This window comes from Nicotiana tomentosiformis, chromosome 6 (assembly GCF_000390325.3).
Source record: "Nicotiana tomentosiformis chromosome 6, ASM39032v3, whole genome shotgun sequence".
NCBI lineage: Eukaryota > Viridiplantae > Streptophyta > Magnoliopsida > Solanales > Solanaceae > Nicotiana > Nicotiana tomentosiformis.
The window spans coordinates 83,682,832-83,754,920 of NC_090817.1; the positions used below are offsets into that span (position 1 = coordinate 83,682,832).

Here is a 72,089-nt window from a genome sequence, read left to right on the forward strand (position 1 = left end):
ATCATCCATGAATACCTCTAGACACTTCCCGTTTAGATCGTAGAATATAGACATCATGCATCTCTGAAAAGTGGCAAGTGCATTACACAACCCAAATGGTATCCTCTTGTAACCAAAAATACCTGACGAGCAGGTGAATGTAGTCTTCTCAACATCTTCTGGGGCAATGGGTATCTGATTGTAGCCTGAGTACCCATCCAAGAAACAGTAGCATCAATGTCCAACCACTTTTTCGAGCATCTGATCAATGAAGGGAAGAGGGAAGTTGTCTTTCCATGTTGCATCATTCAGCCTTCTATAATCAATGCACATCCTCCACCTGGTGACTGTTCGTGTTGGGATCAATTCATCATCTTCATTCTTCACCACTGTCATGCCCCCCCTTCTTGGGTACAACTTACACTGGACTAATCCATTGGCTATTAGATATGGGGAAAATCACTCCTGCATCTAGCAATTTAATGATCTCCTTGTGCACTACCTCCTTCAGATTTTTGTTTAACTTTCGTTAGGGCTGCACCACTAGCTTGCTTTTTTCTTCTAGTAGAATTTTATTCATGTAAACAGCCGGACCGATTCCTTTAATATCAGTTATACTCCAGCCAATGACCTTTTTGTACTTTTTAGCAGCTCCGCTAGCTTTTGCTCCTATGTACCTATCAATTAAGTAGAAATAATCATAGGAAAATTGTTAGTTTCAAGAAAAGCATATTTCAAGTGAGTAGGGAGGACTTTCAATTCCACACTAGGCTAAGAAGCCTCCTATTTTAGTTCATGTTAATCAACTACTTGATCCTCAGTTTCAAGAGCTTCAGCCTCCTTCTTCATTTGAGGATGTTCATCTTCCACTATGCTAGACTGAATAATACACCTCTCTAGAGTATCCCCCACAAGCTTGTCAAACTTATATTTTTCAGGCAATTCCCCAACAACATCTAGCTTGAAGCACGAGTAGGCAGACGCCTCATCACTGGGGTATTTCATCATCCTTTTCATCTGGAACACCACTTTCTCATTGCCCACTCTGAGCATAAGCTTTTCCTTGTAGATATCAAGGATAGCTTTGCCTGTAGATAAAAATGGCCTCCATAGAATTAGAGGCACCTCCTTGTTCAACTCCATATCTATCACAATAAAGTATACGGGGAACACAATCTTCTCCACCATAACTAGAATATTCTCAATGATTCCCTCAGGAAATATTATGGTTTGGTCAACCAGTTATAGGGACAATGGTATTGATTTGATCACTCCAAGCTCACTTTTCAGTTTTCTGAATACAGACAAAGGCATTAGATTTATAGAAGCACTAGAATCACATAGGGCCTTGTCGAATTTCTCACTCCCTAACGAGCGTGGTATGGTGAAGTTTCTTGTGTCCCCACACTTTTGAGGAATTTTATTTTTCAATATGGCACTGCATTGGGCATTTAGCTTGACCACTGCTTTCTCCTCTAATTTCCTCTTGCTGGACAAGATTTCCTTCAAGAACGTAGCAAAAGCAGGCATCTGAGTGAGTACCTCTGTGAATGGAATGTTCACATAAAGTTGCTTGATTATCTCCAAGAACCGCCCGAAACACTTGTCAAGTTTTTCCTGCTTCATCTTTTGAGGGAATGGTAGTGATGGCATATGTCTACTTTCTTCAATCTCCTTTTGTACCCCACTACTCTGGCCTTTCTACTCTTCACTCTTTTTGTCTTCCAGTGTCTCAGTTTTCTTGTTCACCACCTCGGGCCTAGCTTACACCACTGGGTCAGCCAATGTTTTGCCGCTTCTCAGAGATACTACTTTGATTGCTTCCTTTGGGTTCTTTTCATAGTCAGAGGGTAGAGTCCCAGAAGCCCTCTTAGATAACAAATTTGCAATTTGTCCCATTTGTCTTTCTAAATTCCGGATGGTCGTGCCCTATTCTTGGATGGTTGTGCCTTAAGTCTCAAATTTTTCATTTGATTTGTTGATGAACGCCTTCATGAGATCTTCCATACTAGACTAATTTGACTGTTGTGTCTAGTACTACTGCCTCTGTTGGTTCTGAAAACCTGGTGGTCCTTGACCCTGGGGTCTAGGATTATTTTGCTGCCATGAGTTCAAACTCCCACTAGGTGAACTCCACAAAAAACCTTGATGTCTTTGACCCATAGCATTTTAGTTTTTCCCACATTGGTAGTTTCCTCTATTATAGTTCCCCACAGCGTTGACTTTCTCAGTTGAAGCTTGACACTCATGTGTAGGGTGTCCCATTTCACAAAAGTCACATGCTGTTTGTGCCTCACTCTATAGCTTGGCCAATGTCAATTTTCTTATCTCCTTGGCCATGGTGTCTAGCTGGGCTTGCATGGATGTGTTACAGTCCACCTGGTGACCCTAACTGATTTTCTTCTGTCATTACTCTCAGCAGGCCACTGGCTAGCATCCTCAGATAATTTATCAAGGATTAAGACAACCCCCTCTGGAGTTTTCTTCATTAGTGGACTTACACATGCAGTATTCAGAGTTCGTTGCAAGGAGGATATCAGTCCATCCCAAAAATCCTGGAGTTGCATCCACAATTCAATTCCGTTGTGCTGACACTTTTTGACTATCTCCTTGAATCTTTCCCCATCTTCGAAAACCATTTGTCTCCTTCTGGTAGAAATAATGGATTTACCTTCTAAATTTCCTTGTTTTTGCAGCTGAGAAATACTTGTCAATAAACGTTTTGGTCATATCTTCCCATGTCCTGATCGACCCTGTGGGTAAGCTACGAAGCTAGTTCTTCGCGTCATCTTTCAATGAAAAGGGTAATGCCCTTAAGTAGACCACATCTTTTGATACTCCATTGTATTGGAAGGTGTTCACGATTTCTTCAAAGTCCATCAAGTGAGTGTTAGGATCTTCATTCACCTTTTCTCTAAAGATACAATTGTTTTGGATGGTTTGAAGCAAGACTTGCTTCAACTCGAAGTTGTTTGCTGCTATGGGTGAAGGTCTGACACCAGACAGTCCTTGATTGTAAACTGGTCTAGCATAGCCACCCAATGATCTTCCAAGCCTGGGTGCTGCATTCTCGAACTGGTCTTCAACCAAGGGTCGGTTTAGATTGAATCTTCGACCCTCACCATCTTCGATAGTTACCTCATTAGCTCTAAGGGCGCATCAGTGATGTTTTCTCGGAGTAAATCATTTCATCCACTTTTTGACATCCAGACTTGGTCCTCGACCCCCGAACATGATTCCGACTTAATTTCTTAGGCTTCTACTCAGACTTCAAAGCTCCAACTTGTTCGATTTAGCTTCAAATTAACTTTTTACTCGTAATCACTTCCTGCAAGGCATAAAATACGTAATAAGTGTAACTCACTATTATTTAAGTTCAAACACACATAAAATGTGGTAATTAGAGTGCAATACTACCGCTAAAATATGAGTTTCTGGCCTACCATCAACATGTATTTTGTCTCTCAGGGGTTTAACAATATCTAGAGGGGACACATCTATGGCAGATGCTAGAACATCAAGTTTTGATGGAGAAGGTTTTACTTGAGCATCCTTGTCAATTGCAGGTTCCCCTTGAGCAATAGGACCCTTAATCGCTGGTTCCCCCTTAACAACAACAATGTCAACTGGTTTTCCACCTTTTACTAACTTCCTTGAGGTGGCCTTAACCTTTGTGGATTTGGAGGTGGTCTATGGTGTAGTCATAGTCGCTTGGGTGTTTGTTATTGGAGATGGAGGTGCACAGATGGCAGAGGATGGAGGTGGAAGAGTGACAGTGGGTGGTGGTACAGTGATATTAGAGGATGGGGTAAAGAAGAAGCAGGTAATGGTGTAGAGCTAATTACCGATTCACCCTCTTCTTTGGCATAGGCTTCTTAACTTTGGATTTAGAGCTAGGTTTTGAGGATGATTTAGTTTTTGAGGGAGTTTGGCTAAGCTTTGTCATGATGAAGAAGAGACGAGATAATTTTCTTTGTTTCTTGGTTAGGGTTTAAAGAAAAATAGTGAATTTGAGAGAGGCGCGAAGAGATGGATTTAAAGAGGAGTAGTCCTAATTTGACTAGAAGAGAGAGGATATTGATTTGAATTCCAACAGGACTCTAACAACGGATATATTTGACAAACATGCTTTTAGAATTAATAGAACTCTTAATTAAATAGAATCCCCCCTTGATCTTTGATTTTGATAACAGATAGAATCAATGCCTACTTGGTTTGGGAAGTCTGATTACAGTAGTAATTCCAGTTATTAAATTTTAATGGCTTTTAACAAGATGGCATGTACCTGAGTTGGAGAACCAACTCCTTTGCAATTCCTTAGCCCTTTCCACAGTAAAGCTTCAGATACAATAGGTTAATATCATAAGACACCAACATCAGTTAGATTTCTAAGGCAAGTGTGTATACTTAAAACAAGTATGAGACTGAATCAAGTATTTGTTACTCAGACATCTACAGTTATTGCCCTTTTTCCTAGCCAATTATTGGGGTTCAATTTAGTGAGAGGACTTAATTAATCCTAATTCCAGCTCGTTTATTTCAAAATGGTCCCTACTCAGTGCCTTAGTGAATATGTCAGCAATTTGATGTTCGGTTTTATAGAAAGTTATTGACATATTTCCTTTTTGCACATTATCTTTAAGAAAGTTGTATCTGCTGTCAATGTGTTTAGTTCTCTTATGATGATATGGATTCTTAGTAATATTTATGGCACTGGTGTTGTCACAAAAGATAGAAACTCAATCAACAAAAATATTATAGTCCCTGGGTTGCTGCTTTATCCAAAATAATTGTTCGTAACATGATGTTGCTGCCACATATTCTGCTTCAGCTGTAGATAAGCCCACTAAGTTCTGCTTCTTTATTCCCCAAGACACAAGGCAAAAACCTAGAAAGTGAGCTGTTCCAAAAGTGTTTTTCCTATCAACATGAAAACTTGCATAGTCAGCATCAGTATAACCAACTAAGTCAAAATTGTATCATCTTGGATACCATATGTATAAATCAGGAGTTCCTTTTAGGTATCTGAGTATTCTTTTGACTGCCTTTAAGTGAGACTCCTTGAGATTTGCCTAAACCTTGCACATAGACCCATACTGAACATAATGTCAGGCCTGTTTGCAGTGAGATATAGAAGTGAACCAATCATTCCTCTATATAGTTTTTGTTCCATATTCTTTCCATATTCATCTAGATAAATTTTTGTTGCAATGGTAATAGGAGTATCAATTGACTTTGAGGAATCAATGTTAAATTTCTTCAAGAGTTCCTTGATGTACTTTTGCTGATGACTCATGGTTTCAATAGGTGTATACTTGATCTGTAGTCCAAGAAAGAAATTCAACTCACCCATCATATTCATTTCAAATTCATTCCCCATTATTTCAGCAAATTCCTTGAACAGTATTTCATTAGTGGCCCCAAAAATAATATCATCTACATACACATGTACATTCAAAAGATTCTTTCCTTTGTTCTTCAGAAATAATGTATTATCAGCCTTTCCCCTTAGAAAGTCATTGGTTATGAGGAATTTTGAGAGTCTCTCATACCAAGCTCTTGGGGCCTGTTTTAGTCTATATAAAGCCTTGTCCAATTTGAAACATGATCAGGAAATTCTTCACTTTCAAAGCGAGGAGGTTATTTCACAAACACTTCCTCCTTTAAATAGTCATTCAGAAATGCACTCTTTACATCCATATGATATGGTATAAATTCCATATATCCAGAAAAGGTTATCAACATTCTGATGACTTCTATTATGGCTACTAGAGCAAATATTTCATCATAGTCAATTTCTTCTTCTTGATTGTATCCATGAACTACCAGTCTGGCCTTGTTCCTTGTGATATTTCCTTGCTCATCCAGCTTGTTCCTATACACCCATTTGATTCCTATAACAGTTATGTTTTTGGGTCTTTATACCAGATGCCAAACCTTGCTCCTCTCAAATTGGTTTAGCTCCTTCTTCATGGAAATTATCCAGTTTGGATCCTTTAAGGCTTCCTTGATGTTCTTTGGCTCTATCTGAGACAAAAAGGCAGTGAGTGCACACAGGTTTCTCAAGGATGATCTTGTTTATACTCTTGTATTTGGATCAGTAATGATATTTTCAAGGGGATGAGAGCTTTGGTGTTTCCATGGCCTGACTTGTAGACCTTGAGATGGTCCAGCATAAGAGTCGCCTAAAGGACCAATGACAATGCGTACAACTTCGCCTGTTTGAGTATTTGTCATAATGATTTCCTCTTCCTCTTGTACTTCCTGGTCACTTTCATAACCTTCTTGATTAACTGATGCTCCTTCAGATTGTTTCTCAGATTCTCCTTCAGTTTCAGAAATCCTTTCCTCTATGAGTCCTATATCATAGTCTTCATCCAACAAACCTTTCTCGGCCATATTGTTAGATTCATCATGAATATTTTCTTCCACATGCATAGTTCTTTTATTAAACACTTTATATGCTTTAATATGTGGTGAATATCCAAAGAATACTCCCTTATCACTTCTATTATCAAATTTACCTAGAATTTCTTTATTATTGTTATGCACAAAATATTTACAACAAAAATCTCTTAGGTGGGTGATGTTGGGACCTCTTCCTTGAAGTAACTCATAGAGAGTTTTTTTAAGAATGGGTCTGACCATGCACCTATTTAATAGGTAATAGGCAGTATTGACTGCCTTAGCCCAGAAGCTTTTAGGCAGTCCACTGGCAATCATTATAGTCCTGCCCATATCTTCTAGAGATCTATTCTTTCTTTCCACAACACCATTTTGTAGTGGAGTTTTAAGTTAAGAGAAGCTATGTTCCATGCCATGAATGCTACAAAATTCAAGGAATTTAGAGTTTTCAAACTCAGTTCCATGATCTGTTCTAATACTTGACATAAAACTTCCTAGTTTTTGTTAAATCATTCTGACAAACACACAAAATACATCAAAGGTTTCATCCTTAGAGACAGAAATAAGGTCCATGTGTACCTAGAGAAGTCATCAACAATTACAAACACATACCTCTTCCCTTCCCTGCTCTTTACCCGCTTGGGTCCACATAGGTCCATGTGAATAAGTTCAAGGGGTCTAGAGGTGCTGACAACTTTCTTAGATTTAAAAGATGATCTTTCATGCTTACCTTTGACACATACATCACAAACCTTATCATATGTAAACTCAACTTTTGGTAACCCAAAGGACCAAGTCCTTTACTACTAACTTATTGAGTTGGGACAGACCGGCATGACCCGGTATTCTATGCCACAGTAGTGGATCATCTTTAACTATACTTAAACATGTATGCTCACTCTGGGGGAGATAAATAATAGATATCTTGTAGACATTGTTATGTCTCTTACTTTTCAGAATATTTTCATTTGTATCCAGTTTTATGACAATACAGATTGTTGAATTAAACTTTATCTCATTACCTTTATCACACATTTGGGAGACACTATGGAGATTATTCTTAAGTACAACCACACAGTATACATCTTCTATAGAATGAGAGAGTTATTTACCAACTTTACCAATTCCAATTATTTGTTCCTTCTTCCCATTTTCAAAGGACACACTCCCTCCTTGGAAGGCTGTTAGTGAGAGAAAATTCTTGTTTTTACCAGTCATATGTCTTGAGCAACCACTGTTCAGATACCAATCTTGATTTTTTCCTCTCACTATAGCCTTCAACAAATCACAAGTTAGCTTAGGTAACCCAGACACGCTTGGGTCCCTTTTTATTGGAAAAAAGGATGAATCAGGTTTCTTTTTGCCTAGTAAGGCATGACATTGAAAGTCTCATTCTTATTGATCTTAATCCATTTAGTTTGGACATAGGGAGTGACTCTTGTTTTTTCTTTAACTTCCACATGCTTAGGTAGGCCAAAAGTGTTTTTGAACTGAGCGTGTATTAAAGCAAGACAATTGTCTCTGAAATGCCCCTCCTTTCCATAGTGAGTACAAATCTTATTATTAGAAATTCCTACATACTTAGAATCAAATCGAGGTAGGTTTCCAGTAGCCAATTCCTAATTTATTTGTACAGCAATTCTCATTAATCCAGTTCAAGGCATCAGAAGATCTATGCCATTTGCTTAACCTAGATAGTTCATACTTTGCCTTTTCAAGGTTCTCTTGTAGTGCTTTGTTCCTTCTATCAACATCGTACAGACTATCCTTAAGCTCTTTCAGTTCTTTTTCAAGATTGTTTTGTAAATCACTTATTATTCACTTTCCATTTGGAGAAACGTGTTGCTCATTAAGTGTAATGAACTCAAGGACTTAGTCCCTAAGTTCTTTAATCTGTCTTTCAAGATCAATTTTGTTTGATTCAATATTTCTTACCAACTGATCATTTCCAACACTTAACATATCCATTTCACTCATCATGGTTATTATTATGGCCATTAACTATTTTTAGACATAGCATGAATGTTTTCTTTCAGATTAGAGATACTTACCTGATTTGGTTTGTCTTCAGCCTCTGAATCACTCATGGTCATCATCCCTATCACTTCCTCTTCTGACTTGCTTTCTTTAATTGCCATCAGTGCTAACTCAATATTTTTATTTCCATAATCAGCTTCTAGAGTCCTCCATATGTCATTGGCAGAGATGCAGGAGGACACCTTGTAGAGAACATTTTTTGGCAGACTCCTATAAAGGAAGTCCTTTGCTTCTGGATGATCTAGCGATCCTTAGAATTATATTCTTCCTCTCTTTTGATTCTATTCTTTCCATTGCTATGCACTTTTGTAGGTATGATTGACCCGTGATTGACAATTATCCACAGGTCATAATCCATTGCCTGAAGGAACACCTCCGTACGCATCTTTCATTCATCAAAGTGATGTCCATCAAAGAGGGGGGGTCTTCCAATGTGCATCCCTAGTTGTACATGAGCTTCAGACTCATTGGACTCGTGTGATTCAATTACAGCATATAGATTGATAGTCTCATCTTCTTTCTCTTCCTCTTTATCACTTCCACTAACTTAATATGCCGCCAGAAAAGCTTGTTTTATGGCCTCAATGAATCCCTTACCTAGAGTTTTGCTTTTTTTTAGGCCTCGTTGAGCTTGTCCAATTTCACTCCTCTCTTTGAGGTTATGAAAACGGTCAATGCAATAGTAATACCCAACAAGAGTCGGGGTCGAATTCTGCAGGGAGCTATATGAATGGGTGTTAGTGGTATATATCTTGGCGTGTGAGTTTGTATATCTAAATTTGCACTTCCGCAATATTTGATTTTGTTTAAAAATCTAAACTAAACTATGATTGCGATTCAAAGAATGAAACTAGGAAATTGTTTTTTTGTTATTTTCCAAATGATATAAAAGGCCTAGGTCTATGACCTTCACCTAGGTGTTTGCCTAATGGATTGTAAACTTTAAAGCTTGTTTTATTGGTCGGGGTGTATTATAGCTATCAACACTCAAGAACCCACTCAATACCTCTCGGTCAGAGAGTGATTTTGCCCAATTTGGCTTTCTCAAGTCCAAATGGGTATTTAACAAAATAGTTGATAAGAAGCTTAAATTGGGTTTTACTATATCTAGGTTCAAACCTTTAATTGGGCTTATCAATCTCTTGATTGACCCAATTTCTTGCTAGTCAAGTTTTCCTAGACTATGTCTCTCTTTCTCAAGTAGAGACTAAGTCAAATAGGCATGAATTAGTGTTTGCGACTATTAATTCTTCAAATAAAAACAGGAACAAGGCTAGATAATAAACACCAAACCATAAACAAGCAATATATCAAACACCCATTAAGTTTACACACTAGGGTTGAGTCACAACCCTAGTGAAAATTTAGTTACTCATGCTTAAACTAGAAGAAACGGGAGAAGAAATGATAATTAAACTCATATTGATAATTAAAATGATGAAATCAATATTCAAGAAGCTCAAAATAGCAAAAACTACTAAAAAGAATAAAAGAAAATGTCTACTGTAGCAGCTGGTGTCAAAAATAAACCTAAATAAGTGAAACTCTTCTATTTAAACAAAGCTAAAATTTTCGGACAAAAATGCCCTTTCGGAGGTTCTGCGGTTGCACAATTCCATGTGCGGTGGTCCGCACTTTTCTTAAGCTTGACAGGAGTGGAAATCTGTGGCCGCATAATTCTAATTTGCGGTCGCACTGCTTTCTGTTTGCGGTCCGCACAATTCTGAGTGTGGTCGCACCTTGCTCTTCTGCAGTCCGCACAATTCTGAGTGCGACCACTTTGAGATGAAGGTTCTCTGAACTTTTGCTCTGACCCAGCTTCTGCGACTGCACAATTTGTGTGCGGTCCGCACTTTGCAACATACTATGATGGAATTGCTTCACGACCTGCGACCGCAGATGATATTCTGTAATCTGCACTTTGAGCTTTTGTGCTTGTTTTTGTCCGTGAGTTCAGATTACTCCTTCTTGAGTTGGATTTCATTTTGGGAGCTCATCTTCCAATATTCCCGCAATTAAGTTCATTTCACCAGTTTTCAGGAATACAATTAAGCACTTTTGGACTAAAACGAAAGCTAAAAGGCTCTAATAAGTAGTCAAAATCCCCACTTATTAACTCCCCCAAACTTAAGTTTTTGCTTGTCCTCAAGAAAATAAAGTAGTTCCCTCCTCCACAAGTTAAGAGCCATATCCGCTAATCAAAGGTGAATCAATCGCACATCAATTGGGATCAACAATTACCTACGATACTTATGAATTATCAATAAGGCAGCAAGTTAAACTTTTAAGCACGAATGGTTCTAATGTGACACTTGAGCATCAAGAGTTGAATTTAATCATCAAGGAAGCTCGCTCTTTTATTTAGGTCATTGTGGATCCCAAACTCCTCCTCCTCCACTCTCTGTTTGCCTATCTCACTTAAGAATATGGCACTCAATTCAACGATTTGTGAAAGGTTCATTCATCTCTCTCAAAAGAATGTCGCAAGTACGGATTTAAGTACCATAGGCTTGCCCCTCATGTAAATCACCACTAATGTAAGCTTACTTGGCTTGAAATCACTCCATTTTGGCTTTTGGAATCACTGGATGCAATGAAGGCTTTTGGACTAAGGTTGGATAAGCTATGATAGAACGGGTTCACCTTTCCTTAAGCACTCCATTTTATTTTATCAGCTCATGCTTTTGCCAACTCTTTGAGGCATTTTCTTTTCCTTAGGGGAACTAAAGAGACTTAACATCACTCTCATGATATTCATTTTCTCCTTCTTTGGTTTTTCCATGCTTCGCATCATTACTTCTCTTTGAATCCCTTCAACTTATTCACTTTCTCTTTGCATTTTTCTTTTTGTTCTTTCTTTTTCTTGCCTTTACTTTTTCTCATTTCTTTTCTCTTTTGTGCCTTGATAAACTCCTCGTCTCACCCCCAAAATTACTTTTTTAGCCAATTGTTTCATAAGAATGTTAAGGAAAGCTTGGGTGCCAAGAGAGGGTTACGACAAAATGGGTAAAGGCTTGCAACATGGTTATCAAATGAGAAAGGTTTTAGGCTCAAATGGGTTGACTAGGGATAACAACATTGGTGGACAATGGAAAATTTCAAGCGGGCCAAGGAGAGCCTACAATCACTTCTCAAGCCAAGCAAAGCTTAAAAGTTCGCCAAGAAACACATTCGGGGCAAGTTCTAGATCATTCGCACGGGTACTTGAACTTGCAACGACAATATCTCACCTCTCACACAACTGGATTGTTAAAGAGGATAGAGTCAAGGGCCCACAACGACCATATTTAAGATTGAGAATCACTATGGTTCGACTAAACCACTTGATGATTGCCCAAGTCAACACAAGAGTCAAAAGGTCACTAACTAGAGCTATTTCTTTCCAAAAACCATGTTTTTAATTATAAGCACATAGTTAAGTGTGTTGGTACCAAGTGAAGCATGTTTGACTTTTCGAGCATGACTCAATTAGGTATTTTTATTTATTATTACTACTCTTATTACCTAACTACCAACAATGGACTCAATCCCTTAAGAAGGTTGTCACGCAATCCATCGTTGGGAAGAGTCACCCGGTTCACACAAAAATCCACCTTTGGAAAGAACCGTGACATTAAGAAAACCGAAGGCTTATTATCAACTAAAACATAAAAAAAGCTACTTCTTCAAAAAGCAAATTAAAAGAAGATACCAAGTCAAAAAGAAGACAGACTTAAAGATAAAGAAGCTAATAAAGCAAAAAGCTATTGAAAGCTAAACGAATATAAATAAAGAGGGATAAGAGAGAAAATAGTACTAAGTTAATTACAGGCCAATTTGTCTCATAGTTATTAAAATATATCATTAGAATCATCAAAATATCAAAGAAAATCCCCCCCCCGAATATAAATAAGCATTATCCCCAATGCTTAACAAAATAAGAGTATAAGAAGGGTGAGAATGAAAAAAACTCCCTATGGCTCTGTGACCATCTCTGTGTCCCCAGTAGTGGCACTGAACTCAGTCTCCAATTGGATCTCATCATCCTCAAGTTCGGGAATAGCTGGGTTGGTGAACATCTAACGGACTGCCTCAGCAGTGTCAGCAATAAGGTCTGGCTCCTCAGACTTACCAGCTGCTGTGGTGGGCTCTATGGGAATTGGGCCTGGGTGGTGCGGGTCTATCAACATGTCGAATGGAATTTCTCCGGCTGCTACAAGCTTGGTGACCTATCGCCGGAGCTTATCCACCGATTTCTCCGAAGCCTGTGACTTCCGCATCTTCTTTACTTCTTTGCCCAATTCTTCAATCACGTACCCATGTTGTACCAGAGTAGCCATGATAGTGTTCTGGTTGTCCAGGATCTTCTTCAATATTTCTTCAACTGTGGGAGGAATCTGGGGTGCCGGAGAGGATGACTGTGTTGCAACCTGACTGGATATGTCAGTTAGCTTTGCAAAAGCTATCTGCATCTAGTTGTTGAGGCTCACCAATGTCTGAGAGACTCTCAGCGTAGATAGTGGAGCAGAAGGCATAGGCACCGGCTTCAAAGCCGAGAAGGGAGGTACTGAGGCTGAAGTTGGAGGAATGGAAGTTGTACTGGAAGATGGCACTGCTGAAGTGAAAGTCACATCTGTGGACTCTGAAGCTACCACCGAAGGTTCATCAGACTGGCCTATGGTAGTAGTCGGCTGACCCTTTCTCTTGGGGTTGTGTGCATCCATCAGAGAGTACCAAGAGAAGGGATTCTTTTCCCGAACCTTCGTGTCATAGTCTTTGGGCTCTACCTCTACATCCGTAAGGTAATCAATGATGGTGTTAGGATACAAGTAGGAAGTACCAGCCTGCCTGGCAACCACTGACATGTTGTCTGACATCACAACACCCACATTGATCGGGTACCCGGCCATAATAGAGGCAATTAGAACTGCCCATGGAATAGGTAAGTTTGTCTCGTTCTGGCACGGGTCTAATCTTCTGCATACGAAGGTCTGCCATCCCTTCGCCTCAAAATTTAGGGTGTTCCGCTAAATAGGAACCCATGCAGTGATCCATAGTGGTAGTGGCCCGGGGGCTACAAGAAGCTCAGCTAGCCAAGGGCAAGCTGCATCACCCATTGCCAGCTTCTCCAAGTACTGCACTAGCTCCACATCCTCAAATCCCAAGTAGGAGTTCAGTGTGATCTGGTCGAACCGCACCTTCAGATTTCTCACTTTTGTAACTTTGGTCCCTTTCTTGATATGTGCCACATTGGCATAGAACTCCCGGACCAAGTATTCCTTTGCATCCATAACTGACTGGGTGAACCACATCCACCCATTTCTCTCTCGGAACTGCCTCAACACTTCTGGATTGTACTTGTCAAGATCTCTGAGTTGGAATTATCACTCAAGAGTGAGTGATCTCACCGGCCACCACTCATGGAAACTAGTGAAGGCAACCAGGCTCACAAACCGGTCCTCCCAGACCTCTTTCTTCTTCGACCTCTCAAGGCCGGCAACTGTGGTATCACCTCCTCTACCATAATCCAGAATATCATCCATAGCAGCTGTTGGTGCTTCAGAGACAGGTGTAGAAGAGGGCTTTGAAGCCTGACTTGCACTCTCTTAACCCTTAGAAGTGCTATGTGAGGAGGAAGGTTCGTCTCTAAGTTGGTACCTTCCCTATGGCTATTGTGGCTATGATTTAACAGCATGCTGCTCTTGCACTGAGTCACCCTCCAATGCTTCCCAAGATGGGGCATATGAACTAGATTCGGAGGGATCAGGCTATCGTCCTTGGCCTATTGTAGCTTTCTTGCTGATTACCCTATAGAGGGCGAGGGGTAAATTGCTTTTGCCTCTGCCTCTGGAAGACTCACCCCTCCCCTTTGAAGTATCACCTCCACCTCAGATCTAACAATTTTCTGTAACAAGCAACAGCAGAAGTCAATTGTAATTCATTTGAACACAGACAATATATCACATTGCAGAACATAAGTGCAGGGTGGGGAAGTGCGGTCCGCATAATTGCAAGTGCGGCCACAGACTGAGTTGTGCAGACCACATAATTTGGAAGTTCAGCCGCAGAGATGGAACTACGGTCCGCACAATTTGGAGTGCGGCCGTAGAATTGAAGTGCGGTCCGCACTTTTCTCATTGCGGTCGCACACTAAAATTTTCAAAAGTGCCAACTCTCTGATGACAGAGATTGGCCTGATCTGCGACCGCACACATTTTTCTGCGGCCGCGGTGGAATTTTTGCGGTCCGCACAATTTCAAGTGCGGCTGCAAAATCTTACTTGACCAATGACCCTAGATCTCAACTCTGCGGACCGCACAATCGCTTGTGCGAACATAGATTTCAAAATCAATTCGATCAGACCTCTAGGGTTTTCAAGTTTTTAGTTTCAACATGGTATTAACAATTATGCATGCAAATCAAGTTACCTAGTCCCCATAAAGCAATTGACCCAACACAGATTAACCCCCACATGGTAATAAAGTTGAAATCTATTGATAAATGGCCAAAAACTATCTAACAAATTATAAATTTAACTAAAAAATCAAATTGGAGAATCCTAGAAGTGATTTGAGCATACCAGATTATAAGTAATTCAGATGAGTGATCACAGATGTTAGGCTAGAGAACAGCTACTTTAGCAAGAAATATCAATTTTCAACGAATTTGAGCTTAGAGAGGAAAAAAGTCGAACAGTAGCCCTACAAGTACTATGTATACTGAAGGGCCAAACTTAAGGAACAAGAGATCGAGTGTGGCCACGAAATTACTTCTGCGGTCCGCACTTTGCTACCTGGTAGTTCAATTGCCTTTGATCATCTGCGGTCCGCAGATTTAGCTGTGCGACCGCAGATTTCGTTGTGAGGCCGCACTTTGGTTGTTTCTCTGACAAACAAACTTCAGAGAGTTTGCATTTTTCGTCTCAATTTGTACGGTCTGCACAAGAATTGTGCTGCCACAGTTGCCTTCTGCTGTAGCATTCAAAATTATGCGGCCCGCACTTTCTCCACACTTAGCCAATTTTTCTGAGCACAATTCCTGTAAAGCACACTCATTCCTGCAACACACTTCAAATCCAGTTAGCACAAAATAATATCTATCTACAAAATAAGAAAAGAAAAAGAAAAATAAAACATGGGTTGCCTCCCACGAAGCGCCTGATTTAACATCGCGGCACGACGCACATTACCATCACTTCAAATGAATCACTGCCACCATGTGACCATCATCATCTTGTCCCAAATAATGCTTCACTCGATGACCATTGACTTGGAATACCTCATCATTTTTATTTTTCAAGTCCAATGCACCAAAAGGTGTCACGCCCACAATTTCAAAGGGACCACTCCATTTGGATTTAAGCTTTCCGGGAAACATCTTCAATCGTGAGTTGAACAACAAAACACGATTGTCCACCTTGAACTCCTTGTTTTGGATGTATTTGTCATAAAGGTACTTTATTTTCTCTTTGTACAAGGATGAACTTGCATATGCATGATACCGGAACTCATTTAATTCATTTAATTGTGCAACCCACAAGTTAGCGACCGCATCCGAATCAAGATTTAACTTCTTTAAAGCCCACATGGGTTTGTGCTCGAGTTCCACTGGAATATGACAAGCTTTTCCAAACACCAACCGGTATGGAAACATCCCGATAGGAGTTTTGAAAGCAGTCTGATAAGCACATAGTGCATCATCAAGCTTCTTTGACCAATCCGTCTGTTTAGCATTCACTGTTTTGGACAAGATACTCTTTATCTCCCGATTGGAAACTTTCACTTGACCGCTAGCTTGAGGATGATAGGGAGTCGTAACTTTATGAGTGACACCATAATTGCTAAGCAAGGTGTCAAAAGCCTTGTTGCAAAAATGTGACCCCCCATCGCTTATGATAGTTCGCGGAGTACCAAATCTTATGAAAATATTCTTCTTCAAAATGCCACCACACTTCTCGCTTCATTGTTGGGTAGAGCAACGGCCTTAACCCATTTAGACACATAATCAACCGCGACCAAGATGTAGGTGTTTCCACAAGAACTCACAAAGGGACCCATGAAGTCAATACCCCACACATCAAAGATATCAATCTCTAAAATGGTAGTGAGAGGCATTTCATTCTTCTTCGAGATTCCACCGGCCCGTTGGCATTCATCACATCTTTTCACCATATCACTTGCATCTATCTAGAGAGTGGGCCAATAGAAACCGCAACTTAGCACTTTAGCAATTGTTCTTGCTCCGCCATGGTGATCACCATAAGGCAAAGAGTGATAAGCTTCAAGAATAACATTTTGCTCTTAATCCGGTACACATCTTCTAATTACCCCATCCGTGCAAATCCGGAAGAGGTAAGGCTCATCCCAATAATAATCTTGACAATCTCGTTTGAGCTTCTTCCTTTGATTTGAAGAGAACTCATCCGGGATGATTCCACACACAAGGTAGTTTGCTAGATCGGCGAACCATGACACCTCCTTCATTGAAATAGCCAAGAGTGCTCATCGGGAAAAGAGTAATTGATTTCAAGGCCATCATTCGGCCTCCCCTCCTCCTCCAAAAGAGACAAGTGGTCTGCCACTTGATTTTCACTCCCTTTTTGATCTTGGATTTCAATATCAAACTCTTGCAACAATTTCACCCATCTCATCAATCGATATTTTGAATCTTTCTTGCTCATAAGATAGTGAAGTACCGCATCATCTGTATGAACAATAACCTTTGCACCCATCAAGTATGGGCGGAACTTCTCAATAGCAAACATAATGGCAAGGAGCTCTTTTTCGGTAACGGTGTAATTGACTTGGGCATCATTCATGGTCTTACTAGCATAGTAGACCAGATGAAAAATCTTGTTGATAAGTTGCCCTAAAACTTCTCCAACCGCTACATCACTAGCATCGCACATGAGCTCAAAAGGAATACTCCAATTAGGAACGATGATGATAGGAGTTGTTGTCAACTTGAACTTGAGAAATTCAAAGGCTCTCATGCAATCATCATTGAAGTGAAATTTAGCATCTTTCTCCAAAAGCTTGCACAAGGGGTTCACCACTTTGGAAAAATCTTTTATGAAGCGCCGGTAGAACCCCGCGTGACCCAAGAAACTTCTCTCTCCTTTCACGGATGTTGGAGGTGGAAGTTTAGAAATCACCTCTATTTTTGCCTTGTCGACCTCAATGCCCTTCTTTGAAATTTTGTGGTGAAGGACAATTCCCTCATAGACCATGAAATGGCATTTCTCCCAATTCAACACCAAGTTCGTTTCTTCACACCTTGCCAATACTTTATCTAAATTTGCCAAGCAATCATCAAAGGAATCCCTGACTACCGAAAATTCATCCATGAAGACTTCAAGGTAGTCCTCTACCATATCCATAAAGATCTCCATCATACACCGTTGAAAAGTGACCGTGCATTACACAAGCCAAATAGCATCCGCTTGAAAGTGAAAGTGCCATAGGGACAAGTGAAAGTTGTTTTCTCTTGATCTTCCGGGGCAATAAAGATTTGATTGTAGCCCGAATATCCATCTAGAAAGCAATATAACGCCCGGCTGGTCAACCTATCAAGCATTTGGTCAAGAAAGGTTAGTGGGAAATGGTCTTTCCTTGTGACTTTGTTTAGCTTCCGATAGTCCATACACACTCTCCACCCAGTCACCGTTCTTGTTGGAATCAACTCGTTCTTATCATTGGTGACTACAGTTATGCCCCCCTTCTTCAGAACACATTACACCGGAGAAGTCCAGGAGCTGTCAGAAATGGGGTACACAGCCCTGACATCTAACCACTTTATGATCTCCTTTTTTACCACATCTTGCATGGCTTCATTGAGTCTCATTTGGTGTTCAATGGAGGGTTTGGCATCTTCCTCCAAGTTAATCTTAGTAGTCCTATACATAGTCAGTACTATAGCCCAATCATGGCTACTAATAAAATAAGACTAGAAACCAAAAACCAGACGAAATAGTAGGTATAAAGTAAATTGCCCAATGTTTCCAAATTAGTCCAACTTCGTACCTTTCTATGCATGCAAAATGCGAGGCTTATTCCCCGAATTTACGCCAAAGTCCTCCTAATAGATTTCTTCCTCTTGTGGAGCACCGCCAATGTAGATTTAATCTGCACGTTAGTCAAACAAGATAAGAGAATAACTGATAAAGTAGAACAAGGGCCAAGGAATTCATACCTGAGATGTGGAGGGAATGGCTTCAACTCCAAGATACGAGGCTCTTCAATTGAAGGCTTTGTGGGAGAAGTTTTCCTATTCTCAAGATCCAAGGAAAGCTTTCGGGGTGCATAGTTGTACGACCCCATTCCTTGCAAAGAATTAATACATTCCATGAAACCATACATCTCGTTATCAACAAAATTTAGCAAGACAGCCTCCAACATATCACCCACATTAATCGTGGCACTTGTATCATCAATAATCACATCAGCAACCAAGTCCATGAACGAACACACTTCATTGCTATTTGGTTGCCTCATAGATTTACACATGTGTAACACTACCTTTTCATCACCCACCGGGAAAGTGAGGTCACCAACTTCCACATCAACAAGAGCCTTCCCCGTAGCAAGGAAAGGTCTACCAAGAATAATCGGGACCTCATAGTCCACTTCACAATCAAGAATAACAAAATCCATCGAGAGAATGAACTTGTTAACTCGAACCAATACATCCTCAATCACCCCCAATGGTCTATTCATTGTACGATCGGCCATTTGTAATCTCATAGATATGGGTCTTTGTTGCCCAATTCCCAATGTCTTGAAAACCGAATAGGGCATCAAATTTGATACTCGCCCCAAGATCACAAAGAGACTTTGCAAACTCGGCACTTCCAATGGTACAAGGAATTGTGAACGCACCGGGATCTTTCAACTTAGGAGCCATCGAATGCACAATTACACTCACTTGATGATTGACTTTTATAGTTTCAAAATTCATCGACCGCTTCTTTGTCACCAAGTTCTTCATAAATTTTGCATATCCGGGCATTTTCTCCAAGGTTTCAACTAATGGCATATTTACGAGAGACTCTTCATCATATAAATGAACTTTTTGAATTGATTCTCGTCATTTTTCTTGGCAAGCCTTTGAGGATAGGGAGGAGGTGGCTTAGGCAATAGTGCCATAACTTTTTGCACTACCAGTTCTGGTATGTCAATCACATGATCCCTAGATGGGTTCACATCCTCTTGATTCGTTTACACTGCGTCATCAATATCAATCCGCACTTCCTCATTTGTGTGCACAACATTTTCTGGGATCTCCTCTTCCTCTACCAGTTGCTCATCATCCACAAGTTGTATTTGACTTGAGGCAGGTGCATTCCCACCTCTTCCACTTCTTGTAGTAACGGCCATGGCATGCCCCGTATTGTTCCCACCCTTCGGTTTTACCACTGTATCACTTGGTAGTGCCCCAATAGGACGAGAATTTAAAGCTTGAGATATTTGACCCATTTGCACTTCTAAGTTTCAGATTGACATGTTGTGTGAAGCAAGTTGGGCATCAGAATCGATATTCTTCTCCATCATTTGCTTGAACATGATCTCAATATGACTCATTTTATTGTTGGAGGAACTAGTACCATGAGAAGGATAAGGAGGTGGGTTGCTCAGTTGTTGATTCATCGAGGGCCTTTGAAATCCCGACCCCCGATTTCCTTGGTTGTTGTTCCACCCGCCTTGGTTGTTGCCTCCCCAATTGCCTTGATTGTTATTATTTTGCCAATTCCCTTGATTATTGCTTCAACTCCAATTGTCTTGATTATTGAAGGTCTCCATTGTTGTTGACTAGGGCCTTGGAAGTAGTTCACATATTGGACCTCTTCCTCTTGATCATTGTAATAATCACCTTGATCAAATCCACTATCATCTTGCACAAGATTGTCCACTCTTTGTTGCACTTGTGGACTTCTTGTTCTTCTCTTGTTTACCATCATATTGACTCCCTCTATAGCATTGACTTGCCTCGGATTTTTTACTTGTTAAAGTTGAGCCTTTGCCAATTGGTTCATGGTGGTTGTCAACTCGGCTATGGCTTTCCCATGGTCATGTAACTCTTTATGAAGAAGAATCACATTTGGATCACCTTGTGGAACATTGGCTCTAGATTACCACGTGATGAAGTATTCGCCATCTCATCCAAAATATCACACGCCTCCACATAGGGCATAGTCATGAAGTTTCCACCGACAAGTTGGTTCACTACACATTGGTTGGTGGTATTGATCCCCCAAAAGAAAGTTTGTTGAAACACGTTCTCCGTCATATCATTGTTAGGGCACTCTTTCACCATTGTTAAATACCTTTCCCATATCTCGTGCAGTGGTTCAGTGGGCTCTTGCTTGAATGCTAGAATTTCATCCCGAAAAATAGCCATGTGCCTGGGAGAGAAGTACTTTGAAATAAATTTATCCGCTAGTTCACCCTAATTATGAATGGAATGGTTTGGCAAATGTTCCAACCAATCTAAAGCTTTTCCCCGTAGAGAGAAGGGAAAAAGCCTTAGCCTCAAAGTATCCTCGGAGACAATTGTTTGTTTGCTCCCCCAACACGTATCTATGAACCCCTTCAAATATTTATATGCATTTTGACCCGGTGCATCAGTGAAGAATCCTCGTTGCTCGAGAAAAGTGAGCATCACGTTGGTTATTTGGAAGTTGTCCGCCCTAATATGGGGAGGGACTATAGCACTTGCATACCCTTCATTCGGCAACACCCGGTGTGGATCCACTCGTGGTGGAGGTGGGGGTGGAGCAGGTACATTGTCTTGAGGCGGTCGGCCTAGTCTATTGGCTTGAGGTTCAAGAGGGACCTCATCCATTTGATCATCCTTAACATCTACAACCCCCATGACTATGTTTTCGAGATCGTTGTTTGCCATAATTGAACCTATAACACTCACACGTTAGTAACAAGGAAGGAAAAGAAGATATCCCAAACACACACCTAACTATATAACTAACACTGTTTTTTAGCTCCTTGGCAGCAACGCCAAAAATTGATCTTATCCAATTTCACTCCTCTCTTTGAGGTTATGAAAACGGTCGATGCAATAGTAATACCCAACAAGAGTCGAGGTCGAATTTCGCAGGGAGCTATATGAATAGGGGTTAGTAGTATATATCTTGGTGCGTGAGTTTGTATATCTAAATTTGCACTTTCGCAATACTTGGTTTTGTTTAAAAATCTAAACTAAACTACGATTGCGATTCAAAGAAAGAAACTAGGAAATTGTTTTTTTGTTGTTTTCCAAATGATATAAAAGGCTTAGGGCTATGACCTTCACCTAGGTGTTTGCCTAATGGGTTGTAAACTTTAAAGCTTGTTTTATTGGTCGGGGTATATTATAGCTATCAACACTCAAGTACCCACTCAATACCTCTCGGTCAGAGAGTGATTTTGCCTAATTTGGCTTTCTCAAGGCCAAATGGATATTGAGCAAAATATTTTATAAGAAGCTCAAGTCGGGTTTTACTATCTCTAGGTTCAACCCTTTAATTGGGCTTATCAATCTCTCGATTGACCCAATTTCTTGCTAGTAGGGCCCGAATGAAAGACCCAAGCCTACATGAATAACATGAACCGTCAAAGTCCTACAAATGAAGACTTGGCCCTATCAAGCCTGCTTTCCTCGATAAAAGCCCACAGAAGGGCCAAAGCACAACAAGCCTACTCATCATCAAAGCAAGTCCAAGCCCCTCCAAAAATGACTTTATGTCTCTCTTTCTCAAGTAGAGACTAAGTTAAATAGGCATGTATTAATATTTGCAACCATTAATTCTTCAAATAAAAATAAGAACAAGGCTAGATAATAAACTCCCAACCATAAACAAGCAATAAATCAAACACCCATTAAGTTTATACACTAGGGTTGAGTCACAAACCTAGTAAAAATTTAGTTACTCATGCTTAAACTAGAAGAAACGGGAGAAGAAATGATAATTAAACCCATATTGATAATTAAAATGATGAAATCAATATTCAAAAAGCTCAAAATAGCAAAAACTACTAAAACGAGTAAAAGAAATTGTCTACTGTAGTAGCTAATGTCAAACATTAACCTAAAAAGGCGAAACTCTTCTATTTATATAAAGCTGGAATTTTCGGATAAAAATGCCCTTTCGAAGGTTCTGCGACCGCACAATTCCATGTGTAGTCCGCACTTTTCTTCATCTTGACAGGAGTGGAAATTTGCGGCCGCATAATTCTGAATTGCGGCCGCACTACTTTCTTTTTGCGGTCCGCACAATTCTGAGTGCAGCCGCACCTTATTTTTCTGCGGTCCGCACAATTCTAAGTACAGCCGCGTGGCTCGTCTTCTGCGGCCGCACAATAATTATGTGGTCCACACTTTGAGATGCAGGTTCTCTTAACATTTTCTCTAACCCAGCTTCTGTGGCCGCACAATTTGTGTGCAGTCCGCACTTTAAAACATTCTCTGATGGAATTGCTTCACGACCTGTGGCCGCAGATGATATTCTGCGGTCCACACTTTGAGACTTTTGTGCCTGTTTTTGTCCTTGAGTTTAGATTACTCCTTCTTGAGTTGGATTTCATCTCGGGAGCTCATCTTTCAATATTCCTGTAATTAAGTACATTTCTTTAGTTTTTGGAAACATAATTAAGCACTTTTGAACTAAAACGAAACCTAAAAGGCTCTTATAAGTAGTCAAAATCCCCACTTATCACTCGCTTCTTCAACTTATCCATTTTTTCTTTCTAAGCTCTTTCTTTCTTCCACTCAATTTCCCTCATTGGATAGTCTTTGACTATGTGATCCATCTTGTTACACATGTAGCATCCATCATATAAAGACTTGTCAGCCTTCTTAGGTTTGCTATTGCTTTCTCTCTTTGGTGCATTTCTGGAGTTCTTCATGAATTTTTTGAACTTAGCGAATATTGCAATATCCAGATTATCATTTTCAGACTCATCTTCTTCAGTAGCTTTAAGAACCAGTGCCTTCTCTCTCTTTGGTTTTTCCTTGCGTAGTTCCAGATTTCTCATCTCATGAGTTTTTAAATTTCCAATCAACTCATCTAGTGATATTTTGTCCAACTCCTTTGCTTCCTGAATGACTGTAGCTTTTGGTTCCTATGAGGCAGAGAAAATACTCAAAACTTTGCTAACTAGTTCTTCAGAAGTAAACACCTTTCCTAGTGACTTTAGTTTATTTATAATGATAGTGAACTTGGTCATCATCTCCTGAATAGGCTCAGACTCCTCCATAGAGAAAAGCTCATAGTATCTCATGAGCAACTCAATCCTTGATCTCTTCACCTGATTTGTCCCTTCATGAGTGGTTTGAAGTACATCCTGGATTTCCTTCGCATTGGAGCAGGCAGATATCCTGTTGTATTCATTAGGACCAAGTCCACAAATGAGAATATTCTTGGCCTTGGCATTCTACTCCATCATTCTGAAGTCAGCTGCCATAAATTCTGAAGGGTCCTTGAGAATAGTTACATCTTGCTCATTTTGCTTTGTGGGAATCAATGGTCCTCGATTTAGTATAATCCATAGTTCATAGTCCTCAGCCGTTAGGAAATCCTCCATTCTTTCCTTCCACCAACTGTAGTATTTTGTATTAAACATGAGTGGTCTAGTAGTTTACTGTCCTTCATTGATTTCAGGTGGATCGCACATATTCTTCCAAGATCTTTCTAGGTGTTAACCACGTTTAAGAGAACCTGCTCTGATACTAATTGTTACTTTATGTGCTTTCCTAAATTACTAAAGAACTTCATTCTTTACCTTACTCCTTACGCTTAAATAAAATAAATAGGAAAGTAAAAGACAATAATTTTTACGTAAAAAATCACACGGCTCAAAGTTGCAAAACCACGACATATCGTATAAGATTTTAACTTCAACTTCATTAGAACAACTGAGCCAAATGTACCGACTTGTAACCTAATACCATTCCACACTTCACCTATTTCTACTTATTGTATGAAGATTACAAGCTACTCTTACTTGCAGACTTAAACAATACTCCAACTAACATTGTTTGAATGAAATCATGGTTATAACTCAACTCCTAATACACATGAACTAAACTAACTCAAGTAGAAAAGAACTTCACGTGCGTTTTGAACTAGAAAATGCCATACTTTTTTGTTCAGTCAAGATGTAAAAAGGATAAGTCTTCAACAGTCCATAGGCAAGGTGTTTAATTTCACACAGCTCCGAGATCTTTGGGAGTTTTAAGCACAGTCAAACTCTCGTTTACTTGCAAATCCTGAGATCATAAGGACTCCTCAAGCTTTGTGACTCGTATCTGCAAATATCCTTAGGAAACAACCTTTATCGCATCAAGAGTCCTTCCTACCAATATCGAACTGCAGTAACTTTTGTGTAAAACGTTATTGCCTTAAGGACCTTCAACAACTACTATGAGAATCTGGTTCTTAGCACATGTTCATTGCACACACTTATTAATGATCAAAACTAATAACTCAACGATGAGAACATAGATTAGTATCCCATGAAACTTTTAACTTCACGAAGGTGCTTGTCAATAAGAAGTTGAATCTACAAATTCTTTTTCTTTTCTAATTTAACTTTTTAATTGTTATTTTATTCAGGTTGTATAAATTTCATGTTAAAGTTCGAAATGATCTGAATAGGACCGCATCAGAATACAGTAGTAGGTAGGTTCAAAAAGGGGGACTATAACAAAAAGAGTAATTAAAACCCAACACTTTTCTAAATCAAATATATCCCTTTTACTCTGCCTATTTCTTTGGACTGGACAATTACCTTGAGTTTTTTTTGTTTCTATACATTATTTGAAACTTATTTGCCAAAATTATCCTAATTTTGTATATTACCCCCTCTATACAAGGATTGCTTATAATTTATATACAATCCATTATTAGTGCCTTAAATTAAGGGATTCAGTTATACTCTTTTCCTTTTTTCTCTCCTCTCCTCTTTTCCTACTCTTTGTCGCCTCTCTTCATATACAATCCATTGTTAGTGCCTTAAATTATGGGATTCAGTTACGCCCTTTTCCTTTTTTTCTCCCCTCCTCTTTTCAATAGTGCCTTAACTATAGTATAGCAACTCCAATAATGTTGAACCACAATAACGTAAAATAGTTCAAGACTTAATTGAGAACCAACTTTTATAAAACTATTTTAATAGCTTGAACCAGAAAGTAGCATCAAACCATAGCAATAGAGACACTGACTATAGACAATACCTAAACCAGGCAAGTTGAATATCGAAATATTCAAATATGATACAAATTTGATACATATACAACAACAGATAAATTAAAAATAAATTTTATTCAACTAATTATATAGTACACAACTTATTTATAACTTATCTATAACTTTCATACATCATTTTGACCAGTTAGAAATAACTACAACATCATACAACTTAAATATAAATTTTATATAAATATGTATTTTGTATATATTTTGTATATGATTTGTATATATTTTATATGTGATGTGTCCTGCTTCTTCTCTAAAATTTCAATCAAAACTTCATCTCTTAATACAATTTTGATACATATCAACAACGTTATGTAAAAAGAAAGCACTTATAACTTAAATATAAATTTCATACATTATTCAACTATTTTTTAACTTTCATACAATATTTAAATATCGTTTATATTGAAGCTTTCCTGATTGTCTGCTTTTGCAGTAGTTGTAGTGTTAGATATATTCTTAGTTTCTTTGTTAGTATAGTGGCTAGTCGAAATGATGGTAGAGTAAGGTCATGTCCTTGGGTGGTATAGGGGCGGGGGAGGGTGGCAAGGTGGTAAGGGTTCTAATAGGGTGAGAGTGGGGTCCTGGAACATAGGGACACTGACGAGTAAGTCTATTGAGTTAGGGAGGATTCTTCAAAAAAGGGAGATTAATATAGCATGTGTCCAGGAGACTAAATGGAAGGGTACAAGGGCTCGGAGTGTTAACGGGTTTAAGATATGGTATTCACGAGGGGCTGCGGGCAAGAATTGGGTAGGTATTTTAGTTGATAGGGATCTCTGTTACAACCCATGTTTTCGTACGTATGAGTCGTCATAAGTCAATTGATGTAAGCTCAGAAGTGAAATCATATTTGAAAAGTTTGCAAAGTAAGTTAATCATATTACCTCGGAGGTTACAAATATTAAAGATCATTAACAACAAGTACAAAGATGGTTGGAAGTTTCACAAGCTAAAGGAATTGAAAACAAATAATGTTTCGTCGAAAGTCGACAAATTGGGAATGTTATAACATGTACTTTTGGAGTGAGACCAGGGTGTTTAAATTGATAAGTAGGTTATGTTATGAGTTATGTTAGTCGTATGATAGTCGTGTGTTATGTTTTGAAGTCAAGCGAGTGGTGGAACAAAAGTCGATGAAAGTCATCACAAGTTACGTTCATAAGTTTTACAGAAACTTTGGGTCAAATGTAACTGCAATTTTCTCCCAATATACTTAGATTTATGGGGTGTTCCACACATCAAATTAAAGATCTATGAGTCTATTTTCCAACGCATTAAACCGTTTGTCAATACGACATCGGAGTAGAGAGATATGGGCATGTTTGCGATACTGCGCAAGCTGCTAGGTGACAAGTAGGTGTGTCACCTACTTGCTTAAATGAAAGCCCAAAAATGGGCCATTTCGGGTCGTCCAAAGAGGCCTTTTAAAGGCCTATTTTCTTCATATATTAGACTTAAAATAGAGCATAATAATCAGACATAAGCTCTGCAAACAAATCCTCCCAAAAATTTCCCACAAACCCTAATTGATTTTCTCTCCCTTTCAAGTTCTAATTGGAGGTAAAACCTAGAGTTTGAAGAACCAAGATAGGAGCTGAGTTATCCAACAAATAAGGTGAGTTTACTGCTCTCTTTCATCCATTTTGTCTGCTGTAAATTCATGGTAAGTCGTTCTATACTTGTAAGAACTCACGGGACGGTGATCGGAAGCCGTGAGTTCGAGTTATTCACTTGTAGCGGACTGTTTTGTGGACTGTTTTGTTGTGCTGTTGGGCAGCATCTTTTACTACTGTTTTGTGAGAGTTTTGGAGGAGGAAGGGTGTGGAGAAACACCACATAAATGCAGGATGTTGGGCTGGTCGTTCATCGTAACAATTTCGGGTTGTTGACACTACTACGGTGGTCGTTTTGTGTATGAAGCGATTGGGGTGTGTTGGGCTGTTTTGTAGTATTGTATGGTATGCATAAGGTTGGAAACTAATGTATATATGTTCTTATTGTTGTTTTTGGTGTTGTGGTGTTATCTTGAATTTGGAAGAAGTAAGGATTATAGGGGAGATGCTGTCCGTTTTAATACAAAATAAGCTTGTCGTTCGTTGTGCGTTAGTTGTACCTTTCGTAACTTAATGATAGTATTATTATCGTTGTTGTAGATTAAGGTGAGAAGAGGTGAGTTCAAGTTGGTGATTGGAAATATTGTGATAAGGTATGTTAAGGCTAAGCCTTCCTTCATTTTGGCATGATCTCGTAGCTACATGTGTTAGTAATGAGACAAAAAGAGAAGTTCATATTCATGAATTTATTCACACTATTCTAGTCTCATAAGTTACAATATTATTCCTTATCGAGACTCTATATTCAATTTTAGTATTGTCTTCTTCCAGTCAAGAGAGAAGCAAGCCTATATATACAGTATTACAGTATTTTCATTACCATCGAGCTATAATCGATGGGCAGGCCCCTATTGGGCAACCTCTGATCAGATGGTAAGTATATACCGAGCCTACTGTGGCCGAGCGCCTATGAGCGAGCCCAGAATGGCCGAGATACAGAGCCTAGTATGGCCGAGCGCCTATGAGCGAGCCTACTACGGCAGGGCAGTTACACATACCGAGCCTTATAGGGCCGGACAACTTTTTTACATACTATATGGAGAGAGTTGAGTCAGTATCAGCAGGTAAGCATATATCTCCAGACCATTTTTGACTCCCAGTTACATTTCGTTATTATATCATCAATTCAGTTTCAGCTTTCAGTTATTTTGTTGCCTTACATACTCAGTACATTATTTGTACTGACGTCCCTTTGTTGGGGACGCTGCATTTCATGCCTGCAGGTCCTGATAGACAGCTGGATAGACCTTCCCAGTAGACAGAGCCAAATATCAGCTTGGTTGGTAAGCTCCACTTCCCCGGAGTTACCAGGTCTAGACCTTGGAGTCTGTTATATATATACAGGTTTGATGGGTAGGTCGAGGCCCTGTCCCGACCATGATACAGTTCAACTATCTCTAGAGGCTTGTAGACAAGTCCTGTATAGTTTGTATAACAGTAGATGTTCACGGCGGCCTCCTCAGTCTGTACATTTATATATATATATATGAGTTTTTGGGTATGTTTACCCCTTAGATGAGACAGACGATATTTTTAGATGATTCAGAATATGGTCTCATCGGCGTAGGTTGAGGGTTATTCCTCTAGAGTTCACAGTTACAGAGTGGTACGCTCGGGCCGAGTATGGTACCGGGTGCCGGCCACGTCCCTTCAGGTTTGGGGCGTGACAAACTTGGTATCAGAGCAGTTCTATCCTAGGGAGTCTACAAGCCGTGTCTAGTAGAGTCTTGTTTATGGGTGTGTTGTGCACCACACTTATAAGCAGGAGGCTACAAGGCATTTAGGAGTCTGCTACCCTTCATTCAAATCCAAATCGTGCTATAGAGCTGAGTCATAAGAGTTCGAGCCAAAGCTTATGTTTGCTAATGATATAGCGATGCTTTCAATTAGAAAAATTATAACTAGTTAAAGGGCTAATACAACAGCATATAAAAGCATTAGTAGAGAGAGAATTTTTGACTACGTGGCCCTGTTTGAGACCCTATTAGATCGTGCTTACCATATGTGCAAATTTCCCATTTACCCTAAGACGGGAATATCCAACATACCCCGTGAATAACAGGCCATGGGAGTATCAAAAGGTAAAAGTATAAGATTCAACAGGTAACAGAAGCAAGGTGAAGAAGGGTACGAGGTACCTAGTTAATGAAGATTGTCCGAATTTCCACGTCAGGCAGAGAATTAAAAGGATTCTAAGTTACCTTCAACAGAAATAGAGGTATGTACAATTAGTCACACCCATCTCAGTTATGCCCTATGGGAGCTAACATATATATTTAAAAGAAAGAATTGAGTCCACCTCACAGACAAAGGCTTGAATTGTTAGAAGATTATATTATGGATGTTCTATGGCGTCCACAAAAGGTTAAAGTAATAATACCCCGAGCAACAGATCGGAAGATAGCTTAAGCCTACTTAAAGGCTGGGAGAGAAGAGGAAACTAACGAGTTACATCAGGTAAGTGAATTAGGAGTCTGAACATTGCAAAATCACTCTTAACATTAGAGGTACAAGAAAGATAGTACAACAGCCATATTCTATAATGGCTCTACAATAAAGCTAGAAAAAAAAAGTACCAGTCTCATAAGGAGTAAGTATGAAGCTCCCACCGGATTGTGTACGCACTAGAGGTGCAAGTTTATAGTAGAGCTTCAAGAAGTGGAAGTGAATTCTACCTATGTGGAAGGGAGGTTATTAAAGAGACAGAAGATATAATGCGAGATTAAAAGCTAAGTAAGGTAAAGGTTAAGAAGGTACGAAATGCTCAAATGTAGAAGGTTGTGAATAGTCCATACATCAGATAGCGGGCTGGAAGCGCCATGATTCAGTACCCACAAATGATAGTGGTGTTGTCAGGGACATATCTTCTAGCCTATAGTTTCCAAGTACCGAGAGGTCTAGTTAAGAGAGTAAAGAAGAGTTAGAGACAATTTGATGTCCCGCTTGAAGTTCCTGAATAACATAAGGAAATGTATGGTGCTAGAAAGTTAAAGGAAGGTTGTGAGTACTATAAATAAATATGTGTAGGTCACAAGATAAAGTATGGTAGAGAAACATGGTTTTAGGCGGACATGAGTAAGGATAAGCAGAGGTGATTGAGAAGCTGACGAGAATAGGTAAGGCCTCAGAATTAAGCCCATCAAAACAAGAGAACTGATGGTTTCCGTAAGTTATAAAAAAAAAATAACTCAGTATAGCCTGAACGAACTCAGAGGAGTCTAAGACTATGAGAAATTTGAAGAGATAAAATGTTGCCCTGGTAGTAGAATAATGGTGTAATTGTGATATATAAGAGGATAACGTTAAGGCTATTGATTGGTTAATGATTCAAAGAGGAGGGAAACTCATGAATTGCATGAGATTAGAATACCCCTTATAAGATGAATCACGTTGGGATGCGATGAAATACACTTATTGAAGTATAGTATCATCCCTAGATGGATCAAGAAAATAACTTCAGATGTTTCCTAATGAGACGTGATCCCTAAGGACAATGTATTATGTAAGAGGTTTCAAGTTATCAATGGTAGATTATAGATCCACATTAAGGTGAATCAACAATAGGCAGATACAAGTTCCAAAGTATGAGATGATATCAGGCCTTCATTTTTAAGATGAACAGTAATGAGGAAGAACTAAAGGACTTAGATTTATACATATAGGATAAGAAGCGAGAGGTAACATGGAGTTGGGTAGCAAACCTCGGCAATAATAAACGGAAGCAAGTGTGATAGTGTAGTATGACCTACCTAGATGTAGTAAATCAATAAGGATATATTTACAAGGCTACGAAACAAGATATCGCAACAGTCGTAAGTTTGACAAATTACCGAGCGAAGAACTTTACTACACCTATATACACTGGGAGGAACAACTTGTCATAGTTCTATATATGTTCCCAAAGTGAGGCCTAGAGATTGGCTAAAAGCTGGAGGAAAAGGAACAGAAGAGTCGCATAGGCACACATATAAGGATAAAGTCGTACAAGATGAATGACAGAAGGTCGCAATGATTACGAGGTTGGAAGGATTCAGACCAAAAGTCATGGTGTCAGAAGAGGCCTAAAGGGGGGAATGCCCTGGCCTATAGATTTATTCATAGAACAATTGCCTAGATGGAAAGGCCAGAAATAAAGTATTTATGAGAGCAATAGGTTATGAGACTGATAAGTGCACCAGTCAACATTCGAGGACGAATGTTCCAAAGGGGGGAATGATGTTACAACCCATGTTTTCGTACGTATGAGTCGTCATAAGTCAATTGATGTAAGCTCAGAAGTGAAATCATATTTGAAAAGTTTGCAAAGTAAGTTAATCATATTACCTCGGAGGTTACAAATATTAAAGATCATTAACAACAAGTACAAAGATGGTTGGAAGTTTCACAAGCTAAAGGAATTGAAAACAAATAATGTTTCGTCGAAAGTCGACAAATTGGGAATGTTATAACATGTACTTTTGGAGTGAGACCAGGGTGTTTAAATTGATAAGTAGGTTATGTTATGAGTTATGTTAGTCGTATGATAGTCGTGTGTTATGTTTTGAAGTCAAGCGAGTGGTGGAACAAAAGTCGATGAAAGTCATCACAAGTTACGTTCATAAGTTTTACAGAAACTTTGGGTCAAATGTAACTGCAATTTTCTCCCAATATACTTAGATTTATGGGGTGTTCCACACATCAAATTAAAGATCTATGAGTCTATTTTCCAACGCATTAAACCGTTTGTCAATACGACATCAGAGTAGAGAGATATGGGCATGTTTGCGATACTGCGCAAGCTGCTAGGTGACAAGTAGGTGTGTCACCTACTTGCTTAAATGAAAGCCCAAAAATGGGCCATTTCGGGTCGTCCAAAGAGGCCTTTTAAAGGCCTATTTTCTTCATATATTAGACTTAAAATAGAGCATAATAATCAGACATAAGCTCTGCAAACAAATCCTCCCAAAAATTTCCCACAAACCCTAATTGATTTTCTCTCCCTTTCAAGTTCTAATTGGAGGTAAAACCTAGAGTTTGAAGAACCAAGATAGGAGCTGAGTTATCCAACAAATAAGGTGAGTTTACTGCTCTCTTTCATCCATTTTGTCTGCTGTAAATTCATGGTAAGTCGTTCTATACTTGTAAGAACTCACGGGACGGTGATCGGAAGCCGTGAGTTCGAGTTATTCACTTGTAGCGGACTGTTTTGTGGACTGTTTTGTTGTGCTGTTGGGCAGCATCTTTTACTACTGTTTTGTGAGAGTTTTGGAGGAGGAAGGGTGTGGAGAAACACCACATAAATGCAGGATGTTGGGCTGGTCGTTCATCGTAACAATTTCGGGTTATTGACACTACTACGGTGGTCGTTTTGTGTATGAAGCGATTGGAGTGTGTTGGGCTATTTTGTAGTATTGTATGGTATGCATAAGGTTGGAAACTAATGTATATATGTTCTTATTGTTGTTTTTGGTGTTGTGGTGTTATCTTGAATTTGGAAGAAGTAAGGATTATAGGGGAGATGCTGTCCGTTTTAATACAAAATAAGCTTGTCGTTCGTTGTGCGTTAGTTGTACCTTTCGTAACTTAATGATAGTATTATTATCGTTGTTGTAGATTAAGGTGAGAAGAGGTGAGTTCAAGTTGGTGATTGGAAATATTGTGATAAGGTATGTTAAGGCTAAGCCTTCCTTCATTTTGGCATGATCTCGTAGCTACATGTGTTAGTAATGAGACAAAAAGAGAAGTTCATATTCATGAATTTATTCACACTATTCTAGTCTCATAAGTTACAATATTATTCCTTATCGAGACTCTATATTCAATTTTAGTATTGTCTTCTTCCAGTCAAGAGAGAAGCAAGCCTATATATACAGTATTACAGTATTTTCATTACCATCGAGCTATAATCGATTGGGCAGGCCCCTATTGGGCAACCTCTGATCAGATGGTAAGTATATACCGAGCCTACTGTGGCCGAGCGCCTATGAGCGAGCCCAGAATGGCCGAGATACAGAGCCTAGTATGGCCGAGCGCCTATGAGCGAGCCTACTACGGCAGGGCAGTTACACATACCGAGCCTTATAGGGCCGGACAACTTTTTTACATACTATATGGAGAGAGTTGAGTCAGTATCAGCAGGTAAGCATATATCTCCAGACCATTTTTGACTCCCAGTTACATTTCGTTATTATATCATCAATTCAGTTTCAGCTTTCAGTTATTTTGTTGCCTTACATACTCAGTACATTATTTGTACTGACGTCCCTTTGTTGGGGACGCTGCATTTCATGCCTGCAGGTCCTGATAGACAGCTGGATAGACCTTCCCAGTAGACAGAGCCAAATATCAGCTTGGTTGGTAAGCTCCACTTCCCCGGAGTTACCAGGTCTAGACCTTGGAGTCTGTTATATATATACAGGTTTGATGGGTAGGTCGAGGCCCTGTCCCGACCATGATACAGTTCAACTATCTCTAGAGGCTTGTAGACAAGTCCTGTATAGTTTGTATAACAGTAGATGTTCACGGCGGCCTCCTCAGTCTGTACATTTATATATATATATATATGAGTTTTTGGGTATGTTTACCCCTTAGATGAGACAGACGATATTTTTAGATGATTCAGAATATGGTCTCATCGGCGTAGGTTGAGGGTTATTCCTCTAGAGTTCACAGTTACAGAGTGGTACGCTCGGGCCGAGTATGGTACCGGGTGCCGGCCACGTCCCTTCAGGTTTGGGGCGTGACAATCTCAGGGAGATGGCAGTGGATTTTAGGATGGTGAATGATAGGTTAATGACTATTAAGTTAGTGATTGGTGGGGTCACTTTTAATATGGTTAGCTCTTACGCGCCTTAGGTGGGCCTGGGTGAGGAGGTCAAAAGGCGCTTCTGGGACGATTTGGACGAGGTTATGTGTGGTATCCCACACACCGAGAAGCTCATCATAGGGGGTGACTTTAATGGCCATATTGGGGTGACTGCTACGGGTTATGACGAGGTGCATGGCGGATTTGGTTTCGGAGTTTGGAACGAAGGTGGTACTTCTTTGTTGGATTTGTCTAAAGCTTTTGACTTGGTGTTAGCTAATTCGTGTTTCCAGAAGAGGGAGGAACACTTGGTCACCTTTCGGATTAAGGTAGCCAAGACTCAGATTGATTATCTTCTCCTCAGGAGGGGTGATAGGGGCCTTTGCACTAATTGCAAGGTTATACTAATTGAGTGTTTGTCGACGCAACATAGGCTCTTGGTAATGGACTTGGAGATTCAGAGAATAAGGAAGAGATCGGTGTATGGCCAACCTAAGATTAAGGGGGGAGCCTTGACTAAGGTAAATGCTCAGGAGTTGGGGGAGAAGTTGTTGGCCATGTGGGCCTGTAGGAGTAGTGGGGATGTGAGTAGCATGCGGGCCACAATAGCGAACTGCATTATGGAGGTCGCTAGAGAGGTTCTAGGGGTAACGAAGGGTTATTTGGGAGGACACAAAGGTGACTGGTGGTAGAATTAGGATGTCTAAGGAAATGTAGAAGCTAAGAAAGTGGCATATCTGAATCTAATAGAGAGCACGGACAAGGAGGAGAAGAGGACGTGTAGGGAGTGTTTCAAGAAAGAAAGGAAAGAGGAAATATTGGCAGTCACGGCGGCTAAGACTGCTGCTTTTGAGCGATGGTACGAGGATCTTGGGAGAAAAGAAGGCAACAAGAAGTTGTTCATGTTAGCCAAGATTAGGGAGAGGAAGGCTCGGGACCTGGACCAAGTACGGTGCATCAAGGATGAAGATGGAAAGGTTATGGTGGAAGAGGCGTGTATCAGGCGTAGATGGCATGAGTACTTCCATAGGCTCTTAAACAAGGGAGGAGATAAGAACATCATGCTAGGTGAGTTGGAGATCAGGGAGTCAGTGGGATTTTCGGTTTTGTAATCATATTAGGAGCGTAGTGGTGGAGGGGGCGATGCAGAAGATGAGCAGGGGTAAGGCTACTGGGCTAGACGAGATCCCAGTGGAATTTTGGAGGAAAGTTGGTCGGGTAGGCTTGGAGTGGCATACTGGTTTGTTTAATGTCATTTTCAGGACGAAGAAGATGCCCGAAGGTTGGCGGCGGAGTTTGATGATCTAGTTGTATAAAAAAAAGGTGATATCCAGGATTATAACAACTATAGGGGTATCAAGCTGCAGAGTCATACTATGAAAGTTTGGGAGAGGGTGGTGGAGATGACGGTGCGATGTTGTGTTAGTATTTTTGAGAACCAGTTTTGATTTATACCGGGATGGTCTACTACAGAAGCCATTCGCCTTGTGAGGAGATTGGTGGAGCAGTATTGGGAGAGGAAGAAGGACTTACATATGGTATTCATCGACCTAAAGAAGGCCTATGATAAAGTCCCGAGATAGGTCATATGGAGATGTATGGAGGCTAGTGGTGTCCTGGTGGCATACATTAGGGAGACTAAGGACATATACGAGGGAGCGAAGACTCATGTGAGGACTGCGAGAGGAGACTCAAATCATTTCCCATTGGAGATGGGGTTACATCAGGTATCGGATCTTAGCCTATTTTTGTTTGCCTTAGCGTTAGATGTGCTAACGCGACACATATAAGAGGATGTGCCATGGTATATGCTATTTGCTGATGACATAGTCCTGATTGATGAGACGCGAGGCGGATTTAATGCTAAGTTGGAAGTTTGGAGACAAACACTAGAGTCTAAAGGTTTCAAGTTGAGTAGGTCAAAAACTGAGTACTTGCAGTGCAAGTTCAGTGATGGGATGCATGAAGAAGAAGTGGAAGTGAGGATTGCTACTCAGGTCATCCCTAAAAGAGATAGTTTCAAGTATCTTGGGTCTATTATTCAAGGCAACGGGGAGATTGACGAGGATGTTACTCATCGTATTGGAGCGGGGTGGATGAGATAGAGGCTCGACTCGGGGGTTTTATGTGATAAGAATGTGCCACCTGGACTTAAGGGCAAGTTCTATAGAGTGGTAGTTAGACCGACTTTGTTGTATGGAGCTGAGTGCTGGCATGTCAAGAAGTCCCATGTCCAGAAGATAAAAAGTAACTAAAATTAGGATGTTGAGATGGATGTGTCGGCATACTAGAAAAGACAGGATTAGGAATGCAGTTATTAGGGACAAGGTAGGAGCGACATTTATGGAGGACAAGTTGCGGGAATCGAGGCTGAGATGGTTTGGGCATGTGAAGAGGAGAGACATTGATGCTCCGATCAGGAGGTGTGAGAGGTGTCCATAGCGGGTCTGAAAAAGGGAAGGGGTAGGCCTAAGAAGTATTGGGGAGAGGTAATTAGGAAGGACATGTCATTGCTTTAGCTTACCGAGGATATGACCCACGATAGGAAGGTGTTGAGGTCGAGGATTAGGGTTGTAGGTTGACAAATAGTAGTGTGTTCCTCCTAGGCCGACCAGTAGTACTAGGACTAACTTTGTAATTTCCTATTTATGGTTCTTTATTATGCATGTTGTGGGCATTCACGTCTGTTACCATATTACATTGTTGCTAATAATCTTTGCTACTTGGTTTCTTTATCTTCACGGTTGCTTGAGCCGAGGATCTATCGGGAAGAGCCTCTCTATCTTTATGAGGAAGGGGTAAGGTCTGCGTACACACTACCCTCCCCAGACCCCATTTATGGGATCAAACTAGGTTTGTTGTTGTTGTTGTTGTTTATATACAATATTTAAATAAAAAAATATCTAACTATAACATAACACAACTTGAATATAATTTGTATACAATTATAATACAACTTTAATACATCTTCGAGTTTCAATATGAAATTCATCCAAAATCAACTCTAGTCTTCACCAAACACCCTCAAAATTGATATATAAACTCCAAAGAATATCCCGACATTTACAACGACACCCAATCAAAATAAATAATAATTAAAAAATTGAATTCAAAATCAAAGTTTCGAAGCTTTTGATGGCTGGCGGGGCAACAGGCAACGACTGGTCTGACGATGATAAGCAACAATATCAACTTTGTTATTGAATTCTCTGAAGAAAAAAACAAAAAAAGGAGATTAGAAAGGAGAAGAGAATCATAGAGATCCAAAGAAGTAGAAGTCGGACATAAAAAAGAAATTTTAGAGCGAGGAGATAGAACTATGGAATTTGATTTTCACATTAAAAGGCTACAATCAAGGATACTCATTTAAAACTTATGTGTATATAATTGGTAAATTGTATATCAACTTGTAATTAAGTTAAAATCTAAACAGTAAGGGTAAATAAGTTTCTAATGTAGTACATATAGATAAAAATCTCAATTACCTTGGCCTATGGTTACAACTTCACTATATATATATATATATATATATATATATATATATATATATATATATATATATATATATATATATATACTCATCCCCAAAAGGTTTCTCTTCTTTTAATCTTATCCTCGATCCTCTACTATTTAGAGTCCACCCCTTTTTAAAGATTTTGAAAAAGAAGGATAAAGATAATACTTGTTATATATTTTCCTAAAGGGCACAAGAAGAAAATCTCTCTACACTACTCCTACTCGGCGTGATGTTATTCTAAGTTTTGTTGTTCAATTCCCTTGTCCTCGCCTCAATTTATCTGATTTTGTGTTTTCTCACCATTTTTTATTTTTTCTGCTTTTGACGCTTCCATGAAAATATTTGTGGGTAGCGCAAGTAGAAAATGGTAGTTAAGATGATAGAATACTGATTAAAATTGTCAGAATTACCAGTAACATAAAATGTTTGAAAACTTAAAAGAATGCAACTTTTGATGATAATAATTGCACATGCAACTGCATTTACGATAGACACAATACATGATGTACTAGTGGATGAGCAGCAGGAATCATAAGATATTCTCACGGTAACTGGATTGATGGATTCTCTGGCAATATAGTTGCCTCATCGCCACTACAGGCTGAAATTATTGCACTACTCAAGGGTATGGGAACTCGCTTTCACAAAAAATCGAATACCACTAATAGTGGAGACGGACTGTCAGGTTGCTCATCGAAGTAATGGGCCAACCGCCCGTTAGGCACATCTACCGCGAAGAAAACCAAGTAGTGCACACTTTAGCAAAATATGGGAGTACTTGGGACTCACATACAAATGTTGAGCGCGAAAACTTATTTTGGAGTGAACCACCTTTATTTGTTTTCTTAGTATTCCTCAAAGAACCCATATTGTATTGACACTTCTTAATTTTCTGTATAAATAAAAAATTCTCTGATTAGCAAAAAAAAAAAAAAAGATGTACTAGTGGTTTTACTTTAAATGGCGGAGCCACTGTATTACGAATTCGAAAGAACTCAATAGATTAGGCTTAAATCTTGTTTTTTTATTAAAAAGTTTACTTGATATATATAAATATTTTAGAATCCAAAAAAAAAAATTATGGTCTAGAACCCACAAAAAAAAACTTAAAATCCTAACTCCACTTTTGATTAGCGTACTTGCAATATTCAGTAACGCATTTGTTTGATTTAAGAAAGTTATAAGGAATCAGCCAAAGTGATTTTCAACATTTTGTGATTGGCCGTGTGCGTTTTGAGAGCAGTTCTTTTTGGTTCTTTCACCAGTAGACCAACTAATCATATATAGTACTGTACGTTACATTAAATTGACTGCCTATTTGCTTAAGTAATTATATTTTTTACATGTGTTTAAATTATTTTACGGACCAGCCATATAAATTCGTTTCGAGGAAGGGTAATGGTCATGCCCAAATTCCTGATTTCTGCCGCATGTTCTTGTACAATTTTGGATTATGTTCGCCTCTTTTAATAAGAACTTAAATTAGTAGAGAAAAAAAGCTTTTATAAATATAAAAAAACGTCCTTAAAACATTGTTGGGAACACTTATGCATTCACTACATGTGACATAAGACTAGGGTGGATATTTAAAAACCGACTAAATCAATCGAATCGTACCGTACCGAATCGGTTTTTAGGTTTCTTTTAATAAAATCGTAAGTTTTTATATAAATCTATAATCGTACCGATAATTAGGGCAGATTTTTATTTTATAAAAATAAACCAAAAAAATACCGAACCGTACCGAATAAATTTACATGTAAAAAATATATTTATATATTAATTTTAAAAATAATAAAACATTAAATTTTTCTTTGGTCTTGGTATTATGAAAACAGTTGCAAGCCAACAAGTAATTAAACTCAAAATCTTAATTCCCAAACCTATTATGCTACTCCTATTGAAACTAAATTATTTCCAACATATCCACTAACAAACTAAGACACAAGGTATTATAGCGATTATGAGTAGCAAACTATAATGTATTGAATATGTTTCCTTTCGTATGATTTAGATTTATCTTTTTGAATATTCAATCTTCTATAGACTTTATTCTTGAGTCTCATTCCCAACTTGGTTAATATCTTTCCACTCGTGCGATTTATATTTTCTTTGTATTAATTTGCTTAGTTTATTTTACGCCGCTATAGAATAGTTGATGGATCTATACTCTAGCCATCTTTCATATTTTCTTAATTCATCACCCTTTCAAATGTAAAAATGTCAAGAAAGTTTTGCTAAGTCTTATAAAAGTACGTATGTTATTGTATTCTACTCCTACTAGTGACTTTTACATGATATTTTAAAAAAAAATACTGAAAATTAACCAAACCGTACCGATACCGAAGAGAAACCGATATGATTGGGATGGTTTCGAAAAGTCCAATTTTAATTATACATAATAAAATAACCGAAAAATTGGTGTGGTACGAATTTTACAAAATAATCGACCGAATCGAACCATTTACGCTCCTGCATAAAATGTAGTCAATTGATTACGTAGTAAATCATCCCTAATTCCCCTGAATTTCATTAGCATTCTGTTCTATATCATTTCATTTTCTTTTCCAATTACGTCACTCATTTAATTTACCACCAGATATCCTGCAGAACATCATCATATACGTGTTCTTAGTGTTGGCCCGTGGGTCGACCAATTCTTTAGCATTCATAATAGCTTTGAATTTTTATCTTTGAATTGTGAAATATATTCTCTCCACAAACTTCTAATCATATAGCAATGATTTTAGAAAATTTTACATGCTATAGCTAAATAATGCACATTATTTATTATAAACCAAAATACTTTAAAAGTATTATTATTTATAGCCACCTTTTATATTTTATAGCAAAGTACAAATATATACAACAGATCCCTCAACTTTTCGTTCAACCCTCTCTCTTCTTCCTCAATTCTCTCTCCCTTTTCCCTCTCTTTTCGGCAAGGCCGCCGTCTTCTCCGGCGACTCACCGCCATGGCTAGATTTGTTCAGATTTTCGATGACTCTGCTTTAAATTTCCTTCTTCTCTAGCGACTCTACTTCAGATTGCCAAAAGCTCATTTCGTAGCTATGGCCAAATCTGTTCTCCTAATCCCTCTTTGCTTCCACTATCGGGAGTCTACCATCTCCATCGCGCCTCCGACTCTTACCTCGACGGAGAGAATAGATCTGAAACTTTCCTGCACGGATGATTTACATCTAGATCTAGTAGCTCGGTGAAGAGAATAGATCTGAAACTTTTCGATATGGATCCATGGCTTCTTCTTCTTCTTGATTCATCTGACCGAATTTTGGTTGATACAATGTGATAGTGTATTCTCATATCTGGCCGAATTTTTGTTCTTCTCCATTTTTAGTTTTAATACAATGTATACAGTATTTTGCTTGGCCGGAAGACGCCATATCCGACAAACTTTCTTCTCTTCTTTGCTATTGAGTCACATACAATGATACAAATACATTATATTCTGTATAAATACATTCAAATACATTATATTCTATACAAATATATTATATTTTCGCATGTATTTATATACTCCGAAGGTTATTTTTTGTGCAGATCCCTATATTTTTTTAATTTTTATTATTTGAATACAGTCAAATTAAATACAGTAAATTGAATATAGTGTAAAAGCATCTACGAATGAATATAGAGAATTGAATACAAATGAATATTATTATTTTTGTGATTTTTTGTTGTTTGAATACAGTCGAATTGAATACGGTGAATTGAATACAATGTAAAATAGATAAAAATGAATATAGGTGTCACGGTCTAAAATTCCACCACAGACGTCGTGATGGCACCTAATCTCTAAGATTAGGTAAGCCGATTTCAATTACATTTTGAAGCCATTTGTTTTTAAATTAAATAAGTAATCAAAACTAACAGCGGAACAAAATGAATATACAACCTCCCAAGACTGGTAGTACTGAGTCACGAACTCTAACTAAATACATGGACTGATCACGAGGACCGAATATACAATATTGTTTGATTAAAAATTATCAGTACAATGAAATGAAAAGACTCCAAGAGACTGCGATGACCAAGCAGCTCTAACTTGAATCCTTATGATCCCGCTTTAACTCTGCTCAAGTCCGATATATCCAATACCTGGCTCTGCACAAAAATATACAGAAGTGTAGTATGAGTACACCATGGTTGGTACCCAGTAAGTATCAAGACTAACCTCAGTGGAGTAGAGACGAGGTATAGTCAAGACACTCACTAGTCTAATAGCATGTGCAACATAATATACAAAATAATAGGAAACAAATAACAATAAGGGCAATATAAAATAACCAGTGATATGTACAGCAGACAATAAGAACACCATTAATATCGCTCAATAATTAATAATTATAATTACACCCAATTAAATCAAATCCTTCAAATAAATGTCTTTCACATAAAATTCTTCCAAATAACTCTCTTTCAAATATAATTTCTTCAAATAAATATTTTTCAAATATACTTCCTTTAAATAATTTTCTCTCAAATATAATTTCTTTAAATAAATATCTTTCGAATGTAATCCTTTCCAATAAATCTTTTTGCATAAAAATTCTTTGAATTAAATATTTTAAATATAATTCTTTCAATTAAAAAGTCATCATGTGACACTTCATTTCATAATCATTCAACCACGGGTCTCAGCCTATTTTTATATTTTTCATAAACACGGGTCTCAGCCCATTTTTTATATTTTTACGGTACTTCGTGCCCATAATAAATTATTATATTTCTCCGGCACCTCGTGCCCTCATTTTATATCATAACTGCACGGATAATTCACGTGTCAATATCCTCATTATCTACTCACGGCACCTCGTGCCCACATTTCATTTTATAATCCGCTTGGCAATAGCCACAGGCTCCCAATTTCAACATAAATTAGATTATTAATCAATTTACTAATAACAAGACAAATTGCACAAGTTATAAAAATAAACACAAGGAAAATCACAACATCACATAAAAATCACCAATACAACCACTCCTCATCATCACATACCATCCCTGACAATAGCCACCCTTATCTCTCCTATAGCCACCATTATCCCTCCACCCTGACAATATCAATAGCCACTCTTATCGCTCATATTGCCACCCTTATCGCTCCTATAACTGCCCTTATCGCTCCGCCCAGACAATATTCTAACAAATACAACAACAATAAAATACCACCCTTATACACACATAATATCAACGGTGAAATGCCACACTTATCTCCTCAAAATAATAACTCACACAACACAACAATTTACATTGAAAATTATCATGGCAACATAACAAAATCAATTCATATCACAATTTGCCCAATGGCCACAACCAAAATTCCAAAGATACAACCAAGTCAATTAATTTCACAACAAATAGCCGAAGGCTCCACACAATGTGTATAACACCCCAAAAACAATCAACAGAAATAGAAATTACTCAGCATAAAGCAAAACCTTTATTAATCCAAATTCTCAATAGTTATATAAACACATCTTCTTAAACTCATTTAATTAATTATTTGCAAAAAAAAATTCATAATAAAATTAAATTCCAAGAATTATAAAACCAACAAATTCACGGAATTATATAAATAATCAAGTAACAATCACATCAAATTATCATATAACAACAAATTCAATAACAAGGATTCAGGCATGGCAAATAGATGATTTAATAAATACCAACAATTATCTAATTTACTACACAATATGCCCAAGACTTTAATTCAATGAATTTTGCACATATAAGCTCAAGTACGTACTCGTCACCTCGCGTACAGGGCTTTTCACATTTCACAAATGGCACATAAGACTCGATGCTTAAAGGGTAATTCCCCTACTCGAGGTTAAGCAAGACACTTACTTTTTTGAAGTTATGCATTTTCCAAAATCGCTTTCTTGCTTGAATTGACCTCCGGACAGCTCAAATCTATCCAAATTAATTGTACAACTTCATTAAAATTTATCAGAAATAATTTCGGATAATAATACGTCGACTTAAAATTTTATTCCAAAAAGTCAACAAAAGTCAACGTGGGGCTCGCGTCTGGGAACCAGACATAATTTTCATAAAATCCGAACACCCATTCCGATACGAGTTCAACTCGACCTCCAAATCTTAAATTTTTGTTTTTGAAAGATTTTATAAAATCTTAATTGTTTTCCATTTAAATCCGAATTAAATGATGGATTCAAAGGCATAATCATGGAAATTAATCAAAACTGTATAAGAATCTCTCCAAAAATCGCCTTCTACCGAGCTCCCAATTTGATTTTTGTGTTATGAACTCAAACCCCCGTTTTTGGAAATTTTATTTCTGCCCAGATAGGTCTTCTTCGCGTTCGCGTGACCAGTGTCGCGTTCGCGAAGACCAACTGTTCCTGTCCCAACATTTACTCTTCGCGTTCGCGAACTCCTCGTCGCGTTCGTGATGACCAACTGACCTGCTCCTTCACGTTCGCATTCCACGCTTCGCGTTCGCGAAGGTCAAACGACCTCAGGCCCAACTCCTCCATTTCCTTCTACACGTTCGCGACTGGCCCCTTATATTCGCGTAGGCTCCTCAGGCATCTATCTGCGTTCGCGAGTCCTCCTTCGCGTTTGCGAAGGCCAAATCCAGCACCCCTAAATTTTCTTCTTCACGTACGCGGGACTTCCTTCGCGTACGCGAAGAAGGAAAACCAGACACCAGAATCAGCAGTTCCAAAACAATTCCAAATGATCTGAAACCACCCCGAAACACACCCGAGGCCCCCGAGACCCCGTCCGATCACACCATCCAGTCCCATAACATAACACGGACCTACTCGAGGCCTCAAATCACATCGAACCACATCAAAATGATGAATCACACCTCAAATCAAAATCTATGAAATTTGAACTTTTAATTATATATCTTGTGCCGAAACACATCAAATCAATCTGGAATGACTTTAAATTTTGCACAAATGTCATAATTGATATTACGAAGCTATTCAAATTTTCAAAATCGAATTCTGACCCCGATATTAAAAAGCCAACCCCCAGGTCAAACTTTTCAAAAATTCATCTTTCGCCATTTCAAGCCAAATTTCTCTACAGACCTCCAAATAATTTTTTGGACACGCTCCTAAGTCTAAACTCACCATACAGAGCTATTGACATCATCAAAATTCCATTCCGGAGTCGTCTTTACAGAGTTCCGACTACGGTCAAAATCCTAAGACTTAAGCTTCCGTTTTAGGGACCAAGTGTCCCAAATCACTCTATATCATCCGGTAACTGAATTCAACCATGCACGCAAGTCAATACACGTAATACGAAGCTGCTCAGGGCCTTATACCGTCGAACGGGACTTAAATTCTTGAAACGACAAGTTAGGTCGTTACAATATATAAATTGAATATAGTGTATACGGTTGAATTAAATAGAGCGGTATACAACCTAATTCTTGATTTTTTTTTGTTTGAATACAACTTAATTCATATAGTAAAATATAATACAATGTAAAATATATAAGAACGAATATATCCGAATTAAATATAATGTATACAATCGAATTGATACACGCAGATTTATTGCGCTTTCTGTTATTAAATAGTTGTAATCCCTATTTTTTAGGTGAATTACCTCACTGTATTTATAAATACAGTCGCGCAAATACATGGAATACAATACATTAGCGACGAAATTATAACTACGGCCAGTAAATATGGATATTATAGATATAGCACGTTAATAGCCATTTAACTATAGTGATTTCTGAAATTTTCTCGTGATTTTATCACCTTCTATGACTGTAGTATCAGTTTCTTATTAATCTTTTTTGCCTAATTTAGTGAGGGTTATGAATCATTGTCTTCCTAATTGGACCTTTGTACATTGATGATTCCCCTCGAGGCCCATCTTAAAATTGTACGGGGCACCTTATTTGGTCGCCCTCATTTAACCTGTACCCACTTTTTAAAATTTATTTAATTAGTACCCAAAGTTTAAAATAATTTCTTCTTCTTCTTCTTCTAGGTGTTAAATCATATATTGAATTGTTAAAAATACTTCCAGAAATCAGCGACCAAAAATAGTAGCGACAGATTCAGCAACCAAAAATATTTCTTCAACTCAAATGTCACTTGAAATTCCAGAAAATTGAAGTAAAGAGCAGAAATTCGAATAGCTTTTTTTTTTAGATCTGGATTTCCATTTTTTTTTCAAATTTCATAAGAAAAGCATGAGAACTCTACTAAGAAGAAGCAGAAACGAGAGATTTAGTAGCTCATGAAGTAAAATCTATCAATCCGAGAATCCATCTTTTCGGCTTTTAGAAGTAAATGAGAGAGAAGTCAAGTGTGTGAAGTGTGTGTGTATGAGATGAGTGAATATCCTCTGCTGAGAGTGAGGTCAGAGATGGGGCGGCTGCTAGTGTTGTTTCTTTGTCCAAGAGAAGGGTCTGTTTGGTTCTCTTCTTTTTTTGGGGGGGGGGGGGGATCTGATATGTGTGTCCCTGAATAATAAAGGGCTCTAGTGTTTTTTAATAAGTGGGGGAGATAGGTATTGGACCGGATCGGGAAAAATTGGGCTTGGGATTAGCAGACGGGTTTGGGGCGTGGGTGTGTGGGAATTGGGCCTGAAAATTGCAGCCCACATTTTTTCTCTTATATTTCCTTTCTTTTTCAAATTTAGCCACCTTAATTAAACTCCTAATTACTCCTATTTTGCATTACTAAGCCACTAAAATTGTGAATCAATTTAAACTAATTAATTTAAACAATGCAAAGAAAATGATTAATGTAGTATTATTTTTTGTGATTTTGGTGTTTTAAAAATGTAACTAAAAATGCAATTAGATCTAAAATGCAAAGAGTAAAAATATAACATATTTTTAGTTATTTTCATGATTTGAAATGCTACTAAGTATGAGAAAATTCCAAAAATTTCATAAAAGCAATTAAAACTATTTTAGAGTATTTTAGGAGTATTTTAGGCATGGGGCAAAAATTAGGTGCTCACAAGCGTTGGTTGCACTTCAGATCTATTTGGCCTTAAGTGCATCTGAAGTGTAATTTTTTCACTTCAAACTTATTGGCCTTAAGTGAATGAAATCATTGGTTGCACTTCAAACCTATTTGACCTTATGCGCATTTGAAGTGTAATTTTTTCACTTATTGGCCTTAAGTGCATGAAACCATTGGTTGCACTTTAAACCTATTTGACTTTAAGTGCATCTGAAGTGCATTTTTTTCACTTCAGACATATTGGTCTCAAGTGAATGAAATCATTGGTTGCACTTCAGACCTATTTGGCCTTAACTGCATCTGAAGTGCAATTTTTTCACTTCAGACTAATTTTTAAAACTTTAGACCCGATAAGTCTGAAGTTGATCGCAAAGTAGGTAGGGTTGCAAATATTTTTGCAAAGTGGGTATATGTTCAATTGTGACTCCAAACCCAGGTATAGATGCAAATGCCCCGCCTCAATGCCAGACAAGTTGGCCTGTTTTGCTGTCCGATTCTGAGGAAAACTATGTCTGGCCCAGCCCATTCTGGAACATCTCTGGTTGAACACAGTCCAAAAGTTATTGGAAGAATAGGAAACTTTAAAGTATCGTTGAGAGTTTTAAGATCCTTGTTCTACAGTTGCCTTTTAGTGGTATGAATTGCCTAAAGAAAGCCTAAACTTTTCCAACAAACCCTTGCTAATCTTGCCGCTTATGATTGTGCATAAGAATCCGTTGCCAAAAACACAACGAATATGTAGCATATTTACTAATATAACAGGATCATTAAGAACCCATTCGGCCAAGCTGCCAAAAACTATTTATTTTGATTAAAAAGTACTTTTGACTTCCTATAAACTTAGCCAAACAGGTTCTAAGTTAAGAGGGAACTACAAACTTGGGAATTACAAATTATAACAAGAACTTGCTGCTGGAAAATTAGAAATATCAAATCATTAGTACACATAATTACCCTTCTTATATCCATATTTGAATGCTATTGTACTAACTGGTCTTTCAGAATTTAAACCACTAGACTGCTTGGCTTTGGAATTATCAAAGTTGTTTCATATCAACTTAACATAATTAGGCAATTTAAAGAGATTGGACAAAAGAAAAGAAAAAAAAAATGAAACAAAGAAAAGACGGTGCCCACAACTTTGTAATCAAATTAAACAAAGAATAGATTTGATTTCGGTCCAACTGTCCGGCATGTTGAAACCAAGCTCCTCATTCGAAATATTGTTGTACGTAATTTATGATTCTCACTCCTTACAGTACGAAACAACAACAAGAACAATTGCATCTTCTGAGCTAGTCGTCAATGTTGCTATCATTTTTGTTATCCTATTATCGTTATATTGTAAGGTCAATATAACCAAAAACAATATAACCAAGTGATTTTAACCTTGTACTAATATATTTAGGACATACGATTGGTGAGATCATATAATTGACATCAACTTATTTAGTCAATAAGGCATTGTTGTAATATATTTGTAGACAATAAATTGCGTCGAGAAAATAAAATCAAGATCGAAAAATATTGCAACAATCGTAATATTTAATTTCAAATATTTTGAGTGTACAATCTCTATGGATCCTCTGATTCTTCTTTCCAATAGTAAATAAATTCAAGGGCCTTTGAGCTTGATCTTGAACCTATTTTTGTTGTCACGAACGATGATCTTGAATTCAACTAGTACGAACTTTGATTTGAACTCGTACTCCTTGAATCTTGATTTGTTCTTCGTTCTTGAGCTTGAACTTGATTTGTTATTCGTTCTTGAGCTTGAACTTGATTTGTTGAACTTGAACTTGATTGCTTGAAGCTTGAAACTTGTGGAGGAATTTGCAAAGTTTGATCCACAAGCTCTTTCTTACTTCTTGTTATAAATTCTGGTATCTTTTCTGGGTTATGAAGACCCATGGTTATAGTTGTGGAAAGGAAGAATTATGATAAGAACAAACTCTTTCCGACCAATCAAATTGAAGTGTGACAAGACTGCATTTGATTGGCCAAAACATGTTACTTGCACACGTGGCGCGGTTTTATTGGCCTTTTAATTTGTCTTGGCATGCTTTATCATTTTTTTTACACGTGGCACGATCCTATTGGCTCTTTCATTTGACTTGGCGTGCCACGTCATTTGACACGTGGTACCAAACTTAGCCTCTAGGAAGATGACATCTTGGGTTTAATGAAGTGGTCTCATCACTTTAGCCCAATTAAATGGGCTAGCCCAATGGATTAAGACTTATTTGTTTAATCCATATATATTGAATTATATAATTAATTCAATTATATTAGCCCATAGTATTTGTTTGGATCAATATATCTTAAATTTAAAATATAGTCCAAATTATTTTATCGATTTAGATTCGATAAAATTTAAATGCTTACAAATGCCCCATACTTCAAGACGTGTCGATACATAGACTTCAGACCTTAAAGACGAGACTTTGAATTATTAGCTCAGGTTTATTTCATTGGAGGAAGATATTTTTTCCATCTACCTTAACAATGACGTTAGTTAGATTAGTTTGAATTAGGGACTATTATTTCATACTCCAAGTCAAGAAAGGAATAATTTTTTTAATTCCAAACTTAATTTTGGCCAGCTCAAGTTGAAATTCACGTGGTGCATTCCCCTTTGTTAATGCCAAGGCGGCATTTACCATTTTTTTTTTTTTAAAAAAAAATCTTGCATTCACGTTGGAGTAAGACAATTATGTCTCCACTTTGATCTCCCAACAAAGTAACATGCCTCTTTTCCACGTAAGCCAAAGTTACGATCACCTAAAGTTGTGTGAGGCTTTACTTTGATCTTTGGATAGCTATGACATAAGAAGTCATTTAAGCTAGCTCACGTATATTAGCTGTAACCATCAAACGAGTAAGCTAGGATATCTTTCCTTATTTTACTAGAATTATAGCACTGCAAACGTCCCTTTTCCAATTTGCATGTAATTAGGAAATGTTCGCCGCCTTGAGAACAAAGTCCTTTTAGAATGCAAATTGTAACAGCTATCCCACATCGAAATATATTCTACGCGGACGTCTTCTTGGAATCTATATAAACACTTGCACTCGTGATTGGTGAGTATCAATTCGCGGTATTCTCTTACTTGAGTCTAGTTTTGTGGACTTGGATGTATTGGCGCGAACGTAATGTAGGTCAAATGAAAAGGATGCGTTCTTGTTTAACAAGATGATACATATATGAACAAGGCGATTTTATGATGTGAAAGGATTTGTATTCATCCTCGCTTGGTGTGAAAGGACTTGTATTCATCCTCGCTTGGATATTGGAGAGATTATTAGAGAGATTACTCTCGAGGTGGCCTGACTTATCGGAGAGATTACTGTTAAGGTGGCCCGACTATCCGAGAGATTACTCTCAATGTGACTCGACTATCAAAGATATTATTCTCAAAACAACCCGACTATCGCAGAGATTACTCTCAAAACGACCCAACTATCGAAGAGATTACTCTCAATGTGACCCGATTATCGGAGAGATTACTCTTAATGTGACTCGACTATCGGAGATTACCATCTACATCAACCAACCTGTAAGCTCCACTTGAGTAAGCTTCTTGTATGTCATATGGCCCATCCCATTTTGAAGTGAACTTCCCTACAGGCTTATGGGAAGTAATAATGGGTCTTCGTATGGCAAAGACTTGATCTCCTACTTGAAAGGATATCGGGCAAACTCTTTTATTGAAGGCGCGAGACAATCGAGCGTGATAACATTCAAGACTCTCTTGAGCTTCCAACCTCTTCTCATAAAGAGCCTCCAACTCCGCTAATCAAAGTCCGGCATTTTCTTCATCAGTGATCCCTTCTTGAATAGCTAATCGTAATGAAAGTATTTGATGCTCGAGTGGCAAGACGACTTCGACTCCATAAACGAGTGAATAAGGAGTCGCTTGTTTTGGCGTGCGGTGAGTCGTCCTATATACCCACAGAGCTTCTTCCATACGGTCATTCCAATCTCGTTTGGATTTGGAGACGACTTTCTTTAACAAGTTGCATAGAGTTTTGTTGAATGCCTCGGCTAGACCATTGATTGCAGCATTGTACATAGAAGAGTTACGTTGCTTGAAGCCAAAGAGTTCACAAATCTTGTTCATCAATCTATTGTCGAATGTCTTGCCATTATCCGTTATTATGTGAGGAATGCCAAAGCGATGGATAATGTTTACTCGGATGAAACTTGCAACATTTTCCTTCTTTACCTCCTTAAGATCAACCACTTCAGCCCATTTTGAGAAGTAATCAGTTGCAACCAAGATGTATAGGTGCCCCTAGAGGACTTTGGTAGTGGTCCAACAACATCCAATCCCCAAGCGTCAAACGGCCAGGATTTAACACTCGGGTCCAATACTTCAGGAGGCTGGTGAATAAAATTTACGTGGAATTGGCAAGCCTTGCATCATCGAGCGTAGTCCAAGCAATCTTTTATCATTTTCGGCCAATCCCATCCTTTTTATATGGAAGTGGAGCTTTGGTCCAGACTGATATGATCCACATACCCTAGAATGCGCTTCTTGTAAAGCTTGGAGTACTTCATCTTTCCCTAAGCATCGTAGTAGTACTCCCTCGAATGATCTTCTATATAGGGTATCTTTGTAGTAAAGGAAGCGAAGTGCACGACGGCGGATTTCAGTCCTTCTCCTCGGATTTTCTGGAAGTATCCCATAACTCTAGTAATCCATAATGGGTTGTCGCCATTCTTCCTTCTCATCTTCAGAAACAACGATAAGATGCTCGAGTTTATTTTCTTCATTTTCACCCTCATTTTGTGGCAGTACTACCCATTTTTGGCAGATAGTAACTTGCGCCTGATCCGACAGGGTTAATGATGAAGCTAGGGAAGTTAAAGAATCAACCTTCTTATTTTTTTTTCTAGGCACGTGTTGAATAGTCATGTCACCGACCCACCCCATTAATATTTTAGCATAATCATGATATGGGCGGAGTTCAGGTTTCTTGACCTCAGTAACTACCTAAAATTTGGTTGATCACTAATTGAGAGTCACCAAAGACTTGCAATTGCAACCGCTTTATTTCGACAACCATTTCAAGTCCAAGTATCAATGCTTGATACTCAACAACGTTGTTAGAGCAGAGTTGTGTCAACATAAAAGAGTAGGGCAGAACTTCGCCTTGAGAGGTGACAAATACTACACCAGCACCAGCTCCTCCGCGATGTGCAGCACCATCAAAGTACATCTTCCATGGAGGTTGAAATTCAATGACCATTGTGTCTTCATCAGGCACCTCGTCAGTTAGCTCCCAATCATCGGGTATAGGGTGATCTGCCGAGAAGTCTGCATCAATTGCATGATATGCTATTGGGTTTGAATAATCGACTCAACTAATAATCCAGCGCCATTAATTGGGTTAAGTTTGATTACCACCTATTGTTCATGTGTTACTTTCAAGTGATCTACTATATAATTTGAGCTTTCGTCTTGGACGAATTTCTTAAAAGAGAAATAAAATCTGAACAACAGTTACTTTTCTTAAGAAGCTAAATACCAGGATTGCAATAATATTAAGCATTGAGAGTTCTTCCAAATGCGACATCCATCTTAAACTCTCTCCAGCACCAAATAAAAGACATAATACTACCGCAGAAAGCTCTTCAACTGTAATATTTATTTACAAGAAAAAAAAAAATGAACTTCACGTCAGAGTTTACAGTTGAGCCATTGCCTGACTTTGTAAAGGTTTCAGCTTCTATTTGTATCGTTTTCTTCCATCGTTCCTGAGAAAACAGTCTGGGAGTTCATCTTGTTAATATTGTCCGATATGTTAATAAATCATAACTCAAATTCACCTCCCCCGCTGCCCTGTTACAAATCAAAAAGTCATGGATAAAATCAAAATACAGCAATACATGGTAAAAACTTTTATGCTGAGCCTGAGTCTGACTTTGAGTTGGTCAATAATTACATATACTACCTCAGTAACTAGTTGATGAACATCAAGGAAATCTCGGCAATTGGAAAAGATGACACACCAGTTAGGTGGTTTTCGTATCTCTCGAAGGAAACGACTGCATTGTTTACCAGAAAAATCGAATAACGTTAAATTTAGGTATGGTTCTAAGAATAAGTAAATTTCTTTGATACAAAAATAACAATACTGATAAATTGAATAAGTTGAGATGAAACAAGCACAAAGAAACCTCAATGTATCTGAGAAAATGATGTGTTTATTGCCGTGTATCTTTAGCTTACAAAGATGCTCCCTTTTATAATAGAGAGTCATTGCTTTATCTATAACAATATAATAAAATAATGCATATAGTGGAGGACCCATGATGATTTGTCTCTTCCTCGATTCTCGCCAAGATTCTCTCCCTTGGTGCGGTTGTAACGACTCTTGTCTCCGAGCTTGATACTGGCTCGAGCTCGGTATTAGATCGAGCCCCCGGTCTTGGTTCGAGCTCGATTCTGCCTTGGGGCATCGATATTCAGGGTGAGTGTTGGTCGGTCTAGGCATCTTCGATGAACTACGAATTGTCTCTTAGTTCGATTTGGATATGGGCTCGACAATGATACGGAGTCTTGTCGTTGATCGGTCTATTGGCTCGAAGCTTGACGTCCCTACTTCGGAATTCGACCGAGCTCATCATGTAGATATCCTTCAATCGAAATGCCATCGTCTCGACCGGTCTTTATGACTGAGGATCGGTTTTGACCGCACATAGATAGTCCCCTCGTTTCTCGGAAAAGGATGTGGCGAGAAATGATATGATTTTCCTACGGCTTGATCAAATTTATGTTGTCGTTTTTATCGATCCCGACCATGACATATGTGATAGCTGTCCCATTGATTCGATTTTACCGAGGCATTTAATACGTGCCAGACGGTAGTCGGCCACCGCTGATATTGAACCGTCAAGCCTCAGTCTATAAATAGCCTTTCCATACAACCTTTACCACTTTGGCGCCTTCTCTTCTTCCAAATTCTCTTATTTATCCTCTCCATTTCGTTGCTTCAGAGCCGCCTACACCAAAGCTTTGGTGTTGTCAATTTTCTCACTTTCCTTTGCATTCTTTCCTCTCGTATCAATGGCGAAAACTTCGAAAACCGTACCTCATAAGGAGAAAGCTTCTTCCTCGCGGTCGTCCGATGATAAGGCGCTGGCGGAGCCGTCCGTTCACAACTATGTTCCTGGCCTGTGCACTCTGAAGATCGACTTTAAGGTTGAGAATCCTTCATCCGTTCTGGGTCGATGCGAGCATGTGTCGATGTACATGTGCTCTATAACGGAGGGTCATCTCGAGGCCGTCAGAGAAGACTGCAACTGGGGTCCTGAGGTTGTATTGCAGATCCCATCTCCCGAAGAGAACGTCACCACTCATGTGGAGGGGTTTTTAAGGGTTTATACTTATCTCTTCATATTGGGACCCGTCGACCCGGTGATTATTGACTTCTGTAAAAGATATCAGGTCACCCTCGGTCAAATTCATCCCTCTTTATGGCGTATAGTAATGTTACTGCGCTTCTTCTCTATCAAAGCCGGGGGTTTGGATTTTTCTCTGAACCACCTCATACGATTGTACCGGTCTCAGATTTTTCGAGGACTAATCAGACTTCATCGTCGGGCATCGAAGGCTTTAATGTCGAGCACCGATGAAGACAAGGATCGAGGTTGGATGGGTCGTTATATTTGAGTGAGGACCCGTGATCTTATTCTGGAAGAGAAGATGCCGTTCTTCGAAGAATGGAATTTTGACCGTAAGTGATTCTTGCTTGCTTTTCGTGTCCTTTTTCGATTTTTTCTGATGTCTTTCCCTGATGTTCAGCTACCCCTTGGATGCCACAAGTGGTGCCCGACCTCGAGGATTGGGTTCGGAAGTTAGCCTCGACTTCCTCTTATGTCGAACGCGCTTGGCGTGATTTGGCTAAAGGTAGATGGGAGGCCAAGAACCATGGTGAGGTTTGTTTCTTGTTTCCTTCGAAGTATTCTTTGCGTTCTATTTGTTACCGATTTCCTCTTGTGCATGCGTAACCAAGGATGTCGCTTTGAGGCCTTCGAGCGGCGAAGAAGGAGACAAGTCCCTGGTTCCACAACCGGGGAAGAGTAAGAAGCGAAGAGCTTCCTCTCGGTCTGAGGACCCCAAGCCCAAAACTCGGAGGGTGAGGAGAAAAGCAATTGCCCTTTAGATTGACTCGGTCCAACGACTGAGAGAAGAAGAAGAAGAAGAAGAAGATAACTCCTCGACTTTGGTAATCCGATCTGCGGAGGCCATCGAGGTTGCTAGAGCTCCCGAGCCGATGGCGGCTGTGCCTGTCGGGGTTGGTTCTGAAGTCCCGAGTCTCGACCGGAATGCTCCGAGTGACTCGCCCGGGGCTATGACAATAGGTCATTCGCCTTCACTCCCAACTTTTTTTGAAGAGGCGTTAAAGGAAGCTCAAGAATTGTAGACTCCCGATATCGGGGCAGGCTCTGGTGTAGGGGACCCTTTTAGGGATTGCTTTACTGGAGTCGACGATGCTTCCGATATTAGTGACTCTTCTCTTTTATTAGAGGAGGCTTAACGTTTCATTACTCGGGTAATGATTCTTCCACACTTGGTTTTTTTTTTTTTTACTTGACTTGTGTTTCTTACTGTGCAGGCCATTAGTAGGTTTCGAGTCAATCTTATCCAGTGTGAGGCCAAGCTCCGGAAGGTCTCAGGTGAGAGAGATGCCCTGCGGCTTCTTTGCAGCCAAAAGGACGACGCTATAAAGGATCTCCAAGCGGATTTGACTAAGGTTCGTGAAGAATAGGTCGAGCTTGACAAGCAGGTGAGCCTCATTCTGTTAAAGTATGGGTCTGACTCAACTGTGGAAGTTAACCCTTCGTTGTCTCAACTGCAGCAAAAGATCGAAAAGATTGGGTTACTTCGAGAAGAAGTTGATAAAATCCGAGCTGAATGCAATCGGTGGAAGGAGACTATCGACCGCCTGGCTGCGGAAAAAGAAACCATCTTGACAAAATTATTATCGGCCGACGTTCAACTTCGAAGTGTCAAGCTAAAGGGGTCGGTTCAAGCTAAGAAGATCGATGAGCTTGAAACACGGCTTGCTAAGGCTAAGGTGGAGGTTGAGTCGTCGAATGTTTTGGTGGATAAGTCCATTGCTGTATATCGGGCTGATGCTGAGGCTGCTCAGATGGAGGCCCGAGAGGCGGCGAATACTGCCAATGCTCGAGCTCATTTGGTTGCCGAACTTGCTAAGTGTAGGTCTCGGAGGGAGACCCTCGAGGAGATACACGCTCGAGGTTTCGACCTTACTAAAGAGATAAAAAAGGCAAAAGAGCTCGAAGCGGAAGCTGAAGCCTTGGCTTCTGATGATGATGATGACGATGGTAGCAAAAGCGGATCCGAGGATGGGGAATAGCTCGACAGTAGAGCGAATGCTCCGGTGGGTGACCAGGAAGCTTAGTTTCTAATTCTTCACGTTTGTAAATTAATCATGCAGGCAACCTTGTATATATATATATAACAAGGTCGACTTGTTTTTGTTTTGTGAAGACCTTTAATCAAATGTTGATCTCGTAGTCTCTCCGATCGATCAGATTTAAAGTGATGTAGCCCTTAGGTTTGCTAGTTGAGTTGATGATTCAAACTTTGAAGAAACATAATCCGTAGGCGTAATGGTCGAGTGAGTGCTTGCTCGAGTTCGTAATAAAAATAGCCCGCAGGCTTAATAGTCGAGTGAGTGCTTGCTCGCACTTATAGTAAAAGTAGCCCGTAGGCTTAATAGTCCAGTGAATGTTTCGAACTTTCGAACTCGAAATAATGTAGCCCTTAGGCGTAATGGTCGAGTGAGTGCTTGCTCGAACTCGTAATAAAAGTAGCCCGTAGGCTTAATAGTCGAGTGAATGTTTTGAACTCGAAATAATGTAGCTTGTAGGCGTAATGGTCGAGTGAGTGCTTGCTCGAACTCGTAATATAAGTAGCCCGTAGGCTTAATAGTCGAGTGAATCTTAATTCTGGTTGCACAATAAATCTCAAGTCATAGTACATGTGGTCATGTTTTGCGCCTATGTTCGGGCCAATCTACATGAGCATGGTTTGTTTTGACCATTTTGGCTCTTACAATTTTTCCTGTTGGAACCCTATTGTTGTGAAATGACTTTCTTGCATCTGAACTTGATGTATTTGAGGGCCTGATGCCACCCTGGTATTCGAGGTCGATTGGAAAGAGGCCTCGGATACTATTAAAAGTGCAGCATGATCGGATATTGTTAAAAGTGCAACACGATCGATGATCGCCTCATTAAAAAACCTTGCCGAAAAACCCATTTAGGATAAAACCGGTCTAAGGGAAAAAGAGTGCAACACGTGCCTTTAGGCGAAAGATCCACCTCAGTTCTTGTTCGGACTTCTATAGGGGTCAGTTAAATGAATATTGAAAGGTCGTACCTTAGCAGTAGTACCGTTTTAGATGTGATACATTCCAACTGCTTGATAGCTGTTTGCCGTTTATGATGCCGAGCATGTATGATCCCTTTCTGACATTTCTCGAGCACCTGATATGGTCCTTTCCAGTTTGGTCCTAATTTTCCTTCGTTTAGGTTCCGGGTATTGACGGTGACTTTTCTTAACAGTAAGTCCCCGGGCTTGAAATAGCGAAGCTTAGTTCTTCGATTATAATACCTTTCGATTTGTTGCTTTTAGGCGGCCAATCGGACGAGGGCAGCTTATCGTCCTTTGTCCGATAATTCAAGGCAGGTGTTCATAGCTTTGTTATTTGATTCTTCCGTCATGAATCGAAATCTGGGACTAGGTTCACCGACTTCGACTGGTATCAATGCTTCGGAACCATATACTAAGGAGAATGGGGTCGCCCCCGTACTGGATTTTGATGTTGTCCGGTATGCCCAAAGGACTTCGGGCAGAATTTCTCTCCATTTTCCCTTAGCGTTGTTCAACCTCTTCTTCAAGTTTTGAAGAATAGTCTTGTTTGTTGATTCGGCCTGTCCGTTCCTACTGGGGTGGTACGGTGTTGATAGTATCCTTCTTATTTTGTGATCTTCGAAGATTTTTTGACTTTGCTGCCAACAAATTACTTCCCATTATCGCATACTATTTCGGCGGGTATCCCGAATCGGCATATGATATGATCCCAAATGAAGTCTATAACTTCTTTCTCCCTTATTTTCTCGAACGCCTGCGCTTCAACCCATTTAAAAAAATAGCCAGTCATAAATAAAATGAATTTGGCTTTACCTGGGGTCGATGGCAGAGGGCCGACGATGTCTATTCATCATTTCATGAACGTCCATGGGGATAGGACTGAGTGAAGTTGCTCTCAGGGTTGATGGATCATCGGCGCAAACCTTTGACATTTATCACATTTACGAACAAATTCTTTCGTATCTTTGCCCATATCGATCCAATAATACCCCGCTCTGATCACTTTTCGAACTAATGCGTCGGCACCAGAGTGATTCCCACAAGTGCCCTCGTGTACTTCCCATAGGATGTACTTGGTATCTCCCGGACCCAAGCATACTGCCATCGGTCTATCGAATGTCCTTCGATATAGTGTTCCGTCTGTGGCCAACGTAAATCGAGTAGCTTTAGTCCGTAGGGTCCTGGAATCTTTATGGTCTGGTGGGAGCTTTCCATTTTTTAAGTATTTAATATACTTGTTTCTCTAATCCCAGGTTAAGCTAGTAGAATTTATCTCGGCGTACCCATCTTCGATTACCGATCTTGAAAGTTGAATGACAGTCCCCGAGTTCGAATCATCTATCTCGACCGACGATCCCAAATTCGCAAGCGCATCGGCCTCATTATTCCGTTCTCGCGGAACATGCCGTAGAGTCCATTTTTTGAAATGGTGCAAAGTGATAAGTAGTTTGTCCAAATACCTTTGCATTCTGCTTTTCCGGACTTCGAAGGTTTTGTTTACTTGACTCACCACCAGCAAAGAATTACAATTAGCCTCAATAACCTCTGATCCCAAGTTTCTAGCTAGCTCGAGACCTGCAATCATGGCTTCATACTCGGCCTCGTTGTTAGTTAACCTGATAGTTGTAATAGCTTGCCTAATATTGTTGCCCGTGGGGAGTTTCAAAACTATGCCTAGCTCGGACCCCTTTTCGTTCGAAGCCCCGTCCGTAAAAAAGATCCATACCCCTGACGATATACCTGATTTTAACAGGAGTTCTTTTTCGGCTTCGGGTACGAGGGTTGGCGTGAAGTCGGCCACAATGTCTGCTAAAATTTGAGACTTGACGGTCGTACGAGGTTGATATTCGATATCGTACTCACTGAGTTCGATGGCCCATTTGGCCAATCGGCCTGATAGTTCGGGCCCATGTAAAATATTACGAAGTGGGCAGGTGGTCAATATGCTTATGGGGTGACATTGAAAATACGGTCTTAACTTTCTAGAGGTATTTATTAGCGCAAGTGCCAATTTTTCTAAGTGAGGATACCTAGTTTCCGCTTCTCCTAAGGTCCGACTTACGTAATAAATGTGAAATTGCGTACCTTGCTCTTCTCGAACCGGGACACTGCTTACGACGACTTCTGATACCGCCAAGTACAAGTAAAGTTTTTCGTTGGTTTTAGGAATGTGAAGCAGTGGTGGGCTCGATAGATATCGTTTCAATTCCTGTAATGCTTGTTGGCATTCCGGTGTCCAAGCGAAGTCATTCTTTTTTTTTAGTAGAGAGAAAAATTTGTGACTTCGATCTGATAATCTTGAAATGAATCGGCCTAAGGCTGTAATTCTACATGTTAACCTTTGTACGACTTTCACGCTGTCCACGATGGTGATGTCCTTGATGGCCTTGATTTTGTCGGGGTTAATCTCGATTCCTCGATTTGACACCATGAAGCCGAGGAACTTGGCCTAATCGACCCCGAAAGCACATTTTTCAGGATTGAGCTTCATGTTGTATTTCCTCAAAATCTCGAACGTTTCCTGCAAATGGGCCAAATGGTCCTTTGCGCGCATGGACTTAACTAGCATGTCATCAATATAGACTTCCATCGATTCACCTATTTGTTCTTCGAACATTTTATTAACTAAGCGTTGATAAGTGGCTCCTGCATATTTTAGCTCGAAGGGCATTACATTATAACAATATGTTCCATATCTGGTCTCAAATGAAGTCTTTTCCTGATCCTTCGGGTTCATCTGAATTTGATTATACCCAGAATAGGCATCGAGAAAGGTGAGGATCTTGTGGCCGGCCGTGGCATCGATCATGCGATCGATGTTGGGTAGTAGAAAGGAATCTTTGGGGCATGCTTTGTTCAAGTCCTTATAGTCCACACACATTCTAAGTTTGTTCCCTTTTTTAGGCACTACAACCACATTGGCTAACCATTCGGGGTATTTCACCTCTCGAATGGACCCTGTTTTGAGAAGTTTGGTTACCTCATCCTTTATGAATGCGTGCTTTACCTCCGATTGGGGTCTTCTTTTTTTCTTTATCGGTCTGAACCTAGGGTCCAAGCTCAGCCAATGCATCGTTATGTCTGGTGGTATCCCTGTTATATCTAAATGGGACCAGGCAAAATAGTCGATGTTATCGATAAGAAATTGAATGAGTTTCTTCCTGATTCTGGGGCTCAAACCCGTTCCCAGGTATACCTTTCATTCGGGCCAGTGTTCTATTAGTATGATTTTCTCCAGTTCCTCAATCGTTGATTTAGTGGCATCGGAATCATCGGGGGTCACAAAGGATCAAGGGATCCATTGATCATCATCTTCTTCGACATTCTGCTTACCTGGCTGGGTCGAAGCCGATGTCTGTGATTGCTATTTGGCATTCTGTTCTTCGATTGTATCTCCTTCTGAACCCGTTCCTTTTATCGGTGAAGACGAAGATATTGATTTTGCTTCCTCGACGGCGAACATTTCTTTTTATGGCCGGTTGTTCTCCGTACACTATTTTGACACCTCTCGATGTTGGGAATTTGAGGACCTGGTGTAGGGTCGAAGGTACAACCCTCATGTTGTGGATCCACAGCCTTCCGAAAAGGGTGTTATATCTCATATCGCCTTCGATCACGTGAAACTTTGTTTCCTGGATGGTTCCGGCCATCTTTATCGGTAGGATTATCGCGCCTTTGGTGGTTTCACATTCCATATTGAATCCGTTTAGAACCAGAGTGGCGGGTACGAGCTGGTTCTGTAGGCCGAGCTGTTCTATGACCCTCGATCTGATGATATTGGATGAGCTACCTGGATCAATTAACACACGCTTAATCTTAGTTTTATTCATGAGTACGGATATTACCAGTGCATCGTTATGGGGTTGGATGATTCCCTCTGCATCTTCATCATTGAAAGACAAAGTCCCTATGGGTGTATAATCTTGAGTTCGAGATCGTTTTTCCCTCACAATCGATGTTTTAGTGCGTTTAAGCACTGGTCCTTGAGGGGTATCGATGCCGCCGACGATCATGTGAATGACGTGTTGCGGTTCTTCTAGCTCGTTTTGCTTGCCGAAGTCCTTGTTCTTGAAATGATTCTTCGCCCTATCACACATAAATTCCTGAAGGTGCCCTTTGTTAAATAAGCGGGCAACTTCCTCTCTTAATTGCCTGCAATCTTCCGTTCTATGGTCATGGGTGCCATGATATTCGCACATTTGATTGGGATTCCTTAGGGCAGGATCGGTTTGCATGGGTCAAGGCCACCTGTATCACGTGCTGAACCATTGTTCGCCCAATCTGTGACGTACGATTGATATCGGTCTCTGTTCGACCTTGGTTTCGCTGTTGATCTCCCTCTGGATTTTAGTTGTTGTGTGGTTCTGATGCACAGGTCCATACGAAGCTCCCAATTGATCGCCCTTGACCCTGATCTTCGATTGATAATAGTTGTGTACATCTGCCCAAGTTATTTCTGGGTACTCAATCATATTTTGTTTCAGCCGACGTGATGCTGTCGAACTTCGCCCGTTCAAACCTTGGGTGAAAGCTTGTACCGCCCAATCATCCGTGACCGGTGGCAAATCCATACGTTCCATTTGAAATCGGGATACGAATTCTCTCAACATTTCGTTACCCCTTTGTTTTTTTTTTGAAAAGGCCTGATTTCCTTGTTGCAACTTTTATGGCACCATCATGTGCTTTTATGAACGAATCTGCTAACATGGCAAAAGAATCGATGGAATTTTAGTGGTAAGTTGTGATACCAGATCATTGCTCCCTTTGCGAGGGTCTCTCTGAACTTTTTCAACAACACGAATTTGATCTCATCGTCTTCCAAATCATTGCCTTTGATGGCACATGTGTAGGAGGTGACATGTTCGTTAGGATCGTTCGTACCGTTATATTTGGAAATTTCGGGCATACGAAATTTTTTGGGGATTGGTTTTGGGGCTGCGCTCGAGGGAAAGGCTTTTGTATGAATTTCTTCAAATCAAGACCTTTTATCATTGGCGGAGCCCCCGGGATTTGATCGACCCTAGCATTATACGTTTCCACTTTCTTGTCGTTGGCTTCGACTCGTTTTGTGAGTTCTTCGAGCAATTAAGCAATTTCAGGAGCGGTCCCCGATTCTTGCTCGTTTGATTTCACTATGGCGGGCTCCGTTTTGGGGGTGACTTCTCGAAGAAGTGGATTAGAGTTCGGCCTGCTTTGCATATGAGTTTGGCTCTGCAACTGAGCTATCACTGCTTGTTGGGCTTGTAGAATTTCGAAAATCATACGCAAGCTGACCCCGATTTCCCCCATGCTGTGGGTGTCTCGGGCTACGAGTCGAGCACCGCCCTGAATGCTTCTTTCCGGTTCGGAACGCTGATTCACCTCCAGAGCTATTTGTGAATTGACATCCAATGGTACTTTGGCTCGAATTTCGGATTCTTCGATTCGAGCCTCGTTGCCATCGTCAGGTAACCTTCTGGCCCCGGGTGCCAAGTTGTTGGTTTCATCTTGAAGGCCGGCTTCAAGGTCGATAGGTAGGGCCATTGCTGACTTGAAGTTGTAAGCTGGAGTGTACTGTAGATTTATATCAAACAATCACTGTTACCCTTAGCCCCACGGTGGGCGCCAAACTGTTTACCCAAAAAATCGGATAACATTAAATTTAGGTATGGTTCTAAGGATACGCAAATTTCTTTGATACAAAAATAACAATACTGGTAAATTGAATAAGTTGAGACGAAACAAGCACAAAGAAACCTGAATGTATCTGAGAAAAGGATGTGTTTATTTTCGTGTACCTTTAGCTTACAAAGATGCTCCCTTTTATAATAGAGGGTCATTGCTTTATCTATAACAACATAATAAAATAATGCATATAGTGGAGGACCCATGATGATTTGTCTCTTCCTCGGTTCTTGCCAAGATTCTCTCCCTTGGTGCGGTTGTAATGGCTCTTGTCTCCGAGCTTGATACTGGCTCGAGTTCGGTATTAGATCGAGCCCCCGGTCTTGGTTTGAGCTCGATTCTGCCTTGGGGCATCGATATTCAGGGCGAGTGTTGGCCGGTCTAGGCATCTTCGATGAACTACGAATTGTCTTGTAGTTCGATTTGGATATGGGTTCGACAATGATACCGAGTCTTGTCGTTGATCGGTCTATTGGCTCGAAGCTCGACGTCCCTACTTTGGAATTCGACCGAATTCATCATGTAGATATCCTTCGATCGAAACATCGTCGTCTCGACCGGTCTTTATGACTGAGGATCGGTTTTTACCGTACACATGCATATTTATCATAATTGGGTTTTCCTTCTTTTAGAAAAAAATTATAAATCTCTCATATTTGACTTGTCCCTTTTCTTGGAGGAAGAAGTTTGGACTTCTATAAAATGAGGATCCTTCATTCTTATTCAGTAGCATCCACAATGTAGCCATATTGGGTTTGAGAGTCTTGTTTAGGGGAAGGACTTTTCGAGACAAGTATTAGTGTAACACTTGTGTTTGTCCCTTTGTGAGGTTGTTCTCTCAATATTTTGTACTCTCTTTTATATAGTGGAGATTGCTCATCTCCTCTGTAGACGAAGGTCAATTGACCGAACCACGTTAAATATTTGTGTCTAGCTTCCGCATGACACCTGATTTTTTCGGTCCTAATAGAGCGAGGTTCAAGATAGGTTCATCTTGGCGGGTTTAGTTCTAGCCTCAACGTATTTGACGATAATCATGATTTTTTTTTGAGAAATTTGACTTGAGTGCTACTCACGTTGAAACAAACTTTGTGGTGCAAATTTGGAGATGCGGCATGTTGAAGGTTATATGAAGAAGGTGGATCAAGTTTATTTTATTTGAAAACTCAGACAAAGGTGAGAATTGTTAGGTGTTGTCCTGATTTTCTTATCATATTTGGTTGTCCTATCTTTTTAGGGAAAGGGCAACATATTTACCATAATTAGGTTTTCCTTCTTTTAGAAGAATATTATAAATATCTCGTATTTGGCTAGTCCCTTTTCTTGGAAGAAAAAGTTTGGACTCTTATAAATTGAGGATCCTTCCTTCTTATTCAGTAGCATCCACAATATAGTCATATGGTGTTTGAGAGTCTTGTTTGGGGGGGGGGGGGGAGGGACTTTTCGGGACAAGTGTTAGTGCGACACTTGTGTTGCCTCTTTGTGAAGTTGTTCTCTCGATATTTTTTACTCTCTTTTATATAGTGGATTGCTCATCTCTGCCGTAGACATAGGTCAATTGACTGAACCATGTTAAATGTTTGTGTCTCTTTTGGTATATTTTTTTGTTGTTGTCTGATTTATCATCGTTCAAGTATTATTTTACTAGCTCCGGCATGACATCTGATTATTTCGATCCTAACAACATCAAGGCATAATACTGCAGCTAACGTTATACACAAGTAACTTGATGCAAACTACCTCCTTCTCCTGTTAAGCCTCTGGAAGTTATAATTAATGCTACCCCAAAGCTTTCTGTTTTTGCCACTCTGCAGAAAAGGTGTATCACAGGTCTCTTTTGGTAAAAACTCGACCAACATACTTTTTTCCCCTCATTAATCATATTACTAAGAAAATAATAGAACATATAACCTTTCTCGGATCTAGTGTCAAAACTAGGAAATGAAAGATTAATTTTACAAGGAAATATAACATGGATAACACAGCTTTTACTTTTTTACTTTCCTTCCGCTGCTTTGCTCTGAATCCAAACTTTACTACAGGAAACAAGGTTAATGTTAATCTATGGTATTTTTTCCCCATGTTAAACTGTTAATGTATGGTAATGATACAAAGGTATAAAATACAAATTCTATACTAGCATAATGTGAGAAATTTGATTTATCGACATTCGTGGAAATATTTTTAAATTTTTATCAAATAGCATGAAAATAAATAAACTACAGTTATTTGCACAATGATGAAAGATTTATGTATTTGAAATGGTGTCCCCCTCCTCTTGTCCAGCACTTCGTAGTCGTTCTGGTATATTATTGAAAAATTCTCTTCATGGTTGTTGACATTTCGTCAAGAGGATCAAATTATCAAAAGACATTCCAGGAGCATAGGATTTCATGTTGCTAAGATGGATTTTACTCTTTTGTTAGAAAGTAAAATCAATAATTTCAACCTATTAAAACTGGAAGGTACTGCTATATCACTTGGTTCCTAACAAGTCATATTAAATCACATGAAAATGAACTATATTTACCCCTTGCAGATGTTAACATTAGCTACTCGCAAACCCTGTCAACACTGAATACCCACAATTCAGCTCTATTCCATCCTCTTATAAGCCACTAAATGTACCTTTTCCCAAATTTGTCAGTCCTATACTTGCCCCTCCCTCACTGAAATAACAAGGAAAACTTGATTCCTATTATAATTTTTGAATTGGCTTGAGGTACCCGTACGTTTTTTCAAAGCATGACCTGTAATGTGATAATAGACACTTCCAACTAAGCAGTGCATCAATGTGTACAATCACTCAATCAGGCATGTCTCATATACCAACACACTGAAGTATCTATTATTCTTTTTGGAGTAGGCTGCTGGGCGTATAGACTGATCAAACAGTTGGATTTTTCCCATTTCCTATTTTTCCAGTTCAGTGATTATAGGGTGGTCATTTTTTTATTCTTTTTTCAAAATAAATAAATAAGCCCTCATGCTTAGTTCTAGTGGCAAAGGCTGAGGGACTTGTGACTCAAGTCAAGGTTCGAGCCATGCAAACTAAGTCTGTATTTAAGTAGAGAAGGGTAGAGGTGCCGACTCATTATCCCCGACATTCGAACGTTACGGTTGGTCCAGACAAATTTCTCGATCATCAAATAAATAAATAAATGAGGTGGTCATTTCTCAGGTTGGAAACAAGTCTTATCATACAAAACGATTCGGTTAAGAGTCTTTGAAAAAACTTATCATTATTATCAATATGGAATATAAAGTTCTCTAATGACCTAACTTAATTAACTGAATATATCTCATGGATACAAGTATTTTATCTCACCAAGTACATTTGTTGGGAATAAACCCCCACAAAAGTAATATTCACGGTAATAAAAGCGGAATAATAACGTAGAATCAAGATACGATAATTAACAAGAATAAAAGAGTGACAACGACACCAAGATTTTTACGTGAAAAACCCTTTTGAATAAGGGAAAAAATTACGGCCCCGAGATGAGCAATTGATATCACTATAGCAAGGAATTTTATACTTTGTAGGTCTGAGTAAAATACTCCAAAGATCACTATAACACTCAAAATAAATAACTCTCTTTTAATATTCCCATCTCACTATAATATCGCTCACTCTCTATTTTCTCACAGACTATTTTCTTATACCCTGTCTGTAAAACCCCACTCTTTCTTTCTAACTCTCAGATATATTTTTCCTCTGAGATTGGTGTATAAAACGAGAGGTGAAACTCTTCTTATATAGAGGGGATGACTACCCCAATTAACCAATCGGAAGATTGGATCTCACTTTACAACTTGCACTATGCAATTTGCAGTGCAAATTGGTTGCCAATTATAAAACTTGCTCTTGCCATCATTAGATTCCCTTTCTTTTCTTTTTTCTACACATGGGTTTGGACCCCATGAATCTCCCCCTCCAGACCCATTCACTTGAAGGAGGTAACACCGGACTTCTAGCTTGAGTGCATGCCGACAAGTTCTTTGCACAATTCGAACTTATCTCTTGGTACCACCTTGGTCAACATATCTGCGAGATTCTCACTTGTAGAAATCTTCAAGACTTTTAGAGATTCATTCTCTACCATTTCTCGAATCCAGTAGTATCTCACGTCGATGTATTTGGTCCTTGCATGGTACATGGAGTTCTTGTTAAGGTCTATTACACTTTGACTGTCACAATAGATGACATACTCCTTCTGATGCAATCCAAACTCTTGAAGGAACCGTTTCAACCATATCATCTCCTTGCCAGCTTCAGTAGCGGCAATATACTCCGCTTCAGTTGTAGAGAGTGCGCCACACTTCTGCAACCTTGACTGCCATGATATAGCTCCCCCTGAAAGTGTAAGCAAATATCCAGTAGTGAATTTTCTGTTATCAATGTCACCTGCCATATCAGCATTTTTATAGCCCTTTAAGATTGGATCAGATCCTTCAAAGCACAAACAATCTCATGTGGTACCTCTCAGGTACCTGAGTATCCACTTGACTGCTTCCCAGTGTTCTTTTTTAGGATTTTCAAGAAACCTGCTGATAACACCAACTGCGTGAGCAATATCAGGTCTAGTGCATACCATTAAATACATCAAACTTCCGACGGCAGAGGAATAAGGAACTTTGGTCATGCTTTCCTTTTCCCTCCATTATTGTAAGACACATCTTCTTGCTTAACTTTAGATGACTAGCAAGAGGTATACTTACTGGCTTAGCATTCTTCATGTTGAAGCGTTCCAGTGCACGTTCAATGTACTTCTCCTGAGACAGCTACAACTTTCTGCTTGTTCTCTCTCGAACTATCTTCATACCCAGAATTTGTTGTGATGGGCCCAAGTCCTTCATATCAAATGACTTGGACAAAACTCCCTTCAACTTTTCGATCAACCCCTTGTTTTTTCCTACAATTAACATGTCATTCATATACAACAACAAAATAATAAAGTCGTAGTCTGAAAATCTTTTGAAGTATACATATGGATCAGAATATGTCTTTGTCTAAGTTTGACTTTTCATGAATGAGTCAAACTTCTTCTACCACTGCCTTAGTGTCTTCTTCAACCCATAAAGACTCTTATTCAGTTTGCACACCATGTGTTTCCTTTCAGCTACTTCAAATCCTTCTGGCTGTTCCATATAGATATCCTCTTCCAAATCTCCATGAAGAAATGCAGTTTTCACGTCCAACCGATCCACTTCAAGATCAAGGCTAACTGCTAAGCTTAAGATTGTTCGAATAGAAGTCATTTTGACAACAGGTGAGAAAATTTCATCAAAATCAATACCTTTCTTCTGATCGAAGCCTTTTACCACCAATCGAGCTTTGTATCTCACCAGCTTGCCATTTCCATCTTTCTTGAGTTTAAAGACCCATTTGCATTTGAGTGGTCTTTTACCCTTTGGAAGTTCAACCAGCTTGTACGTGCCATTTTTCTGTAGAGATTCCATCTCTTCTTGCATGGCTTTCATCCACTGGTTCTTTTCTGGATGGGACAACACCTCTTTAAGACTTTCTGGCTCCCCTTCATCACTGATGGGGACATACTCTGTGGAAGGGTACCAACATGACTCTACCCTTGGCCTCTCTGATCTTCTCAGAGGTTGAGGTTGTTCTTCTTCCTGAGTGGGGTGCTCCACTTGCTCGACACCATCATCAAGTTGCTCATCCAGCTCAATAACCTCATCAAGTTATTCCCCTGCTCGACAACCTCGTCGGTCGTACTTTCTGCACTTGTGGGATAGTTAGAAGAAGAAGGAATGGTAACAAGGTTAGGGATTATATCATTCTTTGTCTTCTCTGATTGATCATCTACAACTCCAACTTCACTTTCTCAGAAGATTACATCTATGCTTCTAATGACCTTCTTCTTTATAGGATCCTACAATTTATACCCGAACTCTTCATCTCCATATCCGATGAATATACACGGAACAGATTTATCATCCAGCTTTGTTCTCTACTCCTTTGGTTCATGTGCAAAAGCTTTGCAACCGAACATCTTTACACTTCCTTGTAGATCCAAACTCTCTCTGGGATATCAAACTCCAATGGAACTGATGGACTCCTATTGATTAGGTAACATGTTGTCTGAACTGCTTCACCCCAGAATGACTTAGGCAGTTTAGCCATTCTGAGCATGCTTCTCACCTTCTCAACAATGGTGCGGTTCATCCTTTCGGCTACGCCATTGTGCTGTGGGGTTCCAGGAACTGTCTGATCCCATGACTTTAACAGTACTCTTCAAATTCCCTTGAAGTGTACTCACCTCCATTGTCACTTCGGAGACGCTTTAGCTTTTGTCCTGTCTCCCTTTCCACCAGAGCATGAAACTTCTGGAAAACTTGAAATACCTGATCTTTGGTTTTCAAAATATAGACCCATAATTTCCGTGAAGCATCATCAATAAAATTAACAAAATATTTGTTACTGCCCATCGATTCAATTTCCATTGGACCACAAACATCAGAATATACCAAATCAAGTATATTCAATTTTCTTTTAGACGATGTCTGAAATGAGACTCTATGCTGCTTACCAAATAATCAGTAGTCACAAGGATTTACCGTTGTACCTTTGGCATAAGAAATGAGTGATTTCTTAGCAAGAATCTTCAATCTGTTCTCACTCATATGACCCATTCTTTTGTGCCACAAATCTGTAGAAATCTCATCTTGTATCGCGTTGAATTCACCTTGGCATGTTTCTTGTATCCATTTCGATCTAAAGCAATTCTTGAGATCAAGTTCATCAACAAATCAAGTACACGCCGCACGTCCTTTAGAACCAATGTACATTCGACATTTTTCTTGAGACAAATGTCACCAATCCCCGCAATCTTTGAGTAACTTGTGTTACCCATTCTCACAGTGCCAAATCGCCTGCTACATATCAACAAAAAAGATTTCTTACCGGTGTGGCATGGTAAGATGATGTTGTATCAACCACCTATTCCGACTCTGGACCTGAGAAGTGCATGCATTCCTCTTCTTCATTTATAAAGAGTATAACATTATCATTGTTTTGAACTATGGCAGTTGTGTTGTTGTCATTCTTCTGTCCACTGCTTTTACCTTTGCCCTTCCTTGGATTTGGGCAATCTCTTTTAACGTGACCTGGTTGATCACAATTGTAGCAATTTATCGCTCTTGATTTGGATCGGTTCTTAGACTTCCCACGAGCTCTGGATCTACCATAGTTGCTCGAACTCCTTTGATAACTCTTGCCTCTACCTTCTGTGATGAGAGCATGTCCTTGATTTTCAGGCTTCTTTCTCATTTTCTCATTGAGTTGAAGAGCCGATATGACATATTTCAACTCAATTGTAGTCTTACCGTGCAGGATGGTTATTGCCAAATTATCGTATGAAGATGGCAACGAGTTCAATAGCAAGATGGCTTTATCTTCTTTCTCGATTTTCACTCCGAGATTGGCGAGCTGTGTGATTAGTCTAAACGAATTTGAAGAGTAAATTCTGAAAATTTCTGTGTATTTCATCACTTTCATGTACATGTATATATACACTTGCTAGGGAATAAAAGAATGAGCAGAAAGAGTAAAATTTGTACACTTGTCCTATTCTAATTTGCCCACTAATAACTAAATTATTCTTCTAGTAACTAACTTATATTCCCTCACATGTCATTCACGTGAGGCAAGCTTCTAGTACCACTATTATCAGATGGTCTCTATTTAATCAATCCTGGATCAGCTTGCTTGATCCAAAGGCCTTGCCTTCTCCACGTGTCCATCCAAAGTCGACCAAAAATAACCTATTTGACTTAGGTTATATCGAACAATTTGGTCTGAAGACAAACCATCTATGTTAGGTCTTCTTCTTCTTCATCTCATCTTCTTCTCTATCTGTAGATGAACCACCATGAAAATCAGAATTATGAGGGGGCTTTTTCTTCTCAACATCCCCTCTCAAGTTGGAGGGGAACCTAGTGACCCCTAACTTGCCCAAAATCTCTCGATGAGGCTTGAAGGCAGAATCCAAAGGAGAACTGACTCGAGTCAAATGAGACACATCAAATTCCTTCAACATGTCTAAGGTAAATTTCATTTGACTCATGATAAATCCTGCTTTTTCTCTCAAAATTTTCATACCTAGAAAGTAGTGTATACTTCCCAAATTCTTGACTTTGAATTCAGTATTCAGAAAATCTTTTATGCCTTGAATTTCTTCTAAGTCATTTCCTGTGATTAGTATGTCGTCAACATAGACAGCTAGGATATAAATAAGACCTCCTGTGCATTTAAAGAACAAAGAATAGTCATTGATTGATGAAGAATATCCCTTAAAACTTAGAGCTCTTGCTAGCCTAGCATACCATTGCCTAGACGCTTGCTTTAAACCATATAGTGACTTCTTCAAAAGACAAACATGTTTAGGACTAGGAGGATCCAAACCTGTTGGAAATCTCATATATACATCTTCTTGCAAATCTCCATGCAAGAATGCATTGTTCACATCTAGCTGAGAAACATTCCAATCTTTCTTGGCTGCAACAGTGAGTAGACACCTTATGGTTGCCATCTTCACCACTGGTGAAAAAGTCTCACTGTAATCTATTCCTTCTCTTTGAATATCCCCCCTGACCACCAACCTTTCCTTCAACGTTTCAATTCTGCCATCTGATAAGTGCTTTACCTTGTATACCCATCTACAAGGTAAAGCTCTTTTTCCTTTAGGTAACTCAACCACATCCCAGGTGTGGTTGTCTTCTAGAGCTTTAATTTCTGCATTCATTTCTTCTATCCATCCTGGATGTTGACAAGCCTGGCTAAAATTAGAAGGTTCTGTTAGGGTAGAAAGGGACTGTATTACATGCTGGTTATTAGGTGAGAGAGATGAAAAAAAGTACTCAGTAGGTTGACAGGGTTGAGTAAAACAAGTCGTGGCTAGATCTGTGAACATGATGTTGTTACACTCAAAATCTTTCAGGTAGATTGGTCGTGTAGACACTCTTCCTGATCTCCTCAATGGCATAGGTTCTTGAGGTGTAGAAGAAGGTGTCCTGGTGTGTGATGGCTCTAGGCTAGGAAAGACTGGAGTTGGTGATTATGGAGAAACTGAATGATGATGAGAAACATGAGTAGGACTTGATGATTGTGGTGAAAAAATATCTGTTGCATCATATTCTGAAGAAGTAGGTTGTGTTTGGTCTTGGAATGTGGTTGAATAGGTAGGTTCTGTGGTGAAAATTGAAGTTGGAAAAATAAGATGGTGTGGTGTGTTGATTTCTGCAAAAGGAAAATATGACTCATGAAATGTCACATCCCTAGACACAAATACTTTCCTTGTGGACAGCTCCAGCAGTTTGTATCCCTTCTGTTGAAGAGGGTAACCAAGTAAAACACAAGTTGTTGCCCTCTCATCAAACTTCCCTCTTCCCTGTTTTAAAGTAGAGGCATAACATAGGCATCTAAAATT

General features: G+C 39.3%; 1 protein-coding gene across 1 annotated transcript; it reads left to right on the forward strand.

Annotated features, from left to right (window-relative positions):
* The first annotated feature begins 34,152 nt into the window (after positions 1 to 34,152).
* On the forward strand, positions 34,153 to 35,364 carry LOC138894319 (uncharacterized). Its single transcript, XM_070179009.1, has 3 exons — positions 34,153 to 34,726; positions 34,799 to 35,151; positions 35,311 to 35,364. The coding sequence occupies exons 1-3, from the start codon at positions 34,153 to 34,155 to the stop codon at positions 35,362 to 35,364; spliced, it is 981 nt and encodes a 326-aa protein (XP_070035110.1).
* The last annotated feature ends 36,725 nt before the right edge of the window (positions 35,365 to 72,089 follow it).

Coding starts and splice junctions, on each gene's coding strand:
- LOC138894319 (XM_070179009.1), top strand. CDS start 34,153: ATGTGTGGTATCCCACACACCGAGAAGCTCATCATAGGGGGTGACTTT. Junction 34,727..34,798: donor TTATTTGGGAGGACACAAAG/GTGACTGGTGGT, acceptor TGAATCTAATAG/AGAGCACGGACAAGGAGGAG. Junction 35,152..35,310: donor GGGAGTCAGTGGGATTTTCG/GTTTTGTAATCA, acceptor TGTCATTTTCAG/GACGAAGAAGATGCCCGAAG.